Raw genomic sequence first — 69,934 nt, 5'->3', positions numbered from 1 at the left:
TCATAAATAAAACATACGTGCTCCAAATATTCTGAAATTTTACCATAGTATAGAAAACATATTAAACACGATACACAATTAATTTGGGAATTTTTGGGCACCGTTTGGATGGCTGGAATCGCCTTGCAAAACACTGCCGAAGCAGTGTAGCTATGGCAGATTCACTGCTTTACCACAGGCACGGTTTTTCACCCAATAAACTCTACCAAAATAAACATCCAAAATCATAAAACATATCCTCACATAATATATCACACATATGTGTAAAAATCCATAGCCATAAAGCTTTTTCAGTTGAGAAAATCAAAGAAGAACTCACCCTCGAAGCACAACCTTCACTCTAACTTTACGCCCTAGTTTTTCCATGCTCTCCCTTGCTTTGATACTTCTCTTGGGGCTTCAAGGGCTTCTATGGAGTGTGATAATGGTGGGAGAAAAGTTGTGAGAGTGGGGGAAAAGAGGAGGGACGAAAATGAAGAGAGGTGGAGAGAGTGAGAGCTTTTCTTGCCTTGGTATTTTTCTTGGAGTGAAATTGAGTGAGTGGGAAGAGTTATCAGCCAACTCTTGGCTTTAGGAAGGGGTGGGGCATGAAATTTAGGGTAGGGTAGAGGGGGGTGGCTTCCACCAATGCATGGATGCATTGGAGGTCACATTCTACTAGTTCCCATGCACTTTTAATCATTATGTTAGCAAAAATAATAAAATAAGGGTGGCTGATCACATGTGGGCTTGGGCTTGAAAATTGGGCTGATATTTAACTAAATAATGGGGCCTAAAATAGGCCCAAGGCTTGTCCAAAAATCGGCCCACCCTTCGGCCCTTTCTATGAGCCCGTTCTCGCTCAAACCCGTTTTAAAAACAAACACGTATTAAACTAAATATGCACTTTGCTTTTCATACCTTGAAATAAAAAGTATGCATGTATATACATAATGATTTAAATCAACATCACACGGAAATATAAAATAATCATCTTCTTATTTTCCATTTTTCTTAAGAGAAAACCTAGGCATCAAGACTCATTAAATCATCGCGAGGATAATTATTCTGTTTAATCGGGAATTAGAGACTTATCATATCCTAATAATATCAATATGATATTATGAATCCTAGGATCGAAAATTCGGGGTATTACAACGTAAATAAGAACAAACAAAAAAAAATTAAAAATAATAATTATTTCTAAAAAATTAAAAATAATAATTATTTCAAAAAGAAAATATAAGAAGTTATGTGTGTGTGTTGGTCAAGCGGTAATGAGTTAATGCCTAAGGCCAAAGGTCTTAGGTTCGAATCTCTTATGATGTGGTTTTTAAATTTCTTTATTTAATACTGTTAATTTATCAAAAAAAATACGTATATAAAAAGTTATTTGGGGACATGTAGAATAAAGTAAGTTGATAAGTTTCAAATATTGAGATATAGCCATAAAATAAGTAAAGGTCAAGAATTTCATAATTAACCTCTTATTATCACACTGAAATGGGCGGCACACATGGATTAGTCTAATCACAAGTGTGAGGTACATGGATTGAATTTGCTCTAATCGTTTACCATCAAACTCAAACTCATTTTCAATTCAAATACGTGTGGCATAAAACAATAATTCAATGTAAATCATTTACACCGAATTCAAATCCAAAAATATATTTTATATATACGAATTCTTGTAATAATTTTTGTATGTTGTTTTCAAATTACAAATTAGCCCACAAAATGTTCCAATCACTAATTTCATACTAAATAAAAATCTTATATCAACCACTTGATTATTAATAAATGAAATGCTGCAACAGGGAATTTTTTTTTCATTCTTTACCTGATTTTTGAATTTATGACAGATAAGGAAGGAGTATAAGATGGGGGGGGGGGATTGAACTGTCTAACAAAATTATGTACAAAATTGAAAAAAAAAATAAACGGATTATTTGCAATAGTTTCTTGAAAAGCATTGAATTCGAGAGGAAATAGTAATATTTTTTTTATTATAATTCTCATAATAATTCAACATTTCCTAGCTGATCATCTCTATTGTATTCACCTCAAAGTAGAAATTCTCAAATATCACAACAGATTGGAATTGGTTACTAACATAGATGACATCTTCGACACGGTCGTTGCATCTATGAGCTAACATAGAAAATTATTTTTCTTATGAAATATTTCCAAATACAAGTTGATTTTAAGATTTTTCATTTTTGATGGCAAAAATGACAAAAGTGTCATATTCTTTCTAGACGGAAAGAGAATATTTTTTTTTGAAATTTTAAAAATCATAAAAAACACCAGAATTTATTGAAAATTCATAATATTTTACGACAAATATTCCTAATTAAATCTAGCATATATTGATATAAAATATATTGGGCTCGTAGTTCGGTTTAATAAAATCAAATCAATAACCCAAAATGTAAAAGCCCACATTGAATTAAATTAAATAGGTTTCAAAATAGAAAGGAAATTATATACTCGCTGCCTTCTTCCTCACGGCATTTCTCAGTCCAGCCTTTCGATTTCTTCAATCCATAAAGAATTTGAGCTTAAACGTAACAGTATTTCAAAGATAGAAACGCATATATGCGTTTTTGCTGTTCAAAACCTGATAAAAAAACAAAAACAAATAATGCGTTTGGTTTTGCTGTATTGTTGGAGCAAATTGCTCGCTGCATTTTGAGTTTTGCACCATTTTAATCTCTCCACAAAATTTTCATATGCATATTTCTACAGATACAGCTGCCACGGTTTCTTTCATTTGAAACAGATTGATTCATAGATATCTCCGCCATGTAACGAATTCGGACTGCCTACTAGTAGATGAAAAACCACAACTTTCTCTTATTCTGCGCAAGAGCAGCAGCGCTTTCATGGAAACATAAACCCGCATTTGTCCGCAGTTTTCATCACCCTCTACGTTGCCTCACTAATACCAACACCGACATCTACTCGTGTAACAGAATCATCAGTGACCTTCTCAAATCTGGGTCTTTCGATTCTGCCGCCAAGCTGTTCGATGAAATGACTGAACGAGATGTTATTACTTGGAACATTATGATTTCTGGGCATTATCGTCGTGGGTTTCTGAGAGAATCCTTAAGCTTGTACAACCAGATGGTCTCCCAATCTTTCGTCGAGAATTCGTCGACGTTTTCAACTCTTCTGAGTATCTGCAGCTCTGCAGGGTTGTTTAGAGAAGGACGCGAGGTTCATTGCAGAGCGGCCGTTCTCGGGTTTAGTACGAACGTGTACATTGGTTCCGCCCTCGTTGATCTCTATCTGCGAATGGGCTGCGCCGGCATTGCTCTAAGGCTGTTCGCTACATTGCCGGAGAGAAGCTTGGCCACGTGGAACGTTGCTCTGCGCGGGTTGTGTGAAACGGGACGATCAAAAGAGTTGCTGAGAATGCATAATGAGATGAAGGTGGAAGGGCTGGAGCCTAATGGGGTCACCTTCTGCTATCTGATTCGGGGCTGTGGTTACGAGAGGTGTCTCGAAGAAGGAATGCAGCTGCATTGCTGTGTGATCAAGGGAGGATTGGTCGATTCAAATTTGTTCGTGGCCAATGCTTTGGTGGACTTCTACTCTGCCTGCGGGTGCTTGGCGGAGACGAGGAAGTCGTTCGAGGCTATACGGCCTCCAGACGTGATTTCTTGGAACTCTATGGTGTCCGTCTGTGCAGCAAGTGCGCGCATACACGAAGCTATTATCAACTTCCGAGGAATGCATTTGTTTGACAAGAAGCCGTCGGCTTGTTCGTTCTTGGGGTTCTTGAAACTATCCAGCTCGAGTAGAAATCTAGTATTCGGGCGGCAAACTCATTGCTGCGTCGTCAAGGCAGGGTTCGAAGCTGTGCTTCTGCGATCCGCCTTGATCGACATGTACGGGAAATGCGGAGATATTGATGGCGCGGTTCGTGTGTTCGACAGCGCTCCTGAGAGGACTCTCGAGTGCTGCAACTCTCTCATGACGGCTTTGCTCAAGTTCGATCTCGTGGAGGATGTGGTTGCCCTGTTTGGGGTGATGGTTGATGAGAGGATTGGGTTTGATGAGGTCAGTCTTTCTTCGTCTTTGAAAGCTATGTCGTTTTCTTCATTTCCTGCTTGCTGCTCGTTGCTGCACTGCTGCGCGATCAAATCAGGTTTCGAATCCGATGCTGCCGTGGCGTGCGCGCTGATTGATGCGTACTCGAGGTCCGGTGAAGTCGGATCCTCCCGCCGTCTCTTCGCCGGAATCCCCTCCCCAAATCTAGTCTGTTTCACTGCGGTTATCAGCGCGTTAGCGCGTAACGGAATGGGGAAGGAATGCGTTGCGATGCTGGATTTGATGATTGAAAACGGCGTGGAGCCTGATGAGGTGACGTTCCTGAGCGTTCTAACGGGTTGCAGCCATTCCGGACTGGTGGAGGAGGGAAGAGCGGTTTTCCACTCGATGCGAACTCGTCACGGGCTGCAACCGGAGAGGCGGCATTACTCGTGTATGGTTGATCTTCTAGGTCGCGCCGGTTTGCTAGACGAGGCGATGCGGCTGGTGGAAGGCACTCCGTGGGAGGAGGATTTCGTGATCTGGAGCTCTGTGTTGAGGAGTTGCAGAGTTCATCGAGATGAACAATTGGGGAGTCGAGCTGCCGAGATGCTGATGCGCCTCCAACCGGAGAATCCTTGCAGTTGGTTGCAGGCGTCTTACTTCTACTCCGATATCGGAGATTTCGAGGCCGCCAAAGAATACCGGGAGATCGCGGTGGCGAGGAAGGTGAGGAGGGAAATAGGTCGGAGCATGATTCAAGTGCGTGCGTGAATCGTGATCACTGTTGAAGACGACGATGTTTCCAGCTGTAAAATAGTGTAAATTCGCAGGGGTATTTTCGGTATTTCAGATAGCGTCATCGCCCTTGCCTTGTTGTCCTAGTTGGACTTCTTCCCCTTTATTTCGACGCTATAAAACTGCTCCATTTCCATTTTGTCCTTGCATCAATTACTCTCATCTCAAAACCCAGCTCGAGTTTGTTCAACGAGAGGAAAAGATCATGGATGCTTTGGATTCAGTTTTCGATCCGCTGAGAGACTTCTCCAAGGACAGCATCCGCCTCGTCAAGCGTTGCCACAAGCCCGATCGAAAAGGTACAGCTCCTCCGTGAGCATTGTGTCGCCGATCAATGCTTGTTGCCCTCACTTTCTTATAATTATCGCCTGATTTTGTGTGCTTTTTTGTAGAATTCACTAAGGTCGCGACTCGGACGGCGATCGGCTTCGTCGTGATGGGTTTCGTCGGATTTTTCGTCAAGTTGATTTTCATTCCCATCAACAATATCATCGTCGGCGCAGCCTGATTGTGAGTGTTTTGATTTCAGCTTTCTAAATCAGAAATTGCGATACGAAATTTGTTTGTTTAGATTTTCGATTTGATGAGCCGATTGGTTTAATTTACGAATGTGTTAGTTTTCCTTTTTAGAGATTTTGATCTGAAATTTGATTAGGTTTTCGATTTGATGAGTTAATTGGTTGTAATTAGGAATGTCTGTTTGTGGTTTGAATCAATGTGGAGTTTTTCTCTGTGTGATTTGTTGTGATGAATCTGGTATGGCCAGTAGAGACATTGCCCCCCCCCAAATAAATAAATAAGGGTTTTTTTAAAAATAAAACCTAATTTGCATCCTTAACTTTACTCATATCTTTTCAATTTGCTGGTGCTGGTGCATGTGCATTTTACTATGCTTAGCAGCTTAGGTTTTTTGATGCCAATAAACAATTAGTAGTTGGAAATTATATGAGAATATGGGTGTCACTGAGGGCTACTGATTTGATTTTGTGCAGAACTTGTTATTTGGTTTGGTATACTATATTTATGGGGGATCCAGTCATTCCAATTTGGTATCTTTTAATGTTGAAATAGAGAGGGTTTATGGTTTTCTTGAAATCATGTTAACCTATTGTTACTTCGACTTAATCGGATAAAACTATCTTCAGTTCCTAGCTTGGCCTTTATGATTTCGTGCCTCGTGCTGGTTTGAAAATAAAACTAACGAAGCAAGTTAGGCAGTGTTCGGGTTGACAACTAGCTTCAAACGTTTGCTTACATGCCAAACCTTGGATGTTGTAAGCGATGTGAACACAGAGTGTTTTTTAGTTATAATTGTTTTCTCGGGGCGAAGTTTGTCGCTCTTTGTGTCGTACTGCAAGTGAATTTGACAGGTTTGATTGCATGCTGTACATTCCATATGATAAATGTTGCAAGCTTCCATTGAGATGATGATTGAATGGTGTGTATGTTCATGACGAGAGGGGACTGACTGCAACTCTGTTTTTTCGTGTTTAATTGCAGAACTTCCAGTTGGTGCAAGAACCTTTCGAAACCAGGGAAGATTGGCAGTTCATTAGTTAGGCTCATTTTGGGAAATTTTGTAGCACTTTGCTGTGTAATTGTTGACAGTTATGTTATGTTTACTTGGTCTAATATGAATCTCTGAGCTTTATTTTGACTACGCTTGTCCATATTCATATCCAGATGACTTAGCCCTTATTGAATGCAGATTTGATTCAACCATGAATTCTTAATCTGTGATTTGATTAGTTATGAAATTTTATCAGGGATGATTGTTAGTAGATAGAATTCCCACATGCATCTGGCTGATCTGGAATTAGGTGATTCTGACTTTAAGATAAAACTGAAAATGAAGTATTTTGATTGATGACTTTGCAGAAGTATAGTAATTTATTTGGTTAGTATTTTGGACATCAATGTATGCATCATGATACAACTTTTTAACTTTATAGCATATTAGATCTAATTCTTAAAAACGTTTATATAATGTCACTTATCTCTCTTAATTTTTTTTTTCACGAGCTTGAAGTTAAGATTATAGCTCAAATAATTGGGAAGTTCCAACTTGATCACGACAAATTCGACTTAATTATTTTGGTTTTGGACGTCCGACAATGAAATTGACAACACGAGAGAACTATTTGGATAATGGATTTTAAGTCATTGATTAATTTAACGTTTTAAAGTCGCACTTATGTGTGAAATTTCAGCTCCAAACTTACATATACAAATGACACTTGTATGTTAAAGTAGTGTCATTCGGAAATGTTCAAGTGTCATTTTCCGTAGTGTCATTCTGGAAACTACGGTTGCACATGAGTATTTGTGTATAATATAAATAAAAATGTTGAGATATTGTTGAAATATTTTGAGTATCATTTGCAATAAAAATCGTAAAATTGAGACTTAATTATCAATTAACTCTTATTATGAAGACTCAACATATCAATGCCCTTGATAAATGAGAGAGGATTGAGGCTCGTCTTCATAGTCAAAACCATTTCAAATCCTTATTCAAATCATTTCACAATACAAATCCTCCTAATTATCAACTATTAAAATATTGGAAAACCACCACCTGCCAATCACTAGAGAGATCTCTCAATAATGACTTTTGTTTGGTAAACAACTATCAATCAAAGGCATCAATTTAGCTCAACCTCCAAACAACAACCACAAAGTAGCCCTCCCTCCACAATGCTTATTTAAGCACACAAACAACCCCCCATTCTCCAACACACTTATATATCTTTATAATACACCAAGAATCCAACCCTAGCTACTACAAAATGGCCACCAAGAAACTAGAAGAGGAGCAACGTGCAGGAGCGGAGATCATCGAGGGCGCAGAGGAGTGCTACAACCACTCCCTGACGCTCCTGCACGAGCTCGGGTTCCCCCGGGGCGTGCTGCCCCTCAAGGACCTCGAGGAGTGTGGCCTAGTCCGTGACACGGGGTTCGTGTGGATGAAGCAGAAGGCGCCCTACGAGCATTTCTTCGTGGGGTCCAACACCCTCGTGAGGTACGACCGGGAGGTGACCGCGTACATAGAGAAGGGGAAGATGAAGAAGATGAGTGGAGTGAAGAGCAAGCAGTTTCTCCTTTGGGTGCCCATTGTTGAGATGAGCATTGAGGAGGCTGCAGCCGATAAGATTTATTTCAAGACTCCAATGGGGATTGGGAGATCTTTTCCTATCACAGCCTTCATGGATGAAGACGAGAAGAGCAAGCATTTGGAGCAACTCAAGGCGTAGAAACACAATTTTCATGACCCTTAATTAGATCATCATCATATAGTGTGTGATCAACTATTTTATTTTCTTTTTTTGCCTTATTAATGAGCAAGTTGGCAAAATTTTATGGCATTTGTATTGGACTTAATTATATGACTTATTTATTTCGATATGATCATGTTGTGTGTTTGTTCATCATATGTTTGTTGTCTTTCTTGCTACTTGCTACTATTTTAGAAGTGAAATAAAATTTCAAAGCTTCTTATCACAAAAAAGAATATTTTTATTGACCCACATTACCACATATTGTAATCAAAATTTACCAACAAGTTATTTTATTAGTTTGTATTAACTGGTTAGACAATTTAGAGTAATTAAAGTTTGATATATTCAACTCTATTTTATATGTGTGAAATAATAAACTCTAATTTTATGTTCATTCTTGCACTAAACATAATTTGTGCATTTATTCAAGATAATTTATGTAAGTTATTGTATTACCATAATACGATAAGTGATTCAAGTTCTTCCTTTTCTTTTCTTTTTTTTTTTTATAAAAAAATTTGGGGTTTTATATATAACATCTCCTACATCATCTATTCATATTTATTTTTAAAATTCTCATTTTATGCATTTTTAATCAATTTTGTAAAAATATTGAACCTCGCCTCAAATTTTTAGTAGCCATCATTGACTAGAAACCTATGCAAAAATATAATTCAATGCTATATCCCGTGTGACATTCTCATAACCCAACTAGTGTTTAACCCGTCGAAATTCGACGGGGAACCACTTTATATTATTATTATTATTATTATTATTATTATTATTATTATTATTATTATTATTATTATTTATAGTACTCTCTTTGTTCACGAAATGAGTATTTATAAAAAAATTTAGTCCGTCTATAAAATGAGTACTCATTTCCTTTTTTAGCAAGTGCACCACACACAACTCTTTAATTAATACCCTCAAAAAGTGAAAACCTTATTCCATTAACACCGCACTCAATACATTTTTTAAAAATCTGTGTCATCCACAAATAGATACTCATTTCGTGGACGGGGGAGTAATAACATATGAAATGTTCTTTATATGATTTTTTAAAATTAATTTACTTGCTAGAATTAAATTAGTGGTACAGTTTAAACTATAATAATTTAAATAATTTTCGTCAATTAACTATTTATTTATTTTTTGTTAGGAGTATAGATGGCCCCTTTTTATATAAGTTTTCATTTGATGAAATTTCATAAAAAGTTGATGAGGGATTGAGGATTTTGGAGTATTGATATATCATATTTCTTGTTAATCGTATATAGAAAAGATTTACTAATATTATATGTGAGCTGTGAATATAATTATCTTAAACAGGTAAGAAATAAGACCACATCTTATATATGAGCATCATCTTGTCAGTAACTCGAAATATCCATTTAACTTTTGTACGTCGAACTTCTAATCATCATCTTGTTTGAAACTTGAAACATGACATTTCATTATGAGTATCACCATCTGAAGCTTGAAAATATAACTAACTTTTGAATATAATCTCATATGCCACTTGAAAAATAAGAACTGACTTGTGAGCAGCATCTAATTTGGTTTGGAGCTCGTAAGACTAAACTGACTTGTGAGAGTCATCTCATGTGGAGCTTGAAAGACCATAATCGACTTGTGAGCATCATCAAGTCCATAATTTTTATAGAACGGTGCTGAGTTCTAAGCATCAATCATTTAAAGCTTGAAAAATCGGAGTTGAGTGCTAAGCATCACTCATTTTGAGGTTAAAAGGTCGGAATTAAATTATGAGTATCATCTCGTTTGAAACTTGACAAACTACTTCTAACTTGTGAGCATTATATTGTTTGGAACCAAAACTGAGTTCTGAGTACGTCTCGTGGAACTTGATAGAGCACCTCTAACTTTTTAAGATTATCTCGGTATGAAGTTTGAAATACCAGAAATGAATTTTGAGAATCATCTCGTCTAGAGCTATAAATAAGCATATACCTAGCTCAAATGCTTATCAATTGATTAGTCAATTTGTATTGTTCTTAATTTAATACAAAAAAATAACTTTGTCATGTTGAACCAATAAAAAACTTATGCTGACATGTCAATGCGAATTAGTTTTAAATATATTAAGCGATTTTATCATATTTTAATTTATTTTATATGTAAATATTATGTTTAGAAAATCATCTTATATTAAGCACTCTCATGTAATATCGAATAATAATCCACAAAAGGATAATAATGGATTAGTATGAACTGGATATTATAAAGAGGATTTAATATTTTATAAAAAAATAATTTATATAGTTTATGGTAATCCATATACATATAAATTAAAAGAACTTTTAAGTAAAGGTAAACAATGTTTATAATGAGTTATCGTGATGAATTAGTCATACAAATTGATTTAAAATACTAATGATTATCTTAATGTTTATATATTTTCTAAAAAACATTTTAAATGATTTACGATACACTTCTAATTTATAATCTTTATTTGTCATTTTAAAAATATATATACTTAAAGCAAGTTATATGTATGACTAATCCATCATCACATAACTTAGACAAAGACATGTGAATAATCATTTTGTAAGATTGATTTTTTGTTTTCAATAAAACAAAATTAAAATTGAACGAAAATAATATGTTAAACAAAATTTAATATCTAATTGGGTATTTTTAAGGTTTGATATTTGGTGGCATTGGCCATCTTGACAAGAAATAATAAATGAAAGTGAATTTATTTAAAAAAATTTAAGACCAATCTCGAGGCAAATTAAAACAGTATGCTAGCAAATATCAGCATTTCATGACCAACTTCCAGGCAAATGTACATTCTCTGCGCTTGTATTGGCAAGGAAACAGAGAGATGCTATACACTCTCAATTTTCTAAAACTACTCTTATGAAATTGCATTGTTACCTTTGTATGGCACAAAGTATATAACTCCCCTTGGACCAAGTAAAACTCCTTTTCAACATCAGGTGCTGCTAATCCATCTTCATAGTTAGAAGCAGTTGCACCGATTAACGCCAAGCAAGCTGTGATTACCCAGACTTCACGCAAACAAAATGGCAACATACTCTGAGAGAACCCAACACATAAAAGGTGAAAAATTCAACACAATGTAATTAAGATAAGAATCCATCAGAACTCAATGTTACTACCACATGCAAAGCTAATGCCCTGAGAAGCTGATTATGAACGAATAACCCATTGATGTAAGAGAAGCTGAAGTCACAGAAACCCTTTTTGGAGCATGCGTGAAGGTTAAAGCAAAAGATAATGAAAGCAGCAATAATTTTTTTTATAGAAAAACAAAGAGAATATGTCACATAGAACAACCAATTCATTGAGATATCCACAACATAATTCTTAATGTAAAAATATTGTAGTAGAAAAACATAATAATAGAAGGGAAGCCTGTATTATGATAGAGCATCATGGCATACATGACACATATTACGAAACAAACCTAAGCATGTCTATGATTAACTTCCATACCTTAGCTTGACAGGTAAATAAATACTGCCTGAACTCAAACTCCCTAAAAGGACTATCTTGAAAAATCTGAGCTAATGTTTTTTTCCCAGGATCAAGCCGTGTAGCCTAATCATCTCCCTTCTCCACTCCTCCAAAGTCCCTCTATTTTCCTGCCATATTAACTGGAATACATGACAAATTGCAATGAGGTTAGGTTGTACATTTGGACCCCTAAAAATAAAAATCTAGTGAGTTCCGAAAATTAGAGAAAGCAGCAACATCTTTTCCTCCACCCTAGAGAAGATTAAAGGCAAAGAAATCATGCAAAATGTGAATACAACTACAAGAAAATTCAAACAAACAAAGAAAAGAGAGATATCTATTTTAGAAAAAAAAAAAAAAATCTGCACCGAGACAATCCTAGAGCAACCATTGAAGAAAAATAAACCTCAATCGAATAGAACTTCCACAATCTAGCACGGGTGAAAGAAATTCCCGAGACACACATAATAAACCTCAAAATTTGAGCAAATTATGCAAACGGGCAGTCTTAAATTCAATAAAAATAAATACTCAGAAGTGTATTTATCAAAGAATTCTTAACTAAATAGTGATCTTACACTCCAATAGGGAAAAAGGGAAAAGGGAAAGAGGAAATTAAGTCGCTGCCCAAAAAGCAAAATCAACAATTATGATTTGAACAAAGACCACAACTTATGTAACCAACGACAATAATATAAGAAGCAAATATACCTACAAACAGCAAAGACAGTAATATTATACAGTAGAGCAAATTGCCTTTTATTATGTGTATGCAGAACTGGATCAAATCATAATAAAAATGAAGTACAACTCAAACTTAAGTGATATTCAAACTCAATATCTCGCGATACAATAGTACATGAACACTTTATTCTATAGAAACTTCACAGCTTCGATATTCCTAAAAGATACTTACAATTTGTAAAGTGGTTTCCTCCACATATTCTGCATTTATTCTCTGCAAGAAATAAAGCTTGAGCAAGAACAAAAGAGAAGCTCAAAGAAATAGCTTGAGGATGATAAAATTGTCTCTAAGACAATTCGTCCAACACATGGAGGGCAACATATAGACACAACTTACCATCAATTCAACGCAATTGCTGTAAAAAAATTATATTCTTTAACTTATTTGCATTTGCAACTATAATAAACATAATTCTTAATTTTATTCATAGTAAACAACTGTCGGTGCGTAAATTGATTATTCTAAATTGACAAAACAGATCGATTAAGTAGATAAAAAAAATACGATTATTAAAAAAATAAGATGCATACCTGCTGGAATGTACTGAGGGCGTCTGCGAGGGAGCGGATGGGTGGGGAGTCGGAGGAGACGGCTGAGTAATAGCAACGCCGGCCAATATCGCCGCGCACCCGAATTTTCTACCCTAGCTCTGTTAGGGATAGGTGATAGACTGATAGTCACGCGGGTTAATATCATTAACAGTGATGAGAATGGAAGTGTGGACTGACTATAGGCTTCTAATTGGAGCTGATTGGGCGCTGATTATTGACGAAATTGATTAACGAATGAGAATGGAAAACTGAAAGGGAGAAAGGAGAATTCTGAACGGTAAAAGATGGATTTTGAGGGTTAATTTGTGGCAAGATTGATGGAAACTCAAATTGGGAGGGAAGTTTTGAGAGATGTAACGGCTGAAGCGTGGCTGTGTAAAATTTGTGGGAAAAAAGATGTGAAGGCTGAAGCTAGGTGTGAGGAAAAAGCATTTGAGATAATATGAAATAAAGGATTGTGGGAGTGCCATGTAGGAGAGAGAATCACTATGGAAGCTGCAATATGTATTGCTTTATAGAATTGATAGATTTGATCTCTCTATATTTTGGACATATTCAAATCAAAGCTTTGGTTAGAAAAATTATTTAAATTATATGTTAGGAAAATTTTGTATAGTTTTAGTATTTATATTAACAAGGAGTATTAATTTATATAATAAATCTATTTATATAATTATAAGTATATATTTATATTATATAGGTTAAGTAGCAAAAGCACACATAATGTATACAAAAACAAAAAACAAATAAATCGCAAACATTCACAAATGGAAGCAAATTAGTCCATTGGTCTAACAGAAACAGAGAGACTTATTTGCATCAATTGTGAATATCAAGGGTTTATTTGCACAAAAACATAATATAAATGACCTATTTAATTTTTAATGTAAATGTTAGAAGTGCATTTGCTACTTAACTTTTTTATATATGATCTCCAAAGCCGAAAGTATTTTTTATTATATTTGTTTGGGTATTAAAAAAATTATTCCCTGTAAAAAATATACTTTATCTGTCTCACTGTGATAGTTCCTAGCCCACTATTTTAAATTTAGATTATATTATATTTTTCTTTTACTAATATAATTTTATTTAATATTTGTGAAGATAATATGTGAAAATAAATAAAATAAACTAATTATAGTACTATAAATTATATTTGAAAAAATGAAATTATATTTTTTAATATGTTTTAAAAAAGGGCAAAGGTGCAGATTAGTCCCTGAACTCGACCCCCCTAGAGCGTTTACCCCCCCACACTCGACCCAGGCGCAAAAACCTCCCCCATAGTCCATGAAAAATATGCAACTTAACCCACGAAGAAAACGGACTGCTAACGCCGTTTCCTTGAATTTTTTATTTTTATTTTTTTCATTTATTTTGTAGTGGGTCCCACCTTAAACAAATCAACTACTCTCCTCTCTTCCCTTTCCTCTTCCTTCTCCTCCGACCACCACCACCACCACCTCCATTCCTCCACCTTCTAAGGCAGCGGCGCCGCCTGGGAGAAGCAGGTCCGCGGCCCAAATAGCTTATCTGTCCTGCTCCTCCACCCCCCGTCGCCCCAACAGCTTCTCTGATAGCTTCTGCTTCACGGTGTCTCTCCCCAAAACTCATCCGACCGCGCCACCACTGCCGCCTCATTCATCGCCAGGTGGCCGTACAGCACCGACTCCACCACCACGTTGCTCAGATTCTCCCCGTCGTTGATGATCACGTCTTTGGACCGATCCTTGACCCCTCTAGGTAGTCGTCGGGATGCATAACCCCCACGTCGCCGGTGAAGAACCACCCATTTTTCAACGCCTTGACAGTGGCGACAACTCTTTGAGGTAGTCGGCGTCACGCAGCCGCCACTGAGCACCACCTTCATTTTTCTCCTCCTCCGACCACCACCACCACCACCTCCATTCCGCCAACAACCTCCATTCCTCTGCGGCGCCGGCGAACCTCGGCGCGGTGGCTCCAGCACGAACCCCGCGTCGCCGGCGGAGGTGACGGTGTAGAGGAGCTAGTTGTCAGAGAGAACCGCGTCTTCGCGCTTCTTGGACGGAGAAGCTAATGGGGCGGCGGGGGGTGGAGGAGTAGGATGGAGAAGCTATTTGGGCGGCGGGGGATGGAGGAGCGGCGGACCTGCTTCTCCCATGCGGCGTCGCTGCCTTAGAAGGCGGAGGAATGGAGGTGGTGGTGGTGGTGGTGGTGGTGGTCGGAGGAGGAGGAAGAGGAAATGGAAGAGAGTGAAAAAAATAAAAATAAAAAATTCAAGGAAACGGCGTTAGCAGTCCGTTTTCTTCGTGGGTTAAGTTGCATATTTTTCATGGACTATGGGGGAGGTTTTTGCGCCTGGGTCGAGTGTGGGGGGTAAACGCTCTAGGGGGATCGAGTTCAGGGACTAATTTGCACCTTTGCCCTTTAAAAAATAATTTAGACTATCAAAATATGAGTGATGGGCTGATGGGCCTTAGGCCCATATTGGATCAAAACACAAAAGGGTCCAGATATCTCATACTGATATATTAGAGGGGTCAATTAGCAATAACCCGATTTTCATCAGCCACAATCATTTTTAAAGCCCTAGAACCCCAGCTGCAAACGCCTCCCCCATTGCCGAATCCACTCACGCCGCTCAATCCCAAATCTCATCTTCATCAAGAAATGGCCGTCAGTTTCTCCGACCTCAGTTCCGCCGCCGGCCTCAAGAAGCTCGATGAGTACCTTCTTACTCGCAGTTACATTACTGGGTTAGTTTAGCTTAAGCATTTCCAATTCGATTGCAAATGCGACGCTGTTTTGTTTTGAATTTTGAGCATTCTAACACAGTGATCTGATTCTAATATTCAACGTGAAACTTGATCACTATGTGCTGGGTGAGTTAGTAATCAAGCTTCAGTTTGTTTGATGAGTATTTTTCATTGTGGGATTCTAATGATATTATTATTGGTTTGGGCTAGGGTACTTGGACTTTTATTTGTATTTTAATTGGTGGGTGGTGATGAAAGTTATTGTGTGCCAATAGTCTCTTAGCTACGGATGTGTTGCAAGCTGAGATTCAGTTGGAAAATGAATATTGTTATTTTAAAGTTCTTATGCTTTGTCTCAGGTACCAAGCTTCAAAAGATGATTTGACTGTTTATGCTGCTGTCGCCAAGCCTCCATCATCGGACTACGTTAACGTGTCACGGTGGTTCAACCACATCGATGCACTGTTGAGGATTTCGTATGTCCTTTCCTTGAATTATGAATCTCACAAATTTATATTGTTAGATTGTTAATCTATATGATTGTGTTGTAGTGGTGTTTCTGGTGAGGGATGTGGCGTAACTGTTGAGGGATCAGCTCCTGTCAGTGATGCTATTGCAACCCCTCCGGCAACAGACACTAAGGCAAGATATAGTGGATAAGATTCCGATTTATATTATGTCAAATATAATGATGAGTATTTTCTTGTATGGGTACTGAGTATTGTGGATCACACTGTTTTTTAGCTATACATATGAGAGTTATTGTGTTTGATCTTGAAGTTGATAACCAATTTGGATTCAGGCCGTTGCTGCTGATGACGACGATGATGATGATGATGTGGACTTGTTTGGTGAGGAGACTGAAGAAGAGAAGAAGGCTTCTGAAGAGCGTGCAGCTGCTGCAAAGGCTGCTGGAAAGAAGAAAGTTGGTTAGTTCATCCTTCTCACCTCACAAGGAATTGGATTTTTTTGTATTTATATCATCATTAAAACCTGCAAATCGCTTTCAATATTTGATATGATTTTAGAATGAAGCAATATTTTGTGCATATTTTATCTGCATTTGTTAATCTTGTCTAAGAAATAACTCTTATCTTTGTTGGTTATTATTCCTCAGTAGGGAAGTCGTCAATTGTGTTGGATATTAAACCATGGGACGATGAGACTGACATGAAAAAACTCGAAGAAGAAGTTAGAAAAGTGCAGCAGGAGGGTCTCCTTTGGGGAGCATGTAAAGCTCTTTAACCTCCTAGGAATCAATTCATGTCTTATGTGATTTATAGCTAAGCTTGTTCCTGTTGGGTATCAGATCACATTTTCAAAATTGATTAATGATGTATTTTGTGATTTACAGCCAAGCTTGTCCCTGTTGGATATGGAATCAAGAAGCTGCAAATTATGATAACCATTGTGGATGACTTGGTATCCGTTGACAACCTTATTGAGGATCATCTTACTGCAGAACCACTTAATGAATACGTCCAGAGTGTTGACATCGTCGCCTTCAACAAAATTTGTAAGTATCTTCTATTATGAAGATGTGCATCCTTTTCTCTGTTAATGTTCTTTGCCTAATTCTTAGGTTAAGTTGCATCTTTAGATACAATTATATGTTTGCATCCTAAAATCGTGTGCTGAGTGAGGTACAACTATCGCTCGTGCTTAACTACCAAACATTGCAAGTCCCATCTAAATGTGTTTAGAAGGGCAACGCCTGTTCCCCTTTACGGATGTGAGATTGGAAATTCGTACAATATATGCTGTTTTTTAAGTGCTGTGATGCATTGATACGAAAGAGGTTCCGCTCACGTTGGTTGAAAATTTTATGCATCTTGCAAATTGTTCATTTACAGAATTTTCGATATCTAAGTGGGAACATTTTCTTTTGCAGAATATGCCTGGTTCATGATATATAGCTCTGCGGGCACTGGATCACGAGCAATGAAGCCTACTTACTCTGTTATGTCTCTGTTTTGTTTATTTCCTTTTGAATGGCTTTGATACGTTTGGAATCCTACATTGTTATGTGTGGAAGTATTAGACCTTGTGACAGAAATTTTGAGTTTGCTTGGGCTTTTATTAACTTTCCTAATTTTGCAAGTATTGCCTTTGTCTAATTCGTTTCTACTTTAATATTCTAAATAATGACCAAACAAGACCACACCTTCCGAAGAAGGCCACAGGATCAAAAAATTATGTAGTAAAATTTAAAGTGTTAAACTAGTCGAGATTAAATTAAGTCGAGACTATAAGAAATTGAATTGATATAAGATTAATTTTATCGTTAAAAAAAGTTCAAGATTCATAAAACGAGGTTAATCATACGTGACAAACACATCATGGGACTAGCCAGATTCTATCCAATGCATCAAAGCCAAAAACCTTCTTATGAGCATAATGTTTTGAACTATTAGGATAAAGTGTTGTCACAAAATGAAAGCCTAATATATTATACACTAATTTCCTTTTTTCTAATGGTGGGTAATAGTATGCTCGGAATCGAGCCTAGAAGCTGCATCGTTGCACTAACTTTCAGGTGCAATTTTGACCACACTGGTGGTTCGATATAGATCAGACATCTATCGTTACAAATCTCATTTAATGTAAAATAATATACTAAATAAAGATCACACTGGTGCAATTTAATGTTATGATTTAAAGCTTAATTTTGTTAAAGAAAAACTACTGTCATAGTTTTAGTGTGATTCTGGCTATAATTAGATAATTTCTCAAATTCACACTATAAAAAACAAAGAATGAAAGTTAAAAACTACTCCATAAACTAAATTTGTTGAAAGTAGTAATTAATCCTAATTATTATATTTAAAAGAAAACATAAATTTTATATATTATAATTAAATTAAAAGATGATGTATTGTAGAGCTATTTTTTAAGATAATATGCAATTTACAAATTTGGTGATAGTTGGTGTATTTTTTTTTAGCTTAGTACCTTTTTATTCTATTGCAATAGTTTGGTTACTTTGGTAGTCTATGAAATTTCAAATTATCCCCAAAAATTACTGTAAGCAAAGCCCTTCCGAAAACCTGAAGACCTCGATCGCAAAATCCTAAACCATAATTTTCTCTCTACTGCAACAACACATCTCAGATTTTGAAGTTTGAATTTGCATTTGCATTTGTCAGCGGTATATATAGTGTGTACGTCGAGAGAGAGATGCCGAAGCGAACGACGCATACGTATTCGAGCGAGGACGCTTTGCCGGAAGGCCCTGATTCCGATCTCTTCGTTTACTACTGCAAGCCTTGCGGCTCCCATGTTCTCATCACCGGTACTTTACTCCCTCCACTCCCTTTTCATCTTCTACCTCGTGCAACCATCATTCTAGCTCACTCTGTTTTGCAATTTCATCCATTTACTTACTTATTTTGGGGCTAATTATTTGACTGGCTTCTGTTGTGGGGTATTTTGTTGATTCTATGTTGAATTTCATGTATGTGTGTTTAATCATTTTGGTGCACAATTTCTTGAAGCTACTCATAATATTTAAATGTGAGCTCATAAATTATAAATATTGGATTGGTAACCCTATTGCACTTGTATAACAACTAATCTCTTTGTGTACTTATTATTTTGATTATGTTAAGATTCTTTTTTTCTGACTTTAAAATTATTTTGTGAAGGGTGTCTAATAATCCGTATTATCCGAGTTTACTTAAGTTTGCGTTCCCTCTTACTGAAATTTAAATCTTTGAATTGATAGGTTATTAAGTACAAATCTTAATTTGCTATGACACAATAACTACTTGGTGTTTGGGCATGTAACTAACAGCCCATTTTGCAGAAAATCAAAGTAGCAACACTATAATATTTTATTGGCAGAACAAAACCTTTCTCTCAGATGTTTGTTTGGGATTACTTAATAATATTCATTTCAAAAAATTTCCACTATATGATTCACACAAGCCGTTTCTAGATACATGTATGCTCCTTGATAGTGTAAGCTTGTGCATTCGAGAGAAATATAATATTTTTGTGCTGGTCTTCATCTCCTTATGCTCTACAATATTATTTCTCGTGAGAGAAACATAGTATTATATGCATCATGCCAACTCTAACCAAGAGACTGTACCTTGCCTTACTGATTAGTAATTAGAGGTTAGGTTAGTGGTTCAAACATTACCCTTCCCTTATTTTCCAAAGTCACAGGTTTTGCTTTTTCATAGAAGAATAAATAAACAAATTTCATGCATCTGCACATAAGTTCCAATCTTTGAGCCTGACCTGCCAGTCTGTGTTATCTTGATCTCTGTATATTTGTATTTTAACATTCAAGTGCTGGAGTAATTTACTGAAGGCGCGAACTTAGACTAACTTGCCCTTACATATTTGGGATTCTGATATCTTATAGTTTTCTTTTTCGTGTTATATATATAACATTTTCTCTTCCTGCTTAGTTTTCTGTCAGTTGAAACGTGATTAAAGGTTTGTATCTATACACTAAAGCATATTTTTAGATACACAATTGCAGAAAATGCCCAAAAGAAAAACAGACAATGCGTATGTTTTGGACAGGAAGAAGCATCTTGCAAGGCTGAATACTAGCGAAGCAGGAAAGATCCTCTTAAAGCGGTAATTTTCTGTTAGCTTTGGTGTATCATACAAATCTATTTTAGTATTATCTGGTGCATAATCACTATGCTGTTATTCTTCCCTATATTTCATGCGAAATACTTCACAATAATTTATAAATTTGAAATGGAGAGAAAAGGACACATTTAAATAGTAGCGTTCTTCCTAGCCTGCTTAATGTGCATTAACTGGGTTTTTATTGCTGTTTGTAGCTTCATCTAATATAATGTATCGTGTACATTTAAATAGGTAATGATTGTTTAATCAATTTCTGTTAGCAATTGAAGATAATCTAGATAGTTAATCATTTTTTTCGGCTTTGCTATTTAGTAGTTTATATTGATCTGAATTCACAATGATCTTATTTATGATGGTGCCTTTTTAATCCAGTGGTGAAGGGAAAGTGGAGAGGCAGTATCGAATGAATTGTGTGGGTTGTGAGCTTTTTGTTTGCTATCGTGCAGAAGAAGACTTGGAGTCTGCTTCGTACATATATGTAGTTGATGGTGCGCTCAGTACAATTGCTGCTGAGACTAATCCACAGGCAAGATGAATTGAAATCTTAAATCGGTCACTTATTGTTAAGTCTCTTAGGACATGCTTGGTATGATGGAATGGGATGAGGGGGGAATGGAATGGAGGGGGGAAAAGGAATAACAAACCTTGGGAATGGAATGACTAATGCCATGGTAGGTGGAAGGAATGGCTATTCCCATACAAGTAGGAATGGTGATTCCTAAGAAAAAATGTACCAAGCAAAGGAATGGAATGGAGTTAGGAATCACCATTCTATTCCCTCCTCATTTCATCATACCAAGCATGTCCTTATTATCAATGTGTCAACCAGATATGCAAGAAGGATCTATGCAGTTTCATATTTTCTGAATTGCAGTTATGTGACAATTCTTAATCTCATTCTTTTTGTACTAGTAGCATGCATTTTTTTTTTCTCTTCTGGTTGATCCTTGAAGTTCTCTCCCATCAGATAATTGTTTTGGTAGGTTGTTATGTAATCTTTACTGTATGCTCTAGGACGCTCCTGTTCCACCTTGCATATCACAATTGGAAGGGGGTCTTGTGCAAGTAGCCATAGAAGTCGAAGACCGTGCACAACGTTCTGCAATCACAAGTAAGGCGATGGTCCATTTCCTAATAATGCATATCTGTGTTGTATTTAGCCTTAAAATCTTTGCCAACACTAACCTTATAGCGTCTTACAGAACAGAATATGCTTATGACTAAATTTTTATGTTAATTTGGTTTTGAAAATATCCATGTTAGAGAATATAAGTTTATGGACTTCTGAGTTCTGACATTAATTTGGTTTGAAAATTTGGTATTGGCTGTCAAAATTTTGTCTGTCCATGGACTTTTGACATTAATAATTAGATGAACTCTTTATATGAAATACAATTCTTGTGTACTTATTCAAATGGGGAAGGATGTAAAAAGTAATCTGTTATCAAAAGAAAAGCAATGGTTACATCAATAATGCACTTCTGTTGCTAATGATAGTCCCTCCTCATTCTTCTATGCCTGGTTGGAGTGCAAGGTTCATATAATTTTTACAGTTGCAGCATAAATAAATTTGTCATATGTGTGTAGTCTGAAATGAAAAGAAAGGAATAGTCGGCATGATGTTAAGACTCCTATCATGGTAAACGGAATTAGGTGCTGCTGTTAGATGCTCTAATTATAGACATATTAACAATCTTCTGCAAGTTACTACTTTTACATGTAGTTTTTCCGAAATTGACTTATGATTGTGTTAGGAGTACTTTTGTGATCTCATTTTCGAAATATAATCATATTACTACTAGGTCAGTTTTCTGTGGTATATATCTACAATTAATAAATGAACCCCAATACCTAGCTAAACTTTCCCTGATTGATTGTCTGATAACTAATTTACCTGTTTCATAGATGATGCTTTTCACATAGGGAAACTTTAGAAAAGAATGTATTTGATGCTTATAATGCTATTCCTTAACTTTTCAGGAGTAAACGCTGATGACGTTCGAGTTACTGTAGCTGCAGTTGCTGCCCGAGGAGAAGCTAACAATGAACTTTTGGAATTCATGGGGAAGGTACACAAAGTAATCTTTTCCTGGAATCGCTTCAGTTTATAACTTGAAATTCCGAGTAATCTGGTAAGTTTCGATACAGGTGTTGGGTCTAAAATTAAGCCAGATGACACTTCAACGAGGGTGGAATAACAAATCAAAGCTCCTGGTGGTACGTTGGACACTAGCATTTGATCCTGAGTTTTATCTTTTAACAGTTTGTCTTGTGTTGTGTCGATCAATTCCCAATTCTTTGGGTTCGGCGACGTTGAAACCTGAACTTTTTGGCGGAGGTTAATATCGTTTATATCGAAAGAGAGATGATCTGATAATGCAAGAAATGCTTCTGCATGAGTTGGGTAAAGTAGAAACTAGTCTAAAAAGAAGTAGTTGGATAAAGAAGAGAGAAGGTAGCTAGGGATGTTCATATTCATGCTCTCTGCTTTAAGTTTGAACTTTTGAAATGCCTGCATTTTTCTGGACAGTGACCGTACAATTTGTGAAGCAGGTGGAAGATTTGACAGCCCGACAGGTGTACGAGAAGCTTCTCGAAGCTGCACAACCATGAACTCAATAGCTTGGCAAGTTCATCTGCAGCTGTTTTATATCTTTTGCTAAGAATGTGACTCTGTGTAGTCTAGTATGAAGATGCTGTTTCAAACCCAAGAGTTTTGGACATGGGATTCTCAGCTTTCCAATTCTGTAACACAAAACTATTCATTCGCAAAATGAAATATCATTATTCATTCAGACTGTGCAAGCATGCAATCTCTGCAGATGTGAAAACGTCTAACACTGTGAAGAACCCGGGGCGGTGATACTATTGTTGTCGTCAACGAGAGGCAATTGTAGGGATTGATCATTTTTTAGATAATTTTCATGTCAAGAGAGATTTGAGAGTGACGTCGTTTAACTATTTTAAGATACGTATGTGCCACGTCAAAAATTATATAGTCATGTCAAAATTAGTTTGAAAATTTACATGCCATCACTTGCATGTATCATCCTTGATATTTGCTAGATTCTTTCAAAATATTCCCTCCGTTCCCTAAATATGTGCAGGGAATCAAATTTTGATTGTTGATTGCATTTGATAATGGGGAAATAATCTCACATTTAGGGAATTGTTAAATTGATTATGAGTAAATAAGTGTAAATTATAAAATAAAATTATTTAAATTATATATAGGATGGTATTTAAAAATAAAATATATATATATATATTTAGAGGACGTACACAAAATGAAATAAATACATAATTTTAGGAAATAGATGAAATATATAAGAAACTATTTATAAAGTCGCAAAATAGCCCAATAACGCAACCAATAAATGGGTGATTCTATACATAGCTCCCATTTTACTCATTATAGCCCCTTTTATTTAAAAAATATTAAAATTATTTATTAATTACTATTTTGTCCCTAATAAAAAAGTTAACAAATAATAACTACAACGGCCATGAGAATGCAACCAAGCAAGGTCCAGGGTCTGCGAATCCATTCATTTTGTGTGGATTTTGTTTGTCATTTACTACAATGAAAACAAAACAATCTAATCTATAAAGTAATTTTAGAGCTAATTATCATTTCTCCTTCGACCACCCTTTCCATCAAAATTGATTCTTTGACTTATTTTGATAACAATTGAGAAAAATGTAAAAGAGAATGAAAAATAAAAAGAGGATTGAAAAAATGAAAGCAGGAGTTAATGGAGAAAGAATTAAGGCATAATAATATGAAACCCCATAAATCCATCAAGTTCCATATTACTCTAGGATGAGAAAGAAAATAATTAACGAATAAAAAGGATGAAAAACCCTCAACTGTAAATTATGCACAGAAGATTGTACTATGAATTTTGTGAATTCTCTTGATCAAATATTATCAATCTTATTGAATGCAAACAAAATTCTCAAAATAAAATTGTGATGAGATAATTATTTTGAGTTAAAATTTTGAGAACTAAAAAAAATGAAATGTTCTTTCAATTTTTTTTCCCTGTAAATTTGTGAGAGCTTCGAACTGAAAACTGTTACCTTCTAATCCTCCGTTGTTTTGGAATGAAGAAGGGTAATAGTGTATATCTATTAATATTTTTATTACTTTTAAAAATAAATGGCTATAGAGAGAAAAAATGGGGCTATGAATAGAATTGCCCCCAATAAATCCAAAGTACAAACCCAATTCCTATTTATAATTTTGGGCCTTTCAAAATAATGTTGGAAAGCGTCGTCTTCTTCTTCTTCTTCTTCTTCACCATACTCCTCTAACCTCTTCCATTCTAGTCACTGTAGAGCAAATTCAAGAAAGGCATTTCTATTAGGTGGTCAATCTTCGCATCATCTGTTGATTTATTTTTTCAAATCTGTGATTATCGACGTACAATTTCCCTAACCTTCGAGCTTTCTTCTTGTTGCATAATTCTTGCTGTTATTGCTAATCCCATTGTATGTACTGCAAAAACCCTCGAGTGTCCCAGCAATTCTCCTGATATATTCTCATATGCCCTGAATTCACCGATACCTGACGCAAATCGAAGAGGAAATAGCACACTCGGCGACGGGAGCTGCGCGCATGTTGTAGATTCAGAAGGGTTGAGGTAAATATGTTAATATAAGTTTTAATCAATTGATAGAATACATACATATATTTTTATATATATAATAAATAAATTTTTTCGTGTTCGCCTATGGTAATTGAGCCAACAAACGTATTCACTGAAAGAAAGCGGAGATAAGGGTTATTTTTTTTCTTCTTCTGGATTTTTGCTTTGTCAATGCTGTTTTTTTTTTTTTTTTTTTTTTTTTTTTTTTGCAACATTTGAGATTGAGATAATTTGTCTTTGGAGATGGAGAGAGATTTTTGTAGACGCGCCATTATGCTTTCTCAATTATTTTTTTTCCTCAGTGAAAGTAGGGCAGTGTTCTTATTAGAAATCTGATTTGTCGCTTGCAAATTTGCAATAGATGGTCATATAGTGTAAATTTAAATGATGAAGAAAATAAGAGGAACTGCTGTCAAATGTGTTTTAATATAGCTTATAGATTTCAATAAAAGAGGTGACTTGATATTTGTTGTAGTTGGGATGTTTTTTAAGGTAATGTACGACTCTTGGTGTCAAAAAGACTTTTTTTTTTTTCCCTTCTTCTTTGAGAGTGTGGCTATGTTTTGGATGTTCTTTTGATCTTTGTCTTAGTTTGTCCATGACTGATGCAAAACAGCGTTGCGTTGGAATGACTTTGCTTTATGTATCCGTGCTGTAGGCTTGAAACTACAATGAACCAGCATAATCCAAACAGCAATAACAATCCGATTAGAGGAAATATAAGTTTTGCAAATGCAGGGGGGACGCAGATGCAAATGCAAATGCAAATGCCGATACAAATATCCATGAACAATAACCAACAACAGGTACCCCATCAGTCTCATCTTCAGCATGCGGGAAGGCCCTATTTCACAGGACATTTTCAACTATCTGAAGCTCAACCTCAGGTGTTTGTCCAAGCTCAGTCTGGGCAAGTTCAAGCTCCTTCACAAATCTTGGCCTCACCCCAGGGAAATGCTAACATCAGCATCTCATCCCCTCCCGTGTCCACACCGGGTTCTGGTGTGGCTGGAACAGCCAAGCGCCTTCACAAGCCTCCTTCTCGGCCTTCTGGGGGAGCCTCTGGCCAGGGCACCGCTTCTCCTATGAAAACTATGGAATTGGCCCCTGCTGTGCGTAGAGGGAAGCGAAAGCTTCCTGATAAAGTAATTCCAGAAAAAGTTGCAGCATTATTTCCAGAATGTGCTCTTTACACTCAATTGCTTGAATTTGAGTCTCGTGTAGATGCTGCACTTGTAAGAAAGAAGACTGACATTACGGAATCTCTGAAAAACCCTGTCCGGGTTCAAAAGTTTCTTCGCATATATGTCTTCAATACTTATGCTAACCAAACAGATACAATTACAGATAAGGGAAATTCTGAGCCACCTTCATGGTCTCTTAGGCTGATTGGACGAATTTTAGAAGATGGCAAGGATCCCATTGTGGAAGGACAGATGAAGAAACCAAAGTGTTCATATCCAAAGTTATCATCTTTTTTCAAGAAAATCACTGTATACTTGGATCAGAATTTATATCCAGATAATCATGTGATCTTATGGGAGAGTTCTCGATCACCAGCGCTCCATGAAGGTTTTGAGGTGAAGAGAAAAGGCGACAAGGAGTTCACAGCAATTATTAGATTGGAGATGAATTATGAACCTGAAAGGTTTAAGTTGTCTCCAGCATTGCAGGAAGTTCTTGGGATTGAGGTGGAGACACGTCCCAGAATAATGGCGGCCCTTTGGCAATATGTAAAGATGAAAAAATTGCAAATTCCCGGTGAAGCTTCTTTTTTCATGTGTGATCCGCCTCTAAGGAAGGTTTTTGGTGAAGATAAATTGAAATTTTCCACTGTTCCTCAAAAGATTACACCGCACCTCACCCCACCTGGGCCCATACATTTGGAGCATAGGGTGAAGCTTTCCGGGGTTAGTCCATCTGGAAATACTTGTTATGATGTTCTGGTTGACATTCCATTGTCACTAGAGGGTAAATCGACTTTCTTGACTAGTTTAGAGCAGAACCAATCGATTGATTCCTGTGATGAAGCTATTTCTTCTGCTTTGAAGAAGATACACGAGCATTGCCGCCGGCGTGCTTTCTTTCTTGGATTTAGTCAGTCACCTGCAGAGTTCATAAATGCCTTGATCACTTCTCAAGCCAGGGATTTGAAAGTTGCTTCTGCCGATGCTGGCCGTGATGCAGAGAAAGAGCGTCGGGCAGAATTCTATGATCAACCATGGTAAAATTCTTTCATCCTCTCCATTTAATTCCATATCACGTGCCCTCTAATCTGCAGTTAGAACTCACCGTGCAAATTGCATTAATGTACTTTTATGTATGTTCTTGGTCTATGTTCATTTTAGTTCTGCTGGAGCAGTATCTAGTGTTCATGATTCCCTAGCAGTTTGTTCTATCGTCTGAATAATGATTGATGTAATGATTTTGGTGTTGGTGCGTATCCACCTTTTATGCATTTTGCAGGATTGAGGATGCGGTTATCCGGTACTTAAATCGCAAGCCTGCTGTTGGAAGTGACGCTGCTGGAAACAAGTAGGAGTAGTTGTGACGGGCGAGCTGTGTTTGTATAGCCGACTCCATTTAACTCATCATCGGCATTTTGCAACGATGGAAGACAAAACTTGTGAGTTCTTGTCATTCCATGTATTAGTAGCAGTGTTATGCTAGGAAGGGCACTTAGTCATTATGCACATATGATCAATTAGTTATTTTTTGCCCATCTCTGTGTAGGCCTCTCTCTCTCTCTCATGTTTTTTACCATCTCTAGACACACCATTGCTTCTTCTGCTACACTTATTTTGCTTCTGACTTTAAACATGTTTCAAGGATCATTGTATTACTTGAGCCATGCTTCATTACTTTACCCCGGGCCGGTTCAGGTTCATGATTTTTTCAGCCCGGAACCGACGGTTTCTGAACCGGTGGCAACACTACTGACAATTAAAGTTTTCTTCAAGTCAATCTGAAATTTAAATTTTATTTGATAGGATTGTTTATATGAGGGGTTGGTTATCGTGAGAATTACATTATTTTTTGTCTCTACAGTATAAAAGTAGCTATTTATATTTTTTTAAAAATGTGAAACACCTTATTTACTATGGATGAACCATAATGGCAAAAAACCACAAATTTTGTACTAAACAAACATAATACATTGGAGCAGTTTGGCGTGTGTAGGCTCACGCTGCACCGAGCCAACGCGTCCGGTCGGGTTGCGGGTTTGGGCCATGAGCCGATGCAACGATTTGGGCCGATGATTGGGCCTTCGCACCCATTCGCGAGCAGACACCTTTGAGCTGTAAATTGTGCCCTCAAGTTTGGACAAAAATCACACTAAAATCATTCATTCAATTGCACTTGAACCATCGCATAATATACCACATAGTTTGAATGCACAATATTATCATACGGAGATAGAGTCCAACACTAGCCTCGATACTTTATTCTACTATGACAATAAATGTTGTATTGGAAGAAGAATTGATATGGATGGCTAAAGTTAACTGATACAATTAATTCGTTAACTATTCTGTTATTTAAATGACACATATTCTATTATTATACTCCGTTAAAAATTGGATCCATTAAATAAGAATTTAATGAAATCACGTATAAAAAAGTACGAGGTCCCATTAAAATAGTAAAAATTTGTGAAGGGCTTAATAAAGCAAAAGTTAAAATTACAAGGATTTGTGGATATGTGTTTTACCAAATTAATTGGTTTTGAATTGAATAACGCACCTAATTCACGTCCAAATTTGTTAAATTATTTTGGTGGCAATAGGTGTAGTTGTTGGTAATGTCGAAACGAAATAAAGAAAGATACCCCACTTCTAGAAAAACCATAAACACTTACACTTTTAATTACTAATTAATACAACTGTGTTGTTCAAATATTGTTGGGGTGGTTTGGCCACCCCCCCCCCCACCCCACCCCACCCCACCCCATGCTAAGTCAGAGTCAAAATTCTAGTTTTGTACTTGCAAACCAGTTATATTCTTTGCTGCATTCATAATTATTTTCCAGATTCAGAATCATGCCATTTTTCTAGAAGGGCAATACATATTATTAGTTTGATGCAATGGCTGACCCATCTCAACTGAATAAAATACTAGAGAAAAGCATATTATATGGTTTGAGCAATTATGAAATTCCTCTCTCATGATCATAAGAAATACTATAATATTTTCAGTTAAAAATGCAACTCACAGAAAAGTTATAAAATAATGAACACGATCTGAGAGAAATGAATGAGAGAAGATTTTGAAGCATAAAAAATTAGAAGACGAAGATAAAAAGAAGGGCTCAAAATCTTTGGCACCACTCACTATGTAAATCAAAACAGAATTTTTAAATAAATGAAATACGTATCAACAAAGAGAACCATATATATATATATGAAGAAGATGGCTTTAATATATACATATATGAAGGTTGGTACGTTTTGGGAAAGCTTTATTTAAAGCATTAAATTATGGCTGGTCGAACTAACGTGATGTACTTCTTAATTTGAGGCCATCTTATATTCATTGCATCGTTTCATAAAGGAAATTATGCTAAAATATGATATATAATTTTACTCCCTTCCTCCCACTCCGAAAAAAAAAAGTAATTAAAAGATAAAATTGATAGGAAGTGATCGAGTCCTATATTTTTTTGTAAAAGAAACGTACTATTATAAATAAAAGTAATACTAAATTTTTTGTGAACAGACCAAAAATAAAATTGTGACAATTTTTTCCTGAACGGAGAAGCTGTTTGAGATTTTGTAACCTCTTAATTTCAAGTACCAAAATATTACGTTTTAAATATTAGGAGATCTCTTAGAATACACTTAATTATATATTGGGGTAATATATACTATTCTCTCTGTCCCACTATAAGTGACATGTATTTTCATTTTGAGTCGTCCCACTATAAGTGGCCTGTTATCATAAATGAAAAAATTTAACACTTTAAAAGTGACATGTACCACTTTTAACTAATTTATAACTTCTCCTTAATTTTTGTCACGACCGGTCCTAATTAAGGATAATTAAGCCGGGAAATCGTGGCTAATGGAGGGAGATTAGAAGCGGGGTAGAAAGGGGAATAATCAAACAAGAAAGGATCGTATTTCATCATTGTTAACAACATAGATATCTATAATATAACAGAGTTTTTGTCGTATAGACTCAAATAACTAACAAGTTCGGATAACTCCGACTTATCCAAAATAACATAAAACTTCTGAGTACGCAGCGGAATAAGGTTCTGATTACATGTATGAAGACATGTAACCCTAGAGTTCATTAATACATAATAAGACAAAAGAGTCCCGCTCGTCACTTCATCACCATCGGCAGCTGCTCAACCTGCACATTTAGAAATATATGCAGGGCTGAGTACAAAAGTACTCAGTGGGCACATATGCCTACTATGAAATATAACATGCTTCGTAAAGTTGTAAATTGTCATGCCATCATAAACAGTACAGCAAGGGAGTTTTTCTCTAAAAAGGCCCAAGCTTACTAAATTCATTTGTGATTCTTAAAGTTCGTCTGCAGACTAAGTTCTCTTGTAATCTATCATATCTGGAACTGTGTGCCGGAGAGGTGGCCACCTCTCACGGACACTTGACCGGCCAACCCGCTAGATGACTCACGGTCACTGGTGTACACTAGTCCTGGCAGGATAGCTATCAACTGCTCAGGACCCGAATTCGATTTCATAATAACTGGCAAAGCCACATCAGATAGATATCATACCAAACATTGAAACATTTATGGCAAGACAACAGTTGAAATAATTTTCAGTTCAAAGATTTTGCAATGAAATAACTGTTCAAACATAACATTAAACTCATTTGATATATATGAAAGTAACCCACCTGATAGCAAAGCTTTGCTACAGATTAGTGACTCCTTGACGAGCTCTTATTCTTGCGCTCGACCTTTAATCCGAGAAAATAACGTAAGACTTTAAATCGAGGGAAAATTCTCAATTAAATGAGAATGCGTAATTAAACTATGCATGAATCTCGTATGCATGAACTATTATTCTGAGATAATAATCAGGGAATTTCTATTGTTAATCCAGGCTATCGGATTTAAACAAAAGCTAAGTCTCGTCTCATGAAGCCGGATAATTAACAAAAATTAATCCGTTCTCTTCGGGGTGTTCTAATCCGTCAATTAAATAAACCCCGCTCCTCGTAGTCAATAGAAAATAAATACTTCAACTTATTCGCTTTATAATCTCATAATTAATCGGGCTTAATAAATAAGAACAAGTAATGTTATAAAATTAAAAAAAAAATAAAATAAAATAAAAAGGCTCAACATAAGGCACATAAGAATCACAATCAAACATCATCAAAACATGCTCTGCTTTTACACTGACTCAACTTCAAAATTTAATCTGTTCTGACTCCGACATCTCCTGGACTCGAGACTCATACCGAAAGAAAGATCTTCGAGTCTAGTTTCATATAAAAAAAAATAGAGTCGAAAACTCCAAGTGGTTTGAGAGATATGACGTTTTTACCACGATCTACCATGTTCGGCAGTTTTGAACAATCGAAAACTTGTATTTTTGAAAAATAGTAAACGTTGTCAAACTGGGCTCAACTTTGGTGGATATCTAAATAACACAATAAGGTTAATACCATAAAAATTTGGAAAGCTAGATCACCCAGGAAGCTACTGAAATAAATGACTCTTTTCTCTGTTCTCTGAAATTCTCAGTAGTAATGTGCAGTTTAGGTTTTACATTTTAAAGAAGTATCATACGAAGTTGGAATGGCTTGAAATTTTACCAGGGTACTCAAGACTCATGTAGGGACTTGCTATAAAATTTTCAAAGCTGTTAGACATCGACAAACCGTCGATCACAGTAGGTCAGTAGGCCTACGAAATTCATATTTATAAGTCCTTAAAAATAATTTATATAAATCAAGAAATAATAGTTTAATCCCAAAAACATTCATTAAAAGTCCATCCTAATTTAAATAAAGAACGGATCTCATTTAAAATAAATAGTCCCAAACTTGTTACGCACATATACTAAATCTTTCACGAAACATCCTTTAAAATAAACTTTGATACATAGAAAATAATTCAACAACTTGAGCTCTTAAGGGGTTGTTTTACAACAGACACCAAATCTACCTCGGATCTCCAAATGAGGCTCCAAAAGACATTCTGGAAACTAGACATTTCAAGGATCATTCTCCAATTTGAATCGAATGAAAAACAATTCAAACGAGCAAGATATGCCCTCTCAAAGATGGGTATTTAACAAGCAAAAATCTGTAAATTTCATATTTCCAGATTACAACCAAGTCAGTGGGCTTTCTTTAAAAATTCATATCTCCCTTTACAAAACTCCACTGGGAACCCCAAAGGTCAATCTGGAAACTAGGGAGAGATCATAACACTCTCCAGTTGGATTTACTCTAAGAACCTTCATGGTTTAGAAGATATGACTATCTAAAGTTCAGTGCACAAAAAGAGTTCAAGTTTGGCAGATTCAGAACATAAATCGGAAAAACCACTTTAAGCTTCACCAAAAATTCTAAAACTGAACAAGTAAGTTCCCAACATGTCAGTGAATATTCAGTAGAAAGATAGGCTTGAGAATCAAATATTTAAGTCGGCCTTTTCCACCTCAAAGTCGTAGGTTTGTAAAATCTACTGGATGGTACATGGAATAAGAACTAGATTTCAAGAATTTATACCGGTTGTTTCCCTTACTCAAAAATGGTGAGGCCGATGTCAAAAGAAAGATACGGGAGTCTAGAGTGACATATTCAAGTTTCAAAGGTTTTCACCGAGTGAAACTTTACTTATGATCTCCCAAAGATTGTTTACCAAAAATGTATTCCAGATGGGCAGTGATGTTTACAAATTCATAAATAAATCATGCGAGCTCTAAATATTCTGAAATTTTACCAAAATATAGAAAATGTATGAAAGATGATACACAATTAATTTGGGAATTTTTGGGAACCGTTTGGATGGCTGGAATCGCCTTGCAAAACACTGCCGGAGCAGTGTGCTTATGGCAGATTCGCTGCCTTACCTCATGCACGGTTTTTCACCCAATAAACTCTAGCTTCGAGTGTTGGGGTACTACTGGACTGGAGCAGCTTGAAATCTTGGCAAAGTAGTTAAGCCAAGTCTTCCTTCTCTTTGTGATTGCTGTTGCGAAATGGAAGAAATGGGTGAAGTGTTGGAGTTGATGGGGAGCAAAGGTAGTGGAGATGGTGGGGAGCATAGGGTAGTGGAGTTGATGGAGTGGGGAACAAAATTAATGGAAAGAAAAAGAGAAGAAAAAGAAAGGAAAAAAAAATGTAGAGGAGAATTATTGATGTATTTTCTCTGTCTCGGTGATTCTGTAACTGTAAGATGGATCGTGTGCTCGTATATGCTTGATACTGTTTATTTAAATAAATCTCGTATTTCGACATGTGATTTCTCACTAAAACCGATAAATTATAAAATGAATCTAAATTAAATCCGTAGATTTAATTCGTTCGTTGTTCTGATATCTAAATTAAATCCGCAGATTTAATTAACTTCCTGAGTCGGAAATAATTCACGATCTGAGTAAAAATAAAATCAAATTTCATCTCGCTTAAATAAATAACGTGACTTTGCTAAGTCAGTTATAACTCTGAAATAATATCATTAACTGCTTTAACAATATAAATTCAGGATCATAAGCTGAATTCATATTAGGATAAAAACCGTTTTCATTCACTGATGAACAAAAATAAACACTCATTACTGGATTTAAAATATATAAAAGAGCGGGTCACTACATACTACCCCTCTTAACAAAAATTTCGTCCCGAAATTTGCATATTTCTTCTAAAACAGTTCGGGGTATTTCTCCTTCATTTTGTCTTCAAGCTCCCACGTGGCTTCCTCTTGTCCGTGGTGTCTCCATAAGACTTTCACTGATGTGATTGCCTTATTCCTGAGTTGTTGTACTTTTCGATCTAGAATGACCTCTGGTCTCTCTTCATAGCTCAAGTCTGGGCAAATGATGATCTCTTCTTGGTGGATTATGTGCTTTGGATCGAAAACGTATTTTCTGAGTTGTGATACGTGGAAAACATTGTGAACGTTTCCAAAGCTTGGCGGTAACGCCAACCTATAGGCTACTGGGCCTATTCTCTCCAAAATCTCATAAGGTCCTACAAATCGGGGCCTAAGTTTTCCCTTGACACCAAACCTAGTTATCCCCTTGGTAGGAGATACCTTTAGGAAGACCTTGTCTCCTATTTCAAAATGTAACTCAGTTCGACGTGCATCAGCGTAAGATTTCTGTCTATCTTGTGCCTCCTTTATTCGCCCTCTGATCTGGCGGACTATCTCAACCATCTCATTGACTATGTCTGGTCCTAAAACTTTTCTCTCACCCACTTCATCCCAATAAAGCGGTGATCTACATTTTCTTCCATATAATGCCTCATATGGTGCCATATCGATAGTCGCCTGGTAACTGTTATTATAGGCAAATTCAATCAATGGCAGCACTGTTTCCCAACTTCCACCCCTGTCTAACACCACTGTTCTCAACATATCTTCGAGGGTCTGAATTGTCCTTTCAGACTGCCCATCTGTCTGCGGGTGGAAGGCGGTGCTGAAATTTAGCCTCGTGCCTAACTCCTTTTGTAAGCTCATCCAAAATCTAGAAGTAAATTTTGAGTCTCGGTCTGAAGTGATTGACACGGGTACACCGTATAAGCGTACAATCTCTCGAACATACAACTGAGCTAGCTTGTCTGACCCGTGTGTGATCGGTATTGGTATAAAATGAGCACATTTTGTGAGTCGATCCACTATTACCCAAATAGCAGTGTTTTCTCTCTTTGTTTTGGGCAAACTGGTCACAAAATCCATTGCAATGTGCTCCCACTTCCATTCTGGAATTTCCAACGGTTGTAGTTTTCCAAATGGCCTTTGGTGTAAGGCCTTCACCTGTTGGCATGTCAGGCATTTCTCCACAAATGACGCTATGTCTCTCTTCATGCCTTCCCACCAAAAGTGTTTCTTTAGGTCCTGATACATCTTAGTGCTCCCTGGGTGGGCAGTATAAGGGGTATCGTGAGCCTCACTCATGATTTTATCCTTAAGCTCATCATCGTGGGGAATGCATATTCTTCCCTCAAAGATGATAGCATTATCTGCTGCTTCTTGATAATTCTTGACTTCTCCTTTCCTTACTGTTTCCCGTAGTTTCTCCATTTTCTCGTCTTTTCTTTGTGCTTCTACAATCATCTTGCTCAAGCTAGGTATTGTTGCAACAACGCTTGCTATCGTCCCTGGTGGTTTAACCACTTCTATGCTCATTTTTCCAAACTCTTTGATGAGCTCATTCTTTTGGGTGACGAGACATCCCAACCTAGATTGAGTTTTACGGCTCAATGCATCAGCTACTACATTGGCCTTACCCGGGTGGCAGTTAATACCGCAGTCATAATCCTTCACTAGTTCGAGCCACCTTCTTTGTCTCATGTTAAGGTCCTTTTGCTCGAAAAAGTACTTCAGGCTTTTGTGGTCTGTGAAAATCTCACACCTAACTCCATATAGGTGGTGTCTCCAAATCTTCAACGCATGCACCACTGCAGCTAACTCCAGATCATGAGTCGGGTAATTCAGTTCATGTGGCCTAAGCTGTCGTGACGCGTATGCTATCACTTTTCCTTCTTGCATTAGTACACAACCGAGTCCATTTTTGGACGCGTCCGTGTAGATCACATATTCCTTGTCAGCTGTTGGGACGGCTAACACTGGTGCCGTAGTAAACTTTTTCTTGAGTTCTTGGAAGCTCTTCTCGCACTCCTCTGTCCAAGAAAATTTTATTCCCTTCCTGAGTAGTTGCGTCATTGGCCTTGCAATTTTGGAAAATCCTTCCATAAACCTCCGATAGTAACCTGTCAATCCTAAGAAACTTCTTATCTCATTAGGGTTAGTAGGTGATCTCCATTCGCGCACCGCTTGCATTTTTTCAGGGTCCACTTTAATCCCTTCTGATGATACAATATGTCCTAAAAACGTGACTTCGCTGAGCCAAAACTCACACTTGCTGAATTTGGCATAAAGGCGCTCCGTCCTCAACGTTTCTAAGACAATTCTCAGATGTTCCTCATGGTCTTTCTCGTTCTTCGAGTAGATCAGGATGTCATCTATAAACACCAAGACAAATTTGTCTAAGTACGGATGAAACACTCGATTCATGAGGTCCATGAACACAGCTGGCGCATTGGTTAGTCCGAATGGCACAACTACAAATTCGTAGTGGCCATACCTAGTTCGAAATGCCGTCTTAGGTACGTCTTCTGGTCGAATCTTCAGCTGGTGATAACCAGATCGCAAATCAATCTTCGAGAATACGCTTGCTCCCTTGAGCTGGTCGAAGAGGTCATCTATCCTTGGTAAAGGATATTTGTTCTTCAGTGTCACTTTGTTCAGTTCTCTATAGTCTATACACATTCGCAATGTGCCATCCTTTTTCTTCACAAAAAGTACGGGTGCACCCCAAGGTGATACACTTGGCCTAATGAATCCAAGTTCTAAAAGTTCTTGCAGTTGTATCTTGAGTTCTTCCAACTCTTTAGGAGCCATTCGGTATGGTGCCTTCGAAATGGGAGCTGCCCCGGGCTCCAAATCAATGGTAAACTCAATTGGTCTGTCCGGTGGTGGCCCTGGCAGAATCTCTGGAAATACATCTGTAAAGTCCCGTACAATTTCTACATCTTCTATACTCCTTTCAGTACCCAATTCTTCGTGCAAGTATACGAGGTAAGCTGGGTATCCCTTCTTCATCATTCTCGTTGCTTGCAGGGCGGAGATGATCATCTTTCTTCTTCCCATACTAATTCCTGTGGAAATGTGACGGCTCCCTTCCTGGGGGTCGAAACGATATCCGTCTTTCGTTACAAAGGACGGTGGCATAGTTCTCGGCTAGCCAGTCCATTCCTAGGATTATGTCCACATCTCCCATCGGTATAACATAGGAGTTGTTCACTACAATCTTGTGTGACCCTATGTTCAGTTCTAGGTTCAAGCACACATGATCTACTGTCGTCATCCCTCCTATAGGTGATGATATACTCAACTCCTGGTCAGCTCTTTCCATTTTAAGTTTTAATGTATCAACACATGTACTTGAAATGAAAGTATGCGATGCGCCCGTATCAAATAGAAGTACAACAGGAGTATTGAGTAGCATGCCCATACCTGCCAGGTTTCCCTGGTTGTTCTCGGGCTGCTTCTGCCTCATAGCATAGGCTCTAGCATGACGAGGCTTTTCATGTTGTTTCTGTTGTCGCTGCTGTTGTTGGCGGGCCTGTTGCTGATACGGTTGTTGAGGTTGTGGTTTGGTACTGTAGCTGTTGGTGCTGCTGTGGCTGCTGATACTGTGGTTGCTGCCTTGGGTATGGTTGGGGCAGAGCTTGGATTGCTCGCAGATGCGGAGCCTGGATAGGTGGGTTTGGCCTTAAACTCGTTCCATGTTGCTTATTCGGGCACCGATTTGCATAGTGCCCCTTCTGGTTGCAGATATAGCAACTATCACTGCCGGCCTTACAAATTCCCATATGACTTTTGTTACATTTGGGACAATGTGGGGCTCTTTGTTGGTTATTTCCCATCTGTTTCGGTGCGCCCTGGCTTCCATAACCTTGTGACTGGAAGACCCGTCCCTGCCATGGCCTCTTCTCGCCTTGGTTCGGGTTACTGTTGTCCCATCTCCTCTTTCCTTTGAAATTCTGATTATGATTTTGATCATGTGGAGGTGCTGGCGCAGGTATAATTGCAAGTCTTTCTCCTGGCATGGCTGCCTCAATGTCTAACGCTCGGCTGAGCGACTCAGTGTAAGACAATCCTCCGTGGCTTGCCAAAGCCATCCTAATCTCGTGCCTCAGACCGGCACAAAACTTTTCAGCCATCTTCTCATCTGTGTCAACTTGTTCCGGCGCATATCTAGACATATCGCAGAACATCCTGTCGTATTGAGTTACCGACATCTTTCCTTGTTTCAGATTGTAAAATTCAGCCTCCTTTTTCTTGCGGTAGCTCTTGGGTATATACTTGTCATATATACCGGCTTTGAATTGTTCCCAAGTCAGGTTTTCTAACTGCTCTGCTGTCATCGTTTTCATCCTTGCTTCCCACCAGAAATCAGCTGACCCAGTCAACTGAAAGGGACATACAAGTCAGACGTTCTTGGTCGGTGCAACGCAGGAAGTTGAAAATGCGTTCAATAGCGCGAACCCAAGTTTCAGCTTCTGCCGGGTCTCCTGTCCCGTTGAAGGTAGGTGGTTCTGTCGCAAGAATAATTCTTCAATCTATCGTTTTGGCTGAACAGGTGGTTGAACTATTTCGGTTTCTGGTTCTGGCCCTGTTTCTGGGTCTCTTCTTCATTTCGGGGAATCCTGCCCCCTCCTCTTGTTCGTCCTCGTTTGGTGGCATTCTATTAGGTCAAAACACAAGTTGTTAATGCAACAACACAAGGCATACTATTGTTCTTATCGTTCTATCCAACTTCTCTCCTCGGACGCCTTTACTTTGTTGGCATTCCGATGAGTCGACATATAGTCACCAATGTAATACACAGATGCATATCATCGATTCTGTAAATTGTTTTCTTGATTCTCAAATCTCGCTCATACTCTTCCTCATGAAAGTATATAAATAACATAGCGGAAGTGACTTGCCGCAAAAGACTGATAGGGTCGCTACATAGACATGGGAAATTAGTATCAATGAGGACTATTTCATCAACATTTGAATCTAAATCTGGTGATCTATCCAAGCATTATACATGATGAACTGGCTATCTTGCAAATTCATCATGAAAGATCTCAGTTCCAAAATGCCCTATTAACCAGCGTTTCCGTACTAATACTAGTCAAAATAACTAAGCCAACATAGGGGCATACAAAAGTATCGAAATGATCATCGTTTTCGAAATACACAAATAAGGTCCTACTAAATGCACAAGAGATTGTCTGTATGCATTACGTGCTTGACCCTTGGGTTGAAGCATACGTGTTTGACTGATTTAATCTGATGAGTATCTGTTTGTCCTTGGGTCACAGAAAATCTACCAACAGCTAGTAGATCGCAATGATTCAAATCACAAATGGCAATTAGGCAAAGTGTTTCAATAATTTGCCAAACAATTGAAAATGAATAACCATAGGATAGAAATGAATTGACTGAAAGGTCGAAACGAAATGACCTAATAGTCTGAACCCGTTTGGCTTTTCAGATGAAGGTTTAAAATATATAGGTTTAAAGACCCATATATGACGACTACTGAGATTTTGGCCATGTGGACTGGCCAGGTCCGACACAACTACTTCTCAGTCATTCGGAAATACTTTTCCGAACTTGGCAATTCTTGTTCCTTGGCTGCAAAAGGTATATTTGGTCTAAAATCACCACTTTCTTCTTAATATCTTGAACATGTCCTTGAGAATATTCTAGAGCTTCTCAAACTTGGAGTCTGCCTCCTAGTTTAATGCAATCCTTAAACATTTTCTATAGGCGAAATAAGGTAGGCTCGACCTTACTCAATAATGTTCCTCTATATGATCTTAATGTAGTACTTCTAGTACTTAGTGTTCCTTCACATAGCGCTTGAAATGCAACCATATAATTTGAAGCACTCTTCCGTGTTATTGCAAAAGACCTTCTGAATCATCACGCATTCAATAAGGAAATAGCTTTTGCTCATCTGAGTACCTTTATAGGATATGTGTCCCCATGTGTAATTCTAAGTCATGGAATGACCTTAGTCAATGCTTGCATTCTGGCTACTAAAGTGAATGTTTAGTCTAAAATGTTCTAACTGGGGAATGTCTCTGATCGACTAAGGTATGCATACTTAACCTGCTTAGTCTCTCATCATAATCTCAATCTCTTAACTTTAACATCGAACCATTGTCGATATTTCTAGCTCTTGTTAAACTCCAAACCATCTTCAGGAACTCCTCCCGTCTTACGCACTTGTATAGATTTTTCTAGTCAATCATAATGGTTGGTAACTTCTAGTTACCCATGGCACCTATCCTCCTTTCGATTTGTAGCAGGTGATCGTAATCAATAGGGATTCTAAATCATGCTCACGTGTAATATAATAGGTAATTGTAATCATAAAGGTTCTGAATATCTGAAACTGTAAGCTGGCAGTTCTAATCGCGATGCTATAACATCATACACAAAGTGTTATAACTGCATATGAGTCCGACTCTGAAGTTCAAACATAAATCATGAAGGTTCTCTTCATGCCATAACTGGTGATAATCGAGAGTTAGTAATGAGTCTTAGCTCATTATGCGATAGCTAGCTGATTACATAAGTCACACTCGTCGCTACGAGCAATGACTCACGTGATCTATCATCAAATAAGGCAATAGTCGATTCGGTGTTCTGTCACTCGTGAACAACCTGAATGAAGAACTATGCCTGCTTCAGTGATTCGTGCGTGGCACTCCGCTTGCACTGCTTTCATGGGATTCTCTTTTTCTTTCTTAGCTCTTCACCATGGCTATAGTGAAATATAACTGAGTTTCTAGCTTCTATTGTTCTTCTCGTAACAGTGATCATGCATTCTTAACGCATCTAAGTTCATTGAGATATCTAATCAATCAATAAAGCATAAAACTTGAATGTAACCATCAGTACATTCATATAAAATGTGAACTTCTCAATGTTTTAAAATCATTACCACATTCTTATCTTGCTGAGCATGACGATGTGATGAAGTGATGAGCTTTGGCTGACTGACTCATATATACTAGTGATCATACTAGAAAAATGGGCTAACTCTAGGGTTCAGAGCAAATGAATTGCTCTGATACCACTCTGTCACGACCGGTCCTAATTAAGGATAATTAAGCCGGGAAATCGTGGCTAATGGAGGGAGATTAGAAGCGGGGTAGAAAGGGGAATAATCAAACAAGAAAGGATCGTATTTCATCATTGTTAACAACATAGATATCTATAATATAACAGAGTTTTTTTGTCGTATAGACTCAAATAACTAACAAGTTCGGATAACTCCGACTTATCCAAAATAACATAAAACTTCTGAGTACGCAGCGGAATAAGGTTCTGATTACATGTATGAAGACATGTAACCCTAGAGTTCATTAATACATAATAAGACAAAAGAGTCCCGCTCGTCACTTCATCACCATCGGCAGCTGCTCAACCTGCACATTTAGAAATATATGCAGGGCTGAGTACAAAAGTACTCAGTGGGCACATATGCCTACTATGAAATATAACATGCTTCGTAAAGTTGTAAATTGTCATGCCATCATAAACAGTACAGCAAGGGAGTTTTTCTCTAAAAGGCCCAAGCTTACTAAATTCATTTGTGATTCTTAAAGTTCGTCTGCAGACTAAGTTCTCTTGTAATCTATCATATCTGGAACTGTGTGCCGGAGAGGTGGCCACCTCTCACGGTACACTTGACCGGCCAACCCGCTAGATGACTCACGGTCACTGGTGTACACTAGTCCTGGCAGGATAGCTATCAACTGCTCAGGACCCGAATTCGATTACATAACTGGCAAAGCCACATCAGATAGATATCATACCAAACATTGAAACATTTATGGCAAGACAACAGTTGAAATAATTTTCAGTTCAATGATTTTGCAATGAAATAACTGTTCAAACATAACATTAAACTCATTTGATATATATATGAAAGTAACCCACCTGATAGCAAAGCTTTGCTACAGATTAGTGACTCCTTGACGAGCTCTTATTCTTGCGCTCGACCTTTAATCCGAGAAAATAACGTAAGACTTTAAATCGAGGGAAAATTCTCAATTAAATGAGAATGCGTAATTAAACTATGCATGAATCTCGTATGCATGAACTATTATTCTGAGATAATAATCAGGGAATTTCTATTGTTAATCCAGGCTATCGGATTTAAACAAAAGCTAAGTCTCGTCTCATGAAGCCGGATAATTAACAAAAATTAATCCGTTCTCTTCGGGGTGTTCTAATCCGTCAATTAAATAAACCCCGCTCCTCGTAGTCAATAGAAAATAAATACTTCAACTTATTCGCTTTATAATCTCATAATTAATCGGGCTTAATAAATAAGAACAAGTAATGTTATAAAATTAAAAAAAAATAAAATAAAATAAAAAGGCTCAACATAAGGCACATAAGAATCACAATCAAACATCATCAAAACATGCTCTGCTTTTACACTGACTCAACTTCAAAATTTAATCTGTTCTGACTCCGACATCTCCTGGACTCGAGACTCATACCGAAAGAAAGATCTTCGAGTCTAGTTTCATATAAAAAAAATAGAGTCGAAAACTCCAAGTGGTTTGAGAGATATGACGTTTTTACCACGATCTACCATGTTCGGCAGTTTTGAACAATCGAAAACTTGTATTTTTGAAAAATAGTAAACGTTGTCAAACTGGGCTCAACTTTGGTGGATATCTAAATAACACAATAAGGTTAATACCATAAAAATTTGGAAAGCTAGATCACCCAGGAAGCTACTGAAATAAATGACTCTTTTCTCTGTTCTCTGAAATTCTCAGTAGTAATGTGCAGTTTAGGTTTTACATTTTAAAGAAGTATCATACGAAGTTGGAATGGCTTGAAATTTTACCAGGGTACTCAAGACTCATGTAGGGACTTGCTATAAAATTTTCAAAGCTGTTAGACATCGACAAACCGTCGATCACAGTAGGTCAGTAGGCCTACGAAATTCATATTTATAAGTCCTTAAAAATAATTTATATAAATCAAGAAATAATAGTTTAATCCCAAAAACATTCATTAAAAGTCCATCCTAATTTAAATAAAGAACGGATCTCATTTAAAATAAATAGTCCCAAACTTGTTACGCACATATACTAAATCTTTCACGAAACATCCTTTAAAATAAACTTTGATACATAGAAAATAATTCAACAACTTGAGCTCTTAAGGGGTTGTTTTACAACAGACACCAAATCTACCTCGGATCTCCAAATGAGGCTCCAAAAGACATTCTGGAAACTAGACATTTCAAGGATCATTCTCCAATTTGAATCGAATGAAAAACAATTCAAACGAGCAAGATATGCCCTCTCAAAGATGGGTATTTAACAAGCAAAAATCTGTAAATTTCATATTTCCAGATTACAACCAAGTCAGTGGGCTTTCTTTAAAAATTCATATCTCCCTTTACAAAACTCCACTGGGAACCCCAAAGGTCAATCTGGAAACTAGGGAGAGATCATAACACTCTCCAGTTGGATTTACTCTAAGAACCTTCATGGTTTAGAAGATATGACTATCTAAAGTTCAGTGCACAAAAAGAGTTCAAGTTTGGCAGATTCAGAACATAAATCGGAAAAACCACTTTAAGCTTCACCAAAAATTCTAAAACTGAACAAGTAAGTTCCCAACATGTCAGTGAATATTCAGTAGAAAGATAGGCTTGAGAATCAAATATTTAAGTCGGCCTTTTCCACCTCAAAGTCGTAGGTTTGTAAAATCTACTGGATGGTACATGGAATAAGAACTAGATTTCAAGAATTTATACCGGTTGTTTCCCTTACTCAAAAATGGTGAGGCCGATGTCAAAAGAAAGATACGGGAGTCTAGAGTGACATATTCAAGTTTCAAAGGTTTTCACCGAGTGAAACTTTACTTATGATCTCCCAAAGATTGTTTACCAAAAATGTATTCCAGATGGGCAGTGATGTTTACAAATTCATAAATAAATCATGCGAGCTCTAAATATTCTGAAATTTTACCAAAATATATAAAATGTATGAAAGATGATACACAATTAATTTGGGAATTTTTGGGAACCGTTTGGATGGCTGGAATCGCCTTGCAAAACACTGCCGGAGCAGTGTGCTTATGGCAGATTCGCTGCCTTACCTCATGCACGGTTTTTCACCCAATAAACTCTAGCTTCGAGTGTTGGGGTACTACTGGACTGGAGCAGCTTGAAATCTTGGCAAAGTAGTTAAGCCAAGTCTTCCTTCTCTTTGTGATTGCTGTTGCGAAATGGAAGGAATGGGTGAAGTGTTGGAGTTGATGGGGAGCAAAGGTAGTGGAGATGGTGGGGAGCATAGGGTAGTGGAGTTGATGGAGTGGGGAACAAAATTAATGGAAAGAAAAAGAGAAGAAAAAGAAAGGAAAAAAAAATGTAGAGGAGAATTATTGATGTATTTTCTCTGTCTCGGTGATTCTGTAACTGTAAGATGGATCGTGTGCTCGTATATGCTTGATACTGTTTATTTAAATAAATCTCGTATTTCGACATGTGATTTCTCACTAAAACCGATAAATTATAAAATGAATCTAAATTAAATCCGTAGATTTAATTCGTTCGTTGTTCTGATATCTAAATTAAATCCGCAGATTTAATTAACTTCCTGAGTCGGAAATAATTCACGATCTGAGTAAAAATAAAATCAAATTTCATCTCGCTTAAATAAATAACGTGACTTTGCTAAGTCAGTTATAACTCTGAAATAATATCATTAACTGCTTAAACAATATAAATTCAGGATCATAAGCTGAATTCATATTAGGATAAAAACCGTTTTCATTCACTGATGAACAAAAATAAACACTCATTACTGGATTTAAAATATATAAAAGAGCGGGTCACTACAGACACTGTGTCGTTGCTTCTCCTTTCTCATCTTTTCCTGTTTTCGTCATCGTTTCTTTACTCAACTCTAAAACACTCATTTCCTTCTTTTTCTCACGCTCTCGCTCTCGCTCTCTGTCTCGCCTGCAACCTCTCTCTGTTTCCCGTCGCTCGTTGCTCGTCCCGCTTCAATTCAGAATCTCCTCGACAGTAGCCTGCGCCACCCTACTACACTTTCGGCCTCGGCACCTCCGTTGAAGCAGCATATGCCAAAGCCGCCCCTAGCCCAACGGCCAACTACAGGTAAATCACAAACCTCTTTTCGGCAGCGCGTCAAGCCGATGTAGAAGAAGAAATTCAAATGGGGATGTGTTTGTGAAATAGCTTATGGAAGTTTGAAAGGTAGGGGTGAGACAACATTAATATTTATAGGAGCAAAACTTGGAGGCTAAGCATCTAGTCAAATTTGGGATCCAAGTTCTAGATCTTACTCCCTCCGTCCGCTAAGATTATGACAAATTGTTTGGGCACGACATTTAATAAAATTAATGATGATTTTGATGTAGTGGGGGAAGGGTCCCACCACTTTTATGAGATGTGTGGTTGAGATTGAATTTAAGGTGGGTTTTTTGTAAATAAAGAGTGTTTGTAATGATAAAATATAAAAGTAAATGGTGGGACCATTGCCATAAAAGGAAAGTAACATAATCTTGGCGGACGCCCGATATAGTAATTGTGCCATAATCTTTGCGGACGGAGGGAGTAGTATTTAGTATTCACCATCAAATTATCTGTTTACCCAATAGATTGTTTGGATGCTAAGCTATTTACCCAGTAGATTGTTTGGATGCTAAGCTTGGGCTCCAAGTCGTAATAGATTTTTGTAAATCAGATTTCACTTTTTGAGTTACACATTGGACAAATATTAACTTGATACATTGCATATTACATGATGAACAAAACATGAGTCTGTGTTGGCAGGAAATTGGCCAAACATGGATGTTCAGCTTTTATATATATATATATATTAATTAATGTGTATGTCAATTTTCTTTATGTTTTATACTATAAAGTTGGAAAATTATGTGTTTTCATATTTGTGTTCTTTACCAAGTGATTGATGTATTTTATTTTTAAATTACACTTGCTTATATTTTAATTGTGTTTTAATATTGGGGTTATTGTCGGAAAATACATGTAGTTTGTCAATTTTCTGGTTTATAACATGACTTTATAATTTGACCAGAAAATACATCAATTTTCAATTTAATCGCAATTATAACATGACTTTATAGTTTGACAAAAAAATACACAAAGTTTCAATTTATTCTCAATTATAACATGATCTTGTAATTAATTTAGTATAATAATATCAAACTTTAATACATTAAATATTTATAATTTTCTTTTCATCTCACAATATCCTATATATATGTATATACATATATATTTGATAAATATACATCTATATGTAAATAATATATAATATTATTTACTTTTTAACATAGTTTCTATTATATATGTACCTAAATTATTTATTGGTCCTAATATTTTATAATTTCATAATTTAAATAAATAAATACTTATTATATATGTAATATATTAATAAAATATTAAAATCAAATATATATATATATATATATATATATATATATATATATAGATACATACATACAGGGGTGGGCTACCGTGAAAGCACATCTTAAAATAAGAAATAAGAGCAATTTTTAAGGTATGAATTTTATGTAGAACACGTATGAATTCGCTGTATAAAGGTATGAATTGAGAAAAATAAATTTTTGTTACCTTTGAGATTCAAACTTAGGACCATAAATTCATCCAACAGGATTACGAATCAACCGTAGATCTTGATGATCTAAGGGCTGAAAATGGTTCTTATTTTATAAAATGCTCTTATTTCCCCTCCCTATATATATATATATATATTATGAAATAATTAATCATCTAACTTAATTTTTATAAAAATTAATCAATTAATTAATAATATTTTATACATAACAATTCAATATAAATACAATAAATATTTATACATCTATGATAAAAATAATCTAAATAAGATCATGTTATAATTGAGAATAAATTCAAACTTGGTGAATTTTCTGGTCAGATTATAAAGTCATGTTATAATTGCGATTAAATTGAAAATTAATGTATTTTCTGGTCAAATTATAAAGTCATGTTATAAACCATAAAATTGACAAAATACATGTATTTTCCGACAATAACCCCTTTAATATTTGTATTTATTTATTTAATTTTATCATTCAATTTCGATGTTGTCGTGCATCGCACCAACGGACGTACTAATTATCATAAAATAGATGGATAATGATTATGGCATTTTAAATATCTTTTATGCATTAAATGCAAAATTATTTTGATCCGATTTGACTAATAAACAATTAAACTTTTACAATTACAGACTTAAAGTTTAGGTAGGAAATTAATTTTGTTATAATTTTGATCAATTTAAATATCTAATTGATTGATTATTAATTAATTCTTTAAATTGCAGTCATAGCGAGGAAAGAAAGAGAAAACTGCACTTCAAATTTCCTGAAAGTACACAGATTTCTTGTTGTTGGAGGAATATGGATGAATTATGTTGTAGTTTTGATGCTTACAAAGGATACTTACAAAGGATACTATACCCGAGGTGATCACGGAGTTCCTACAATAGTTATTGAAACGGTGACATCGACAGATTTGTGGATATGACATGCTTTCTTTGGCGTCGCCGGCGCAAGCAATGATATCAATGTTCTTCACGGATCTCCATTATTTAATCAATTCCTTAAGAGAAATATGCCACCAGTTGAATTCACGGTGAATGCTCGGACGTACAACAAATGATACTATCTGACACATGAAATTTATTCGACTTGAACTTCATTCGTCAAGAGTTACCTAGCACCAAGAGATTCGATGAGACGAAAATTTGCGCAGAGACAAGAAGCTGAAAAAAAGACATCAAACGAGCGTCAGTATTTCGAAGTCCCGCGCGATCTTATTTCAAGGAAGACCTTCGCAATATAATGCTCACATGTATTATTTTACACAATATGATTATTGAGGATGAGGGTGTAGAAGCGATTAACTGGTCTGAAGAAGATGCAACTCCTCAGCAACCAATACTAATGGGTACTAATAATTGGGAAGCATTTGAAAATTATCTCCAAAATCACAACGATTTAATAAAACAAGCTCATCTCCAACTTTAACATGATTTGACACAACATATTTGGGCACAATTCAATGCCACAAATGGCTACAATTAAATAATATTAGTTTGAATGATTATGTTGATATACTTTCAATTAATTTAATTTTAACTTTTGTAATATAATTTCAATGCCACAAATCCTGACTCTTCCTACAACTATAAATAGGGGTCCCCATATCAGTTCTAAACACACCAAAAATTATATTCAAGAGCTGAAGAGTTGAAGAGAAATTATCTACGAATTCTTTCCAACATTCAAGGCGTTCTTCAAGGTGTCTCAACGAAGTTCTTCGGTGGAATCTTCTTAAAGTTGGCTTTTGATCCGGAAATAAGGCGAGAGTCATCCACGTAGGCGTTATAAAGCTTGAAGCTGGATGCATACTTTGGAAGCAAGGCGAAGCCCTCAACATCGGCGCATACTTTGGAAGCAAGGTGAAGCCCTCCACATCGGCGTATACTTTGGAAAGAAGGCGGGAGTCATCCACGTAGGCGTTATAAAGCTTGAAGCTGGACGCATACTTTGGAAGCAAGGCGAAACCCTCCACATCGGTGCATACTTTAGAAGCAAGGTGAAGCCCTCCACATCGGCGTATACTTTGGAAAGAAGGCGGGAATCATCACGTAGGTGTTATAAAGCTTGAAGCTGGACGCATACTTTGGAAGCAAAGCGAAGCCTCCACATCGACGTATACTTTGGAAGCAAGACGAAACCCTCTACACCGACATATAGTTTGGAAGCAAGGCGTAAGTCCTCTACATCGGCATATACTTTCAAATCAAAGATCAAGTCGAGCTCAACATATACTTGGGAAGCAAGACAAAGTCCTCCATGTCAGCGTCATAAAGCTCAAAGATCAAGTCCAAGAAGATCGGAAGCATATTTCTCCAACAAATCTCAAAGACTATTCAAAGACCATCAAGAATCAAATTGAAGAGAAGAATCAGATGATCAAACAAAGATAGCAACCCGCACAAATACATTTGATCTACAAATATTGAAGTTGTACGCAATTTTAGATTTATTAAATTAAATACATAAATTTGTGTTTATAGGGTCTAATTCTTTTTCTATAATTTTAATTTTTTAATTTTGAATTAATTTTAATTGGGTATTTCGGGTATACCCGATGTCTGATATTTTTAGTACCCAAATACCTGAATCCTAATTTTTCAGGTATCGTGTACCCTATACCCGATTTTTTTGGGTCGGGGAATTGGGTACCCTATATCCGAACCCTTTCTTTTCCCACCCATACGTGTTATACTTTTGATTGACGGAGGAAGTATTGATATATAATATTAAAATAGTTAATTATTAAAAAAAAAATCTGACAATTTGATTAAGGCATAGATTTACACTTCACACAGAACACTACGCATTTGGCCATTGCAATTTCAATTTTCAGATTTTAGTTTCAACACCTAGGGTTTAGTTAGACTATATTTATCAGTAAGTATCCAACCATCTTCAATATTTTATTAATTTATCTCCCTTCCACATCACTAATATTAATCATAAGAGCATCCACTATGGTGCTACTCCATAGTGGTGCCACATGTGTGCCACCTCAACAACTACCTCATATTTTCTCCACTGTGCCACTACCTCATATTTAACTATTCATAAACCCACTATTATTATTATTATTATTATTATTATTATTATTATTATTAATTAATTAATTAATTAAAAAATGTGTTTTGGGGCCCACCACGTTCTTACTTTCTTAAATTTGGTGTGCCACTATGGAGGAAGCATTTTACTACCCATCTAACTTTCTAGCATAGTGGAGTGGATGGCCTAATCCAACCACCTCTGTTTTTGTTAATTTATCAATAACCACCTCAACCACTCAACCACCACATTATATATAATTATTTTATTATTATTTTTAATCGTAATAATTTTAGTAATATTAAATATAAATTAAAATATTACAAAAAAACTTTGAAAAAAATAACAAACTAATACGTAGAGAAGGAAAATGGAAGAATTTGAAGGTGTGTTGAAACATAGCAAGAGTTGTCTTTATTTAAAGAGAATGAAAAAAATATGAATTTTAGTATATATATATATATATATTTTAAAATATATTATATAAAAGATATAATAATATATTGATAAAAAGTGTCAATGCATGATGCATCGATGAATGAGATATTAGGAGACAGATCAAGAGTGGTATGTTTTTTCATTTGGTCAGGTCTAGTCTAGTCCTTCCTCTTTTAATTGTTTTTTTTTTTTTTTTTTTCATATATTGCTTACGTGGCGGTCGACCACTCCCCAAAAATACTACCGATAAACTTGGTCTTACAGCCACCCCACCCGCCGCCGCTTCTCCCACCAACACCTGCCGCCCCGCCGCCCCGTCGCCCATTCTCCCTGCCGTGCGTCGGCCGCCACAGTCAGCCTCGCGGCTCAACCACCTAAACGGTGGTCGCCTTCTTCCTTTGTTTTTGTTTAATTTTAGTTGATGTGTTTTTAGACGCATTTTGACGAATTCTCTTGAATTTTGGAAGGCTCATGATGGATTCATTGTTAGAGTTGAGTTAGCGAAATTCGACCGGTTATTTATCGTGCAATTTCAAACTCTTACCAAAGGTTTTGTTGTTGGCACGAAGATGAAGTCGGGAGTTTGACACTGTTCAAAATTATCTGAAACTCTGCAGAAAAGTGCAAAAGATGCACCGTTGCAGCGCTTTGAACCCATCACTGGATAGTTTTGCGCCAAAACCCTCGAGCATTTCTCCCTCTTCAAATGGTCCACTAACTCAAAATGATAGACGGCTGAAATTCTTGTTTCTTCGACGATTTGCTTCTACAGATGCGCGGTTCCAGTATGCTAGACGCGCCAGAAGACTCAGAATTAATGGTTCGTCAAACTCGAGCTCGAAACCGGTACAAGGAGAACCGACTCCTCCCAACAGCTATTCGAGGTGGGTATTTTCATCTCAATTTATCCCCAATTTTAATTTACCTTTATGATTTTAAAGTAACACAATGTTGATAATCTTTTTTCCTTGAAACAGAGTTTGTTATCCATTTTGAAGGACTACTCAAAATTGCATATTTAATTTGCATTTGCTTCTGTATGGGAATGTTTACGCTTTGAGTTTTATTGCTACATAAGCAGAGTACAGCCTTTGGAGATTGCTTACTGGGTCAAGATGTAGTTTGCAAATGTTTTAGTTCGAAAGATATATTTGAGGGTGTGGAAAGGATAGATTATGGTGTTGACGTACTTCTATGAATGGAATTACATCTGTTCGATACGTTGTTGTATCTCTCTTTCGTATTAGTTTGTCTCCGATGACTGTCTATGGCTTTAGCTGTATTCCTCTGGCCTTTCTGAGTTTATCTTATCCAGAGTCTTAGTAAGAACCCTTTTTTTTTTTTTTTCTCGAAACATAATGAATGTATTGGGCTATTGGCTTCCTAGTTTAAAGTTTTATTTTCTTCGAACTGTTAATGTAATAACATGGTTGAAGTGCTGCATACCTAGACAATCTTAGACTTGAATGGGTGTTGGTTAGTTTTTGTACCTTAGTCTTATAGATAGATGACTTGTCTGATTATTCTAAATTGATGCTGGAGATTGTCAGAGTTTGAAGGAAGTTGAGAGAGAACGTATGAACAAATTGGAAGAATTTGAAAGGAAGGCGAATGTTCAATTGGAGAGGCAGCTCATGATGGCATCAGACTGGAGCAGGGCACTTTTGACGATGAAGGGAAAACTGAAAGGAACAGAGTGGGACCCTGTGAATTCTCATTCCATAGACTTCAGTGACTTTAAGAGACTTCTTGATTCAAACAATGTCCGGTTCATGGAGTACTCTAATTATGGGCAGATAGTCTCAGGTTGGACTCCATCTTGGATCTTTTGATCCCAATTCAATGTTTTTCAGTTGAATTTAGAGTGGACCATGATGCACTTCAATTTGTATGTCAAAATAGTACTACGATCAATTTCAGTGATGGTAAAAGCTGTAATGAGGTCAGCTGTAGTTTGAATTTTTTCGATAATTTCTGCTAAGCTTTGAGAAGGCTTTTATGAATTATAAATCTACAAAAAAATTAGGATAAGTTCTTGCTGCAACATTGCATATTAATGAAGGAGATATTGGCTTTACCTTATGAAAGAAAACTTTTACTGTCAATTTATAAACTCTGTTTTGCTTGTATAGAATCTTCATTTGCCTCCTCATCAAGAGATTCTGCTTTTTATCCTATTATATTAAATATAATGGCCTGGTCTTTGTTAAAAAATTAATATGTTACAGGGTATTTGTAAGACAGTAGGAGATTCCATAAAAGGTGCTCACTTGTCTTATTTTCTTATGAATTATTTGTTTTTTTTGTTTGAATGCAGTGATTCTACCTAATAAAAAGGAAGGGAAAACTGAAAGTTCAGAAGGGGACAGCAAAAAGGAAATTGTTTTCCGGCGCCATGTTGTTGAACGTATGCCAATCGACTGCTGGAATGATGTTTGGAGAAAGTTGCATCAGCAGCTTGTTAATGTTGATGTCCTGGATGTGAACAACGTTCCTGCAGAAGTCTATTCAAGTGTTGCCACTGCAGTTGTGTGGGCAATGAGGCTAGCTCTTGCTGTTGGTCTGTATGTCTGGATAGACAGTATGATGAGACCAATATATGCGAAGTTAATACCTTGTGATCTTGGTTCTCCTCCTAAAAAAATAACGTTGCAGCCACTCAAGCGGGAGGCCCTTGGCTCATTGGGGAAGAGTCGGTTAGTTGGTTTATGTTTTTTAACCATTTATAATTCCCAGATTTTTTCTGTCAAATTCTTCCTGACATCATAATGGATTAAGCATTTTTTTGGTTCTAATTTTATGTTGGTGTATAAATAAGCTGAATAGTGTGGCCCACTAAAATTTTGAATTTCAACAATTTGGAAGTCAAGAAGTTTTGAGAGTATAGCTACTGTGAATCCTTAGTGGTGTCATAATTAAGATAGCAATGGCACTACCTTCTTACCTCAAAGTTGCACCTTGCCATATCTTGAATATCTCTTGGTTAATATAGATCTTGTTGTTCATTGATTGTCCTTGGGGTGTCATTATAAAGTAAAGACTAGCAGATGATCTTTACAACACCCAGAATGTAGATCTCTTAACACTTGATATTGCTAGCTTGGATATGATTTCTTTCATTGACCTTTGATGTAGATTATGCAAAATTCAAAGTCCCAGGCTCAAATAATCACATTTATTCTCTTCATTTACAGGGGTGTGTTTCGCTAGGATTGGAGAGAACTTTGAATTTTGGAATTTAAGCAGTTTGAGCTTTCATGAGGCCACCATCCCTGATCACGTGCGGGATTCGCCATTAAGTCCGCAACCTGATTTCCTTCCCGATATATGTCAGTAATGTGCAAATGAAACAAGTTTAAAGAATTCAAAGTGTCATCCCAAGAAGCTTTAAACCGCCAAGGTACGCTTTTCGCCTTTTCTCGAAGCAGACCTACAACATAAGTGGAGTCTGACTCGATCCAGAGATTCGTCCAGTTTCTTGTTCGAGCAATTCGAACGGCCATAATCACCGCCAATAACTAATATTCCTCGGTGCTCCAAGTGCCGAACCGTCTGTATTTACTTTCATCCAAGGCGCCGGAGGAGGCCACCAATTGACGGAAATGTAGGTAGGCGGGGGCGCAGCACGACCGCGAATACCAATATTCCGTAAAGTAATATAGTCTGCCCAACTGTTATCCATATGTCCAAGTTGTTTAAAGTTCATCTCCATCTCCTGGAAGGCCACACGCACCACATGAAGCAGGCACCTCTGACAGAACTTGAAGCTATCAAAAACACACTTGTTCCATTGATTCCAAATAGCCCAAATCATCGTGATTATCCCAGCCTTCCAATATTTACCAATTTGTGAGCTCAACTTTCTTCCCCACGCAAGAACCAGAAAGTTGTAAATATCCGTCGAGTGCAAAGCCTCCGGGAAACAAAACCAATTGCAGAAAATAATCCAGCTATGACGCACCAAAGTACAATCCCAAAAAATATGCTCCGGCGTCTCAGAATCTCTGTGACAAAAAGGACACCGATTCGGCATAATCATGCCCTGTCTAATCAACCTATCATAAGTCGGCATTCGATCATGAAGAAGACGCCAGCATACCAAAGAACGACGTGTCGGAATGTAGGGCTCCCAAATCCAAGTCCCCCAAGAAACTTTAGGAAATTTGTGACTATGGTGCGAGAAAGCAAGGGCAGCCGTAACTTTGCCTTGCAACGAAGGTTTCCAAAACCGCGCGTCTGAATCACCAATAGGCAACAAAAGAATGTCACAGACCACCATGGGATAAGAATTCACAAACTCTTGTGTGAAATGCCAAACGCCATCGAAAAAATAATCCTCAACAGTTTGATTAATAGAATTCCTAAAAAAGAAAGCAATTCCACATTTATCTGCCAGACGATACCCAAGCCAGTCGTCTAACCAAAAAAGAACAAAATCACCTTTACCAATGTAGCTGTAAGAATCCCAAACCAGACCGCCGACTTCCTCGCGCAAGCCATTCCACACCGAAGAGGGCGCCACATTTTTCACTTTGCAGCAAGGAGTGAGGTACCTTCGTTTAATGATGTCATAGCCAAAGCTATTCCCTTCAATCACCCTCCAGGCCATTTTCATCAGGAAGCTCTTATTCATAATCACGAATGACCGTATTCCAAGTCCTCCCTCCGCCTTGATAGCACAAACTCTATTCCAACTAACAGAGCAAGAAGGTGGTTTACTAATGTCACCATTCCAAAGGAAATTTCTGCATTTGGGCATCTAAACTTTTCAGAAGAGATTTGGGCCATCTAAACACCATCATCGAGTGAGTGAGCGAGCTACTAATAACAGAATTAATCAAGCACAATCTGCCCGCCATGGAAAGCTGAAGACCTTTCCAGCGAGCAAATTTATTAATAATACGATCATGAATCACCTGCAGATGGGAAGCTTTCGGTTTTCCACGGAACATCGGAACGCCCAAATAAGAGAAAGGCAAATTACCAATGGAGAGAGCCAAAATCCGTGTTACCTGTCTCTTAGTTCTCGCAGCAATATGATCAGAGAAAATGATTTGAGATTTAGAAGGGCTGAAAACCTGACCAGAGATCTCACCATAGTAGTTCAGGATTTTAAGCAGAGTTCTAGCATTTGCTTTAGTGGCCTTACAGAAAATGAGAATATCATCAACGTAGAGCAAATGTGTGGGGAAGGGCACGCCTCTACAAAACTGCATAGGCTCAAGATGTCCCGAGCGAACGCAATTCTGGAAAAGGCCGCTAAGAGCATCCTCAGCAATCCCAAACAGAATATGAGACAAAGGGTCTCCTTGTCTAACACCACGCGAATAGCCGAAGAACCCTCGGAGCTCGCCATTATACAGAATCGAGAGTCGAGCCGACGAGAGAATAACCTCAATCCACCTAATAAACCGATGATTGTAGCCACAAACTTTGAGGACATTAATAAGGAAATCCCACCTTAGAGTGTCAAACGCCTTTGAGATATCAACTTTACAGGCCATATTTTGACCATTATTGGAACGTCTCAAACAGTTAATGCCCTCCGAGCCCAGCATGATACAGTCGTGAATCGATCGCCCGCTAATGAAGCCAAATTGATTCCTTGACACGTGTTGAGCAGCAACAACACTCAGTCTCATCGCCAAAACCTTCGAAATAATTTTAAAAAAGTTCGACAGAACAATCGGCCTTAAGTCAGTAACCGAGCCAACAATATCCTTTTTTCGGAATCAAAATCAACGTATTAGCATTACATCCAAGCGGCAGATAAGATTTGTCAAAGAAAGTAATGACAGCGCGTCAAATGTCTTTCTTGATTATGTCCCAGCAGTGATGATAGAACTTTCCCGAGAATCCATCCGGTCCCGGCGAGCTATTGGAGTCCATTTGAAAGGCAGCAACAGTGATTTCTTCTTCATTAGGAGTGGCGGATAACGAGTTATTTTGGTCCGAAACAACCTGGTCCAGAATCGCCTCCACCTCCACAATATCCGCTTGTGAATGAGAATTCTCAGTGAAAAGTTTAGAGAAAAACTCCACAATGTGGTTCCCAATTCTGTTCTGATCAACACACGTAACCCCATCAATAATAAGGTGCGAAAGAATGTGAGGTTTTTTCTTGTATCTGAGCATGCTGTGGAAGAAATTGGTGTTCCGATCCCCATCTTGCAGCCAAGTTGCTCGACTTTTCTGCTGCAGCAGGGAGTTCTTTCGTGAAAGGGTAGCATTAATGCTAGTCTGCGCCTCAATCTCTTTATCAAAGAGTTCTTCCATGTAGCCCTCAACAGCAATATTCTCTTGAATCTCCGTCAACTCCTGTTGTTTTTCCATGAGCAGCCGATCCACGTTGCCAAAAGTGCTTTTATTCCAGCTGTGAATCTCCATTCTCAGTCTCTTCAGCTTGATCATAATGGTATAAAACGGACAAGAATTATTCACCGTCTTAGACCAAGAATCTTTAACTAAATCTAGGAAATCCGGGTGCAAGGTCCACATGTTTAAGAAGCGAAAAAACCGTCTGCTATTGGAATGAGTCGACTGACATCTCAACAAAAGAGGGGAATGATCCGACGTATTCCTAGGAAGAATCTGTGAGAAGGGATTCCTCCCTCTCCACTTCTTCTGCCCACGATTTTGCCTCAACCTTTGTCATAATTTTAGCACTTGACGAACCCTCATTGGTAATCACAAAATCACGGGGCGTTCCTCCAGCTTCCCAAGCTTTGTAGAGTTGATCCTTGATAAGCTCCATCGATTCAGCATTTGGCTCAGCTCTCATTTGAGGTGGTCGTCTGAGACGACCTTTTATGTTATCAGTGGTCGGATCCAGCTTACGTTCAACTCTAGCTTGTCCAGGTGGCCTACCTCTCTTCTTTGCCGTTTGCAAAATTTCTTTGTCTTTGTTCACCGCATTTTTGTTTTGCCCCGAGTTTACCACCTGCTGTACCTTAATTTCCGTCTCCACCGAATTTCTCATCTCGGATAAGTCCAACTGATCTTTTTTAGCAGCAGCCGCGGTTTTGACTCTGTGATTCTCAACCGATGGGGAATCCATTTATCTTCCTGTGGGATCATTGATCTGCTGCTCGTCCTTCTCCAGCTCTATAACCTGATCTTCTTCCTCCTCAGGAATCAACTCCGTAGAAGTGTTTCCTTGCTTAATCTGCTGAACTTCATCCTCATAAATCGGTATCGTGACAACTTCCAAGATGTCCGGCCCTGAAATGTCCTGGGAGCTCAACACATTGAATCTATTTTTCGTAGCCTTTTTAGTTTCCTTTCCGGGTTTGGGGTGCCAGGTTGATTTCGGCTTCCGAAATTGGAAGTCCTCACCTCCCTTGCTTTTCTCAATGGCGGCATCAACCACATCTCCCTCCTTGGGTTTCTCCGGCTGTTCAATCATTTTTCCCGCGCTATGTTTAAAGCAATTATCCAAGGAATGACCCGTGATTTTGCATTTGGTGCAAAAGTGTGGCAATTGTTCAAAGCCAATCTCAACATAAAAGGATTGATCCGGACAATCCACATGAACCGAGTCCGGTAGAGGAAGGGCCAGATCCACTTCCACAAGCACCCTAGCAAAGTGTCCAACATCTTCATCCGCAGTTGCTCCGTCCACCTTGATAGGAACTCCCACCGAGTTTTCGATACTCGATATGATCTCCTTAGTCCAATATTCTACAGGTAGATAGTATATACGCATCCAAACTTGACAAATCGAGGAGATTTCTTTATACGGATCAAAGTTTCTTACCCAATCTCGTAGGCTTATCGTGCCCGAGGCCAGATTTCAGGAGCTTTTGCGTTTAGCGGTAATTTTATCTTCAGCTGTGGTGAATTTCATAGTGTAGAATCCTTTGCTCATTGGAATCAGTTTCCAATCCGACTTTGGCTGCCATAACACCTGTAGTTCCTTTTTCAATTCCGAAGCCAATTTCGGTTTTTCTCATTTGCGAAGAAGCACTCTCCCAATCAGTGCATGTTGGAATTGCTTGATACGCTCTTGGTACATGTTCTCTGGAATCTTGATGGAAATCACCCCATTGTTAACTACCGGCTGTATAATGGCACATCGATGGACAAGAACATCTGGTTTTCTTGTAGACGTAGGCTTAGTGACGTTCGCGTAAGAAACTTTCTGTGGCATGGTCTGTTCCGTCGTATCTTGAACACCATCTTCTTCCGCTCTATTCTTCGGCGAGTGATTTGCACGGTTTGTCGAAGATTCAATATCCATCTGAGCAATCTTAGAGATTGCATCAAAAACCCTAGGCGAGCTTGCACTGCTCGACGCCCTAGCCTTGATAGAAGCATGTGAGTGTGAAAAATTGTTTGAAACTAAAGGGACATTCAGTCTTGATTTATCAGCGGTTGTCGGCGCGGCCGTCGGCTGGCTTTCCACCGGCGAAATCATCGGACGTTAAAGGCTAGGGTTTTCGAAAACTTGGAAGGGAAGGCATCTGCTTTTTTTTCTATTATATGAAACTATAATAGTTAAAGAAAGAAATAATAATAAAAAAAAAAAACCATAGTTTAACAGATGGATTTGAGAGAGATGCGAGAAAACCTAGCTTCAAGCCTTCCTTAACCGCCGTCGCCGTCCGTCCTTCCGGCAGATGGATTCCACAGTCGTCGGTCCGGATAAGGGGAGACTCAATCTCCCTTCGGTTTCAGCCAATTTTGAAACACCTAGATCTCAATCTACTTACTCATCCCTCTCCCCTTTTCAGCGTTCTCTGATCATGGGGCCGAGATCTTCTGCCAGAGTAGTTGCAGGTCGGCCGCGCTCGCCCGTTGCTGCTAAGGCTCCGATCGGTTCTATCGTTCCTACTACTGTAGCCGACAACAACACCTCTAACAACCCTAACGTGCATGAAGCTAGGGCTTCTTATGCGCTTGCCACAGGCAAGAAGAAATCGGATCTGGCAGCGCATAACTTCCATGATCTTAAGCCCACGAAAGAGGGTGATCAGTTCTCCCTCAAAATACCGATGGATCTGTATCTTAAGGAAGTCAAGGAATTCGAATTTGCTTTGACAGGGCGCTTGCTGCTTCGGAAAGGTGATAAGCCTCGATCAACTATGGAAATTAAGCTGGAACTTCAACAATTATGGAGTTTGACATCTTATTGGCAACTCATTCCATTGGGAAAGGGTTATTTTACGCTCCAATTTACTTCGGCAGCGGACTTTGCGATTGCAAATGAGAAGGTGGTTTGGGAGCTCTCTAAGGGGCATCTCCGACTCCGTAAATGGACCCGGAATTTTTATCCTTTTAAAGAGAACTCCCCTTTGGCGAATGTTTGGGTTCACATTCACTATCTGCCAATTAAGTATTGGAATCCACAGGTGATCTCCGGGATTGGACGGTTTTTGGGTCATCCGTTGAAGATTGATGGAGCGACGGTGGGGCGCGACTTTGGGCAATTTGCACGCATACTAGTTGAAATGGATATGTCTCACAATCCCCCGTCTTCTCTTCTGATTGACCGCGGGGATATTTCTTTTTACGTTGAATTTGTCTTCGAAAATTTGCCGCTCTACTGTGATAGTTGCAAAATAACTGGTCATGCCCAGGATACTTGTCGGAAAAAAAGACGTGTAGAGCCAGCCGCTAAGATCGATTCTTCGACTGATGCAGGCGTGCTTGAACTATCAGATCCGAAGACACTGCCTGACAAAGAGTGGCAGATTGTTGAGAGGGGAAAGAAGCATGTTGATTCCACGGATCGGGCCGCCGAGCTGCAACAGCGTTCTCCGGGGAACTCCTTTGCTCTTCTATCGACGGAAGAGCAAGAATTACAGCAAGAGCAACAACAACTCCAGGTGGTTTCGGCGGTTCAGGAGCTGCGGCCTCTTAGTTCTAATCCGTTTGCTGCGGCAACGGCTCTGGATGACAAGGGGGATGAGATTCAGCAAGCTGGGAGTGATGTGGAGGTGGACGAGGAGATTCAGGTCGAGATGCCGGATGGAAGCGCGACTGAGGTTGCTTTGGGGACTGACCTTACTTCCTCAACTTCGGGCATTAAGGTTTCGGTTCATGACAAAAGCAGCGGGAGTGAGGATGCAATTGCGGCAGCGGGAATTTCTCATCATGGCAAGGATTCGGCCACTACTATGACGGATGATTTTGCTAGTCGCCTAGGTAGATTAGAGGAGCAAGTTAACCAGGGCATGCAAATGCTCGCTGACAATGTGACGCCTAAGAGACGGGGCCGTCCTCCGAAGGGGATGGAACGCCCACGTGTTCCACAGAGTTCAGAAGATAATATAAAAAATCGCCTCAGGAACGCAGTGGAAATGGGCTATAAGCCGAGAGACTTTGTCATTGATCATGGCATAAGTGCTAGTATGCAGGTTATGAATAATATTGCCAACGGTAGATGGGCAGATGAAATGGAGTTGCAAGAGCAACACACAAATATGGATTTTTCTTTTTATTAATTAGTTAGGTGCTTAGGGTGTTGAAGCCTTTCAGGCTTGGGAGTTCTTTTTTTGTTGTTTTTCCTTGATCTCTTTTTGAGTCTCAATCTCATAGTCTGCGTCTTTGTGCTTTCATGAGATCATTTTTCTTTTTCCTTTTATATAAAACCGCATTTTAATAAAAAAAAATCATAGTAATTTATCCCCATAATATCAAACTCATCCTAATTATTAGGCGATAAATGCATCATAGCTTATTCCCATAAATTTAAATTTGTGGGCTTTTTTTATTAAATTAAGATTTTATTAAAAAAGAAAGGAAAAAAAGCAGAAGAACCTAAACCCTTGAAAGCACAGACAACAAACTAAGGGCCGAGCCTCGTTAAAACCTCAGAGCGAGGAAAAAGAGTACTCGTCTATGAAGAACAAAAAAGTGTAGGAAGCGGAGATGGGAGAATCTCATAAGCTCCGGCCGCACCATTGCCCCTAGATAAACCCGGCTTCCCAACACAAGGGGACAACAAGAAGTAACAGAAACGCAAAGAAGAGAAATCAAAAAGCGAGAAGCAAAGGAAAAAGTAGCAGCGGTCGAAGAAAGAGCCTCGGCCGGTAAGACGCCGTCGCCGAAGTCTCTCTCCAGCCGACGAACAGCAGAGAGTAGGATGCTAAACAGTCGGTGATACGCCGTCGCTGAAAAGACATCCAGCCTAAAACAACGGCCGTGTCCGATAACATTAAGAACCGCGCTGCCGAGAGGACGTCCGAGAAAGATCGACACTCTGTCAGCCCGAGAAATAAACGAGCAAACCAGAACAGACGCTCAACAAGGAGCAGAGCACCGCACTTCAACGACCAAAACATGCTGACTCCAGAACCCCAAACCCGATAAGAGAACACTCTTACCGTCGAGCTGCCAATAAGAGAACACTCTTACCGTGGGCTAATATATATATATATATATATATATATATATATATCTGACGAACAAGATGTATATACTGATGAAAAATAAAATTTTAAAAATTGGTAATGAATAAGACATATATACTGACGAATAAGGCAGTATATACTGATGAACAATGCAGTATATACTGATGAATAATAAAATTTAAAATATTCAGTTCCCTCCAGGATTCGAACCCTGCGAAAAAAAATCTCCCTCCAGATACAATATCAGTCACAGGATTGATAAAATAAACGCACCAGATCGTGTCTTAGATCTCACTAAAATTAGGGGGTCTCATTGGAGCGGCCCCTATATATATATATATATATATATATATATATATATATATTGGACCATTACAAAGTGAGGATTCAACGATTCCTAATAAAGAATCTTCAAATTGTAGATGCCTTTGGTCTCTGACCATAATTAAGGCACTGATATTTAGTCCTTCTCTAGTTAATGGTTTTAAACCAATTTGAACCATTTCTAGATGTAAAAATTTATAATTTTGAGATTTATGATCTTCAATTAGATCTTTAGAAAGGAGTTTAAATGAATCCAATCCTCCTATTGTTCTATCGTTTTTACGATATAATCACTTCGAAATTCGAAGGTTCCTTGTTTATAAATTTTTGTTTGAGAGACACTGGGTAATTTCAAGTATTGTAGTTTTCTTTCGAAATTTTCAGATAAGATTATCGCTTTATTTTTGTAGTCTTCTTTAGGCCAATTTTTTTTATTTGGTAAAAAGAGCAGCGAATATTTTGAAGCAATTCTCATCGAAACTGGATCTGTTGAAATTCAATACATGGATCGTAGTAGTGAATACGCTTATTCAAAATGCATTATTAAGAAAATCATTTCTTCCTCAAATTGGGGTTTGCCTACTTATCAAAGTAGACAGCTTGAAACATATCAAGCTCTCCCAAATTATTATAGCTTTTTTGATTATATTAAAACTTGGGATAATTTATTTATATATGAAAACAAAAATAGAAAACATTCTTGGTGGATTAAATTTGATCTCAAGGATGTTACTCAACATATTCCATTATGATTTTCCATATTTTTATTTTCATGGGGGGTATCACCAATAATATTCCCTAAGAAAATTAAACTTATCTGGAAAAAATTCCAAGAGGTTAATAATAACCATGAAAGTCTTGAAGCAATCTTGCAATTTGCAAATTATTATTCTATTCCATAGATCTTAAGATGGGATTATGTTCTTCAAACTCAAAAAAGAGAGAAAAGTGAACTTCAACTCTCTCCGTCGTTCTTGGTCAGAATAATTCTTATTAAATGGTGGCCTAAAGAAGACTTTTTTGGAGAAGGAAGAACTTTTGATAGAAGAGGAATTCTCTCTATTAAACCATCTCAAATAATTGAGAGAAGTTTGAATTATCAGACCCCTTCAAAGAATTCATTGCTTAAAGATCTTTTCCAAACAATGAATAAATATTCAATTAATTCTGTATGGAAATAAGTCTTTGGAAAAGAAAATTAAAAAATGATCAAAGGAGGAAATTCGTCATCAACTCCTTCTTCATCAACAGCAGAGAATTTTATCTCCGATATAGAAATGATCGACAATGAAGATTTTCAAGAAGCTCAAGATCCGTATGGAGATCTTAATAAATTTTTGTTAGAAGACATCAGACACGAGTAAAAAATAGCATGAAGAATGCGTAATGACGCAAGCAATGATGTCATTCCTATAATCGAATTCTACTATTTACTTTTTGACTTTATAATTTTGCTTTTTGAATTTTGTGGTTGATTGTCGGAGTGTAATGTCTATATAATGAAGTAAGTCCTCATATGTTAGAGGCATTAGAAAACATAGAAGCATTAGTAAATATTTTCTTTCTCATTCAGCATTTGTAAAATTCCTGCTTGAGTGAAGTTTTGAAGAAATTCTTCAAATGTAAGTTTATTTCTTTGATTATGTAATATTATGAGTTTAAATCCTCTAGCATATAATAATATTTTCTATGCACCTTATGATTATGTTATCCGATATAGTTATTGTGCTGATTACTTTAAAAAATTAAACGAAAAAATAAAATGCATTAATAATCTTATAAATTATCTTGAAGGTGTTTTGGAAAATTCAGAACTTGACGACTTCGTTAGATACGAAGTTTATCTTCCTAAATTAAATAAAGCTAAACAAAGAAAATTTCGACATCGAAACTGGATCTGTTGAAATTCAACACATGGATATATATATATATATATATATATATATATATATAAACAAAATAATAACAATAACAATAATAATAATAATATTATTGTGAATTAGCTTTATTGCTAATTTCCAATATTTTGCATTGTCGCAAAAATAACCAAAATCACTTAATTAATATAAATGATTATTTCTTATATAAGGAATGGTATTTTCCTCAAAATTCTACCCATGAAATATAGGTAATTAAAATTTTCATTGGCTAATGAAAAAATGTAATAATATTATTTTATGCTCGAATAAGCATAATTTGGTTTGGTCGACATATATTTAAATATATACACATATCACAAACGTCACTTAATAAATAGTATAATAAATATATATATATATATATATATATATATAGAAGTTCATAAACATCTATATACATATATTTATGTATATATATACTAATCCCTATATCATTTTTAAATTCAAATAATAGATACATAAATTTTAAGTATATATATATATATATATTGCTATTTAAGATGATATAATCATATGGAGCATAAAAAATATAATTGAATGCTAAAGGATTTAAACTCATAACAAATACTTACATATGAATAATTTCTTCAATACTTCAAACTTCACACGAACAAGAGAATTTTTACAAAGTGAGAGAGAATACAAACTAGCTTATGCTTCTATCTGGTGGTGCCTCAACAAGTGAGGGCTTACACTTATTTATAGCTAAAAACTCCCGACAACAATCTACAATTTTCAAAAAGCAAATACACAAAAGTCAAAAAGAGAATAGTAAATATTTAAAATACATCATGGCATGCATCATTACGCATTATATATATATATATATATATATATATATATATATATATATACACGTTTTTAAAAGATATTAGCAAATTTTACTTCTCAATGGAAGTACTATGCATTTAAGCACGATTAGAAATCTCATATTTTAAGTAACCTCAAAAGTTTTAAATTTCTAACAAATAAAAATGGCAGGTATTACATATACATTCAAATATTATATAAGGTTAACTTTAAATTTAATAATATCTTATATCAAATTATAAATGCCTAATTTGAAATAATTTCTACCAAATTTTATGGGTAGCTGTAATTTTCTATCAAACATTTTTTATAGAACCGCGCGGGTATATTAGGTCCAATTTTAAAAAATACATAATATATACAATTAGTAAATAAATACAAATAATTATTCATTACATCATTGTTTAAATATCTTTTGCAACATTTATATGGTTTTGGAGTTGTTTCAATTTATAATATTTATAGATTTTGGAATTTAAAATATAATATTAAAAGATCAATTTGAAATAAACAAACTTTAATAAGCTTAGAACAGACTGTCCTTATGTAACACTCCGCCTATTTATATTAAATTTAGAATTATTTTGAACTTAGATTAAGACGATTTATGCCGGAGAAATGAAAATGAGTTTATTCCAACAAAATTATTTTCAAAAGCTTTTATAAAATTTGGTCTTTTGAATTTATGTGCATTGCATAAATTGAATTATATGAATGTGATTAATTCTATATGCTAATATTATTTTTAATACTACATGATTTAATTTAAGTCTAAGTTAGGCTTTAATTATTTTGAATGTGTTGAGCCTCGACAAATATTATTTTGGGCCCTAGTTTTAATTAAGCCTTCCTTGTTAATAATTAAGCCCAAGAGTCATTTTTCCTAAAAGAGAAGCCCAACCCACCACCTCCATTGCTGCCAAGAACAGCAGCTACCAGTTATTGCTACACTATTCACCCCCATGCGCCACTCCTCCAAAGTCATCCAAAATCCCTATGATTAAGGGATTTTGGTTATTTTTTCAATCTTCACGTCTCAGTCTCATTCACTCCTTCACTTCTTCATCACATTCAACAAATCTCTTCATCACCATTTTCGCAGACGTTGACAGACCAATAAACAAACACCCCATTTCATTGAAGGTTTCAGCTTCAAACTCCCATTATTCATTCAACGCTTTCACCATTTCACTTTCCGTAAGATTTGATTTTTTTTTCACAAGCAGCAAATTTTTGATTTCTTTCACATTCAAATCTTTGACGAAATCAATCTATTTAAACCTCAATTCCTCATCCCCAACTCACCTCTTCATATGTTATTTAACTAAAATCTGCAGATTCTCCCTACGAATCCCAGCTGGTAAATTTTAATTATTTTTTTTTTGCAAAGTTTCTTTTCATTCATGATTTCTCATTTCTGCCAAAAATACATATGCATACACTGTCATACATATATACAAACCATGACTGTTGTTAAAAGAAAATAAGAGTAGAAGGATGATTTGAAGCATGCTGAAAAATGGAGTCTTGAGTCTTGAGTCATGTTGGCTTTTGTGGAAGTAATTGTTGTTTCTGGTATGAGTCGAGTCGGGGATGGAGGCTGACTGAGGAGAGAGAGAGAGAATCGAGGAAGGCGGCGGCGGCTCATCGCTGCTGTCCGTCCGGCGGTGGTGGTCTACCACTGACCGAGGAGAGAGAGAGATTACGAGGGAGGTCAGCGGCGACGGTTAGCTTTGTCAGCTGATGTTGTCGTCGGCGGGAGTCAGACGGAGGGAGAGCAGTGGGTGACGGCGGCTTATCGCCGCTGCTTCCCGGCGAGCTTCCGCAGCGGCGGAGCTTTGTGAGAGAGAGAGGAAGGTTGAGGGGAGAGAGGGCGGCTCGACGGCGATGTCGCCGGAGTTGAGGGCGATGTCGCGCTGCTGCGTTGCGCGTGTAGTGAGATTTGAGAGAGAAGGAGAGTTCTGCGTTGTGTGGGGGTGTCAGGCGGAGGAGGAAGAGACGAGGCTGGAGAGGCGACGGCGGTGTCGCCGGTGCCAGCGTGTTGTGTGTGTGTGTGTGTTTTGGGAGAAAAGAGAGAGAGATATATACTTAAAAAGTGTGTGTGCATGTGTTTTGTTTTAATAAAGAGAGAAAGAGAGTTATAAAAAAATGTGTGTGCAGCGTGTGTTTTGTTAATAAAGAGGAGAAATTTTACTTTATTAAAGATAAGGAGAGAGATGATGTTGAGTGGTGTGATTTGTGTTATAAAAAAAAAGAGGGGGACCGATGATAGTGAATTGTGAGAGAAAGAGGAAAATATTGGTAGAGAAAAAGAGAGAGAGAGGAGAATTGTCGGTAGTGAGAGAACCGAGAGTGAAGACTTATGGGGAGAATTTTTGGACTCTTTTATTGGGCCTAGTTCATTTTATTTGTTGGGCCGGGGATTAATTTATTGGGCCATCTTTTTATTTCTATCTGGGCCGAATTTATTTAATGTTCTTGGGCTGGAATTTATTTAATTCTTTTGGGCCTGTTTCAGATTTGTTTAGTTCAGCCCAGCTGTTAATTCGTCATTTGGGCCGATTAAAGTGTCTATTGGACTAAGATTAATTCTTTCCAGTCCACATTAATTATTATTTGGACTCCTATTATTTATTAATAATGGGTCTCGAATTTATATTACTTGGGCTCCTACGATTTAATTGATTAAGTCCAATGAAATTTATTTGTTTAACCAATAAGAATTATTATTTTAGGCCTCTTTATTAATCCTAATTATTTTAATTAGTGATTAATATTAAAATTTACTAATTATTTTAAGGGTGATGATGGGCTCACTTATTGGGCTTCATGATTTTATTATCTTGGGCCTCATTTGTTGGGCTCTAGAATTTAATTGATGTTGGGCCTAATATTATTTATGCATTGGGCTTCGAATTTGTTCATTTGGGCTCGAATTAAATTCCTTTTGGGCCTTGATTATTTTATTTTAATTGGGCCTTCATAATTATTCTATTAAGTTTAATTAGAGAAGATTTTAAGACTTACTAATTATTAATTAGTAAGTGAATTAGATTATTTTAAGATGAGTAGATTATTAAAGATTAATAATCCGACCTCATAAGACGAGCTTTAATTCCTTAAATAGGATTAGCATCTCATAATTTAATTAAAGGAATATGAGTCATGCATAATCATTTCACGCATCCTCATTTATTGAGATTTTTCGAGAATTAGAATCTTATTTTATTTTCTCGGATTAAAGGTCAAGCACCAGAGTTAGAGCTAAACCGTGAGTCTGCTATTCAGGTGGGCTTTCTACGTATAAATTAAAACCATATATATTAGAATTGCTAAGACTTTATGCTTATGAATTTAAATGATATTGTCAATGCCTAAATGCTTTATGTTTTATTATTAATTGCCTATCTGATGTTAATCGAATTCGGATTCTGGATGGGACCGCAAATCCCTTCGGAATTAGTGTACACCCTTGTGATCGTGAGTCATCTAGCGGGTTGGCCGATCATAGTGTCCGTAAAGGGAGGCCTCCCTCTCGGCACGAGTTACTGATATGGTAATTAATGATATAAAATACCTGCGCGGGTTATTGATGAAAGAAATGATATTATGTTTGGTAAATACGAGTCTTTAAAGGAAAACCCTCGTATCTTACTACTGTGAAAGGCTTGACAATAAAATATTATGCATGTATGTAAATTTCGGCAAGTGTACACTAAGTACTTTTGTACTTAGCCCTGCATGTATTTTTAAATGTGCAGGTTGAGCGGTGATCGAGGATGTAGTGTGCAAGCGGAGCTTTTGTCAAACTAGGATGATTACCTCAGAGTAGAGTATATGTCTTCATACATATACTCAAATTGTTATTCCGCTGCGAACACTGATTATGTTAAGATATTATGTCATTTGTCAAACAATATGTATCATTTAATAATGTACTAAAACCATTGAGTACCCCGTTTTGGGATAATATTATGTACGGTCCCCTTGTGGCCTTCGTTGATATCTAGATATTTCGATTGATTTCCTTATACAAGTCGAGTCATCAAGAAACCGAATATGCCCCTTTCTAACTCCCGCTCCTAAATCCCCTCCCTTAGTCGCGGTTTCCCCGAATTTGCTATCCTTAGCAAGTGCGGTCGTGACACCTTACTTACAGAAATTTTGAATTCGTATAGAGAAATGATACAAGAAAATAGGCTTTATAAACTGAGGGAATGGTTTAGAGGTTTAAGAAAATGACTTGCTCCGTCAATTTTCGTCTGCCTCTTGAAATGAAATTTAGTCTTCTTAAATAGAGGAGCTCTTTGAGATGTCTTTGTCGTTGGATAGTTGAGTGGATCATTTGCTTTTGAAAAAGGTGCTTGTGTGCCTTGAAAGTCTTCAGTTTTGGCATCTGATTTTGAAAAAAAGGTGTCTGTGTGCCTTGAAAGTCTTTGATTGGAGTCAAAAGTTTGTCTGCCATGTGCTGCTTTTGAAAAGAGTGCCACAATTGTCTGCTATCTGCTGTTTTTGTGTAACACCCCGCCCATTTATATTAAGTTTAGAATTTCATTTTGAACTTAGATTATGATGATTTACGCCGGAGAATTTGAAATAAATTTATTTTAATTCCAACAAAAATGATTTACAAAAACATTTGTAAATTTAGTTATTAAATTTATATGCATTGCATATTTATTTAATTTAGCATTCAAGTATTTTCACAAACTATTTATTTAGCGAACCCTGAAGTATTATTACAGTCCCGATATTTTATCCTGAGGGATTTTATTAGTCCAATCAACACCCACACTTTACACTCTTTACCAGCTACCCTATGCCTACCCAATTTCCTTTCCAGCCATGCCTAAGGATAGGCTGTCAAATTCTTTTGCCTTTAGGCTGTCAAATTCCTTTGCTTTTAGGCTGTCAATATCCTCTTAACAAATCAGCCAAGAACCCACTTCACCATTCTACACCAAAAACTCCACCAGAAGAGCAGGGCCTTCCACTCGTTTCCTGCTAGCATTCAATGTAACCTTTGCTTGAATCTCCTCCATCTTTCCTTCATGTTTCATCATCTGTTCATTTAAGAACAACATGAAATATATTTCAGTGAATCCCATATGCCCAATCCCTTCCACCAAAGACAAGAGAAGCAGGACTTGAAAACCAACATAAGAGAAAACCAACAAGCACATATCATTATCCTTCAAAGGTTTCGTCTTCAACTCATTTAGTACGTCAATTTCCTTAAAGCCTCAACCGAGCTAGGACAGAGAAACATTCTCATAAATTCACCCCATCATTTACAGAAGTACATACATGATACATACATATATATATATATATATATATATATATATATATACATGATGGCAGATCATAAAGTTCATGTTTTTAAACGAGCTATTTCGATTTCAACAAAACACAAACTTGGGGCTGATGTGTGTGTGCGTGAGTCTTGGGGGTGGTCCGACTGGGGGAAACGGATGAGGCAGAGGGGATTGGCGACGGCGGCGGTGGCCTGATGCTCCTGCTGCCCGTCGATCCAGAGAGAGAGAGGGGGGTGGACGGCGGCCTGGGGGTCGTCGTGTAATACCCGGGCTTTTGATGACGTGTTTAATTGCTTAAGTTTGAGTAATTAAGGTATAGATCCCTTGTTTGATTACTTTGTACAGAGATGAGGAGTTATATGAAGTTCTCTTGTTT

General features: G+C 37.1%; 8 protein-coding genes and 4 long non-coding RNA genes across 18 annotated transcripts in view; 7 read left to right on the top strand and 5 right to left on the bottom strand.

The window, feature by feature from the left end:
• LOC131004699 (uncharacterized) overlaps positions 1-549 on the bottom strand; it is a 2,537-nt gene extending 1,988 nt beyond the window's left edge. Inside the window, exon 1 of the long non-coding RNA XR_009095089.1 lies at positions 320-549. This is a non-coding gene — a long non-coding RNA (uncharacterized LOC131004699). The remainder of the gene's footprint in view (positions 1-319) is intronic.
• Positions 550-2,484: 1,935 nt separating this feature from the next.
• On the top strand, positions 2,485-4,801 carry LOC131004696 (pentatricopeptide repeat-containing protein At4g39530-like). Its single transcript, XM_057931418.1, has one exon. It carries the CDS (start codon positions 2,815-2,817, stop codon positions 4,789-4,791), a length of 1,977 nt encoding a protein of 658 aa, XP_057787401.1. The 5' UTR covers positions 2,485-2,814; the 3' UTR covers positions 4,792-4,801.
• A 99-nt stretch (positions 4,802-4,900) lies between these two features.
• LOC131004697 (protein transport protein Sec61 subunit gamma-1-like) lies at positions 4,901-6,472 on the top strand. 2 transcript variants are annotated; one of them, XM_057931419.1, is made up of 3 exons: positions 4,901-5,114; positions 5,208-5,325; positions 6,316-6,472. In XM_057931419.1, exons 1-2 carry the CDS (start codon positions 5,021-5,023, stop codon positions 5,321-5,323), a joined length of 210 nt encoding a protein of 69 aa, XP_057787402.1. In that variant the 5' UTR covers positions 4,901-5,020; the 3' UTR covers positions 5,324-5,325; positions 6,316-6,472. The 2 variants fall into 2 exon arrangements, with proteins under 2 accessions (XP_057787402.1, XP_057787403.1); XM_057931420.1 differs by having other exon boundaries at positions 4,936-5,114; positions 5,208-6,472.
• A 982-nt stretch (positions 6,473-7,454) lies between these two features.
• Positions 7,455-8,220, top strand: LOC131004695 (uncharacterized). The gene has a single exon (XM_057931417.1). The coding sequence runs from the start codon at positions 7,605-7,607 to the stop codon at positions 8,067-8,069; it is 465 nt and encodes a 154-aa protein (XP_057787400.1). The 5' UTR covers positions 7,455-7,604; the 3' UTR covers positions 8,070-8,220.
• Positions 8,221-10,797: 2,577 nt separating this feature from the next.
• LOC131004790 (uncharacterized) lies at positions 10,798-13,419 on the bottom strand. The gene is made up of 3 exons (XR_009095104.1): positions 12,873-13,419; positions 12,514-12,555; positions 10,798-11,737 (listed from the first exon to the last, which is right to left on the bottom strand). It is a non-coding gene; the product is annotated as an uncharacterized LOC131004790 (long non-coding RNA).
• Positions 13,420-15,401: 1,982 nt separating this feature from the next.
• On the top strand, positions 15,402-17,731 carry LOC131004702 (elongation factor 1-delta-like). 2 transcript variants are annotated; one of them, XM_057931427.1, is made up of 7 exons: positions 15,402-15,631; positions 15,991-16,107; positions 16,183-16,273; positions 16,434-16,560; positions 16,749-16,862; positions 16,986-17,147; positions 17,523-17,731. In XM_057931427.1, coding segments are annotated over exons 1-7 (699 nt in total). In that variant the 5' UTR covers positions 15,402-15,545; the 3' UTR covers positions 17,525-17,731. The 2 variants fall into 2 exon arrangements, with proteins under 2 accessions (XP_057787410.1, XP_057787409.1); XM_057931426.1 differs by having other exon boundaries at positions 15,438-15,631; positions 16,986-17,731.
• Positions 17,732-18,606: 875 nt separating this feature from the next.
• Positions 18,607-23,037, top strand: LOC131004788 (UPF0235 protein At5g63440). 4 transcript variants are annotated; one of them, XM_057931550.1, is made up of 7 exons: positions 18,608-18,923; positions 20,110-20,224; positions 20,615-20,768; positions 21,257-21,353; positions 22,223-22,311; positions 22,391-22,459; positions 22,796-23,037. In XM_057931550.1, the coding sequence occupies exons 1-7, from the start codon at positions 18,809-18,811 to the stop codon at positions 22,853-22,855; spliced, it is 699 nt and encodes a 232-aa protein (XP_057787533.1). In that variant the 5' UTR covers positions 18,608-18,808; the 3' UTR covers positions 22,856-23,037. The 4 variants fall into 4 exon arrangements, with proteins under 4 accessions (XP_057787534.1, XP_057787533.1, XP_057787532.1 ...); XM_057931552.1 differs by having other exon boundaries at positions 18,610-18,923; positions 20,124-20,224; XM_057931551.1 differs by having other exon boundaries at positions 18,607-18,923; positions 20,124-20,224; positions 22,391-23,037.
• A 1,445-nt stretch (positions 23,038-24,482) lies between these two features.
• On the top strand, positions 24,483-27,893 carry LOC131004786 (SWI/SNF complex component SNF12 homolog). Of its 2 annotated transcripts, XM_057931547.1 has the most exons (4): positions 24,511-24,888; positions 25,553-25,700; positions 25,782-27,118; positions 27,361-27,893. In XM_057931547.1, exons 2-4 carry the CDS (start codon positions 25,566-25,568, stop codon positions 27,431-27,433), a joined length of 1,545 nt encoding a protein of 514 aa, XP_057787530.1. In that variant the 5' UTR covers positions 24,511-24,888; positions 25,553-25,565; the 3' UTR covers positions 27,434-27,893. The 2 variants fall into 2 exon arrangements, with proteins under 2 accessions (XP_057787529.1, XP_057787530.1); XM_057931546.1 differs by having other exon boundaries at positions 24,483-24,888; positions 25,553-27,118.
• Positions 27,894-29,990: 2,097 nt separating this feature from the next.
• On the bottom strand, positions 29,991-33,314 carry LOC131004797 (uncharacterized). The gene is made up of 3 exons (XR_009095108.1): positions 32,960-33,314; positions 30,768-30,830; positions 29,991-30,252 (listed from the first exon to the last, which is right to left on the bottom strand). It is a non-coding gene; the product is annotated as an uncharacterized LOC131004797 (long non-coding RNA).
• Positions 33,315-40,847: 7,533 nt separating this feature from the next.
• LOC131004694 (uncharacterized) lies at positions 40,848-44,161 on the bottom strand. Its single transcript, XR_009095088.1, has 3 exons — positions 43,816-44,161; positions 41,626-41,688; positions 40,848-41,111 (listed from the first exon to the last, which is right to left on the bottom strand). It is a non-coding gene; the product is annotated as an uncharacterized LOC131004694 (long non-coding RNA).
• A 5,976-nt stretch (positions 44,162-50,137) lies between these two features.
• LOC131004783 (probable inactive ATP-dependent zinc metalloprotease FTSHI 4, chloroplastic) lies at positions 50,138-53,086 on the top strand. The gene is made up of 5 exons (XM_057931545.1): positions 50,138-50,214; positions 50,301-50,717; positions 51,384-51,639; positions 52,151-52,529; positions 53,028-53,086. Exons 3-5 carry the CDS (start codon positions 51,411-51,413, stop codon positions 53,041-53,043), a joined length of 624 nt encoding a protein of 207 aa, XP_057787528.1. The 5' UTR covers positions 50,138-50,214; positions 50,301-50,717; positions 51,384-51,410; the 3' UTR covers positions 53,044-53,086.
• A 3,804-nt stretch (positions 53,087-56,890) lies between these two features.
• On the bottom strand, positions 56,891-57,538 carry LOC131004767 (uncharacterized). The gene has a single exon (XM_057931528.1). The coding sequence runs from the start codon at positions 57,536-57,538 to the stop codon at positions 56,891-56,893; it is 648 nt and encodes a 215-aa protein (XP_057787511.1).
• Between the last annotated feature and the right edge of the window lie 12,396 nt (positions 57,539-69,934).

Source organism: Salvia miltiorrhiza, unplaced genomic scaffold (genome assembly GCF_028751815.1).
Source record: "Salvia miltiorrhiza cultivar Shanhuang (shh) unplaced genomic scaffold, IMPLAD_Smil_shh original_scaffold_455, whole genome shotgun sequence".
Lineage (NCBI taxonomy): Eukaryota > Viridiplantae > Streptophyta > Magnoliopsida > Lamiales > Lamiaceae > Salvia > Salvia miltiorrhiza.
Note: the sequence above shows the minus strand (reverse complement) of the source record. Positions and strands in the feature narration are given on the sequence as shown.

Excerpts from the sequence above, each read along its gene's own strand:
- LOC131004695 (XM_057931417.1), top strand. The coding sequence starts at position 7,605 with ATGGCCACCAAGAAACTAGAAGAGGAGCAACGTGCAGGAGCGGAGATC.
- LOC131004696 (XM_057931418.1), top strand. The coding sequence starts at position 2,815 with ATGAAAAACCACAACTTTCTCTTATTCTGCGCAAGAGCAGCAGCGCTT.
- LOC131004767 (XM_057931528.1), bottom strand. The coding sequence starts at position 57,538 with ATGCGTATATACTATCTACCTGTAGAATATTGGACTAAGGAGATCATA.
- LOC131004697 (XM_057931419.1), top strand. The coding sequence starts at position 5,021 with ATGGATGCTTTGGATTCAGTTTTCGATCCGCTGAGAGACTTCTCCAAG. Across the intron at positions 5,115-5,207 it reads CCACAAGCCCGATCGAAAAG|AATTCACTAAGGTCGCGACT; the intron begins GTACAGCTCCTC and ends GCTTTTTTGTAG.
- LOC131004702 (XM_057931426.1), top strand. The coding sequence starts at position 15,546 with ATGGCCGTCAGTTTCTCCGACCTCAGTTCCGCCGCCGGCCTCAAGAAG. Across the intron at positions 15,632-15,990 it reads ACTCGCAGTTACATTACTGG|GTACCAAGCTTCAAAAGATG; the intron begins GTTAGTTTAGCT and ends GCTTTGTCTCAG. Across the intron at positions 16,108-16,182 it reads GATGCACTGTTGAGGATTTC|TGGTGTTTCTGGTGAGGGAT; the intron begins GTATGTCCTTTC and ends ATTGTGTTGTAG.
- LOC131004783 (XM_057931545.1), top strand. The coding sequence starts at position 51,411 with ATGAACAAATTGGAAGAATTTGAAAGGAAGGCGAATGTTCAATTGGAG. Across the intron at positions 51,640-52,150 it reads TTATGGGCAGATAGTCTCAG|TGATTCTACCTAATAAAAAG; the intron begins GTTGGACTCCAT and ends GTTTGAATGCAG.
- LOC131004788 (XM_057931549.1), top strand. The coding sequence starts at position 18,809 with ATGCCGAAGCGAACGACGCATACGTATTCGAGCGAGGACGCTTTGCCG. Across the intron at positions 20,225-20,614 it reads GGAAAGATCCTCTTAAAGCG|TGGTGAAGGGAAAGTGGAGA; the intron begins GTAATTTTCTGT and ends TTTTTAATCCAG. Across the intron at positions 20,769-21,256 it reads CTGCTGAGACTAATCCACAG|GACGCTCCTGTTCCACCTTG; the intron begins GCAAGATGAATT and ends TGTATGCTCTAG.
- LOC131004786 (XM_057931546.1), top strand. The coding sequence starts at position 25,566 with ATGAACCAGCATAATCCAAACAGCAATAACAATCCGATTAGAGGAAAT. Across the intron at positions 27,119-27,360 it reads GAATTCTATGATCAACCATG|GATTGAGGATGCGGTTATCC; the intron begins GTAAAATTCTTT and ends TGCATTTTGCAG.